General features: G+C 41.7%; 1 protein-coding gene across 1 annotated transcript; it reads right to left on the bottom strand.

Moving 5' to 3' along the window:
- Window positions 1-2,643: 2,643 nt before the first annotated feature.
- On the bottom strand, window positions 2,644-42,447 carry LOC104083836 (protein crumbs homolog 2-like). Its single transcript, XM_009587476.1, has 13 exons — window positions 42,260-42,447; window positions 29,855-30,556; window positions 27,301-27,496; window positions 26,616-26,755; window positions 25,964-26,146; window positions 24,908-25,021; window positions 12,930-13,874; window positions 11,531-12,087; window positions 10,569-10,734; window positions 8,855-9,722; window positions 7,694-7,810; window positions 7,093-7,219; window positions 2,644-2,862 (listed from the first exon to the last, which is right to left on the bottom strand). Exons 1-13 carry the CDS (start codon window positions 42,330-42,332, stop codon window positions 2,644-2,646), a joined length of 4,407 nt encoding a protein of 1,468 aa, XP_009585771.1. The 5' UTR covers window positions 42,333-42,447.
- Between the last annotated feature and the right edge of the window lie 20,862 nt (window positions 42,448-63,309).

The following is a 63,309-nucleotide window of genomic DNA, read 5'->3' as shown; positions in this document are numbered from 1 at the left end:
CTGCTGACTACCCAGGAACAGCAGGGGATGCAGACAGACTCACTGCTTGCAATTTGCTGGGTTTTAGAGGTCTTTACTGTTGTGGGGTTTGTAGCTTCTTGTTGCCTTTCAGGATATTTCAGTAGCTTAGTAATAGTCAGTTCTTGTAACACAATTCCGGTTTTCTTCTCAAAGTAATACAGGCTGGAATAATATTGGTTCATTTAGATCCTGTTGCTGCCTTCATTCTTCTACAATTTAAACACAAAAAATGGAGTGGAACTGAAAAGTAATGACCTGGAGGTTAATCAGGTCTGAGTTTTCAGAAACCCAAAGCATATCCTAAGCTTGCTGTAGGTTTATTACAAGTCATGATGGGCTGAAGAAAAACACACCTACCTTTGCATTGAAGTAAAGGCTACACATCAGGGTTCTGACAGGACGCAGGGTGCTCTGGACCAGCCCACGGATGCCTCCCTGGGGTCTGTGAGTCCATCCTCACCAGGAGATAACCCCGCCCTTAAGACAGGGACAGACTCAGACCAAGGGTGAATTTTTGTTTTTCCAGAGACACAGCAGCCAGCTCAGCTTGTGGGGCCTGCCCCTTCAGACCTGCTCTCCCAGAAGAGCACTGCCTGCTTCGTTTGTTTATTCTCCTGTTGCACAAATGCTGCTGGGCAAAACTACACTCACCTTTTTCCTGAGGTGTGCAGTTTAACTAGTTCCACTGCAGCAAGATGACTGGGCAGTGTAACTGTCCCTATTCTGAAAGTGTATTAGACCTTCCTAATAGCATCTGGAAAATACACAGAGCAAATCATTCATATTAGAAGTAACAGCAGTGTTACTACTAATAAAAAAATAAAAGCGCTAGCAAGCTCACCAAACTGAAGTTAGGTCATTTCTTTCTTTATCCAACTCCTCTCCAAACCACAGCCAGGGTGGGATCACCACTGCTCTTTCAACTTTTCCTCAGCATTAGAGGGAAAGTGATCTTACACACAAAATATTAACTGTCTTGTCTCCCAATGGTTTGGTTTTTTCTATTTTCCAAAATTTTCATTCTTCATCTTATATCAGCAGTTGCATGCGTGCAGAAGACCTGTTCTTAAGTGGACAGACCTGATCAGTAGTTTTGTACTCTTCCCTTTGCTTAGAATTACAGAAAAATTTACAGCTACAGTAAAAAAAAAAAAAAATCAAAGAGCAAAACAGAATAGTGTTTTCTTCTGGTGGCAATTAGCTATGGTGGGCAGATTCACACCCTGCTTATTAATAGTATTTTGGAGATCAAAAAGCAGATACTCTTTTCTAAAATATTTCTCATTGATAGTTGTAGTAATTATCCTGAAATGTTAATGATTTTAGACCTTATTTGGCCTGCTTTGCTGCATTTCTTTCCACAGGCTTTGCCACGTTATGCTAAAGAAGAAATAGCACGCTCAACAGCTAAAGCAGTAACAAAGGAGAAGTAAAGCCACAAAAATAAATATCCTTTTTAGGGCAATGTGGAAAATGAATGCTGTGTCTTACTACAACACAAGCTCTGGTTTCGTGTTAAAGGTCACTATATTAGTTAACTAAATTCCACTCTTCTGTACTGACAAGCCCAAATCTATCTGTCCCAAGAGGTGCGGGTCTTGAAATACCTCCTCCTCCCCTCCTCACACAAGCAAGTATCACTTGATGCTCAAAGATTAAATCTCTTACCAAGGTCCGTTCTGTGGTCACGCTGCTCTGTGCAGATGGCAGACACCACGGCTACGAACAGATGGAAAAAACATCCAGCCTGCTAACATCAACCTTGTTCCAAAGTCCGATCAAAGTGATCAGTTTTTCTACATGTAAACATCCTTCTTTCAAGAAAGTTAATACTGTAACTGGCAACTCAGTCTCAGGAAGGCACTTAAAATAGTCCTATGGTTTAGTCTAGTCTCAGGAAAAGATTTAGAAGTGTCTAATATAGCAGAGTGGTACTTATTTTCTGGTAATGTAATGCTAACCCTGGCCTAGTTATGGAAGGACAGCAGCAGCTCTAGGAAATATCTCCCATCAGTCAATCACCATCTTAGCTCTGCAGAGGAGGTACAGGCACATGTTTTTTTGAAACAACCACATTATTCACATTATTTCTTAATACAGGGGTTTAATTCCCATTAATTAGATCTGTCTCACTTATTTGCGTGGTGCCGTTTATGTTGACTGCATGGCAGTGACAGTTACTAGGGCTGCGCGCCCTTGCGTGACTGAGGGAGAGGCAGAAGCGGTAAGGCTGTGCAGTGCACAGGTGGCCCGGCCATCTCTCTTGCTGGTGACACAGGGTATTGCATTCTGCTAGTGGTTCTGTGTACCACAGCCCCTGCTTGCTTCCTCTCCTCCGCTGGCCCCTCCAGAATTTTTTTTTTTCTCCCAGACTTCACTGCTCTTGCTGGCAGACCAATTTTATACAAACCTGTTATGGGATGAGCTGCAATAACCAAGCTTGTTCAAGCAGTTGAATCTTACTGCTAAGTAACAGCAGGCAGTTGCCTGTAGCCTATGAAGTAGCTTAAAGCAGTACAGACCTCTCCTATAAAAACACATCTCAAGGCCTAAGACAGAGACGCTGCAGCAGTTCCATGATTGTTAAAGGATGACATGGCACCTGTTGTGTGACCCCAGTTCTTATATCAGCCTCTCGGTCGGTGGCATCTTGATTACGTTCCACATTTCCACTCGAGCCCCATCTTTTTCCTGACGGCTTGGGCTGTATGTTCCCTGAGTTGCTCTCCTCCTCTTCATGACAATCGCCGTGGCTGCAACAACTGCAAGGAGAAGGGCAGCCCCTGCAGCCCCGACTGCTCCCACAACGGAGGAGTTGCTAAGATGCGCCCACACTGGCTGCTGTGGTAGAACAGGGTGTTACTCAGAGCTTCCACGTGGACAGTGCTGCATTTCACACCCATCATCCCAGTCCCCAGCACCTCTCTCTAAGCTGCACTGTGCTGACAGCAGTGCTGGACAGGAGCCCCCCTCCCCCCTTTCACTGTCCCCTCCATGTCACACAAGGGGCCAGGGAATACAGAAGCAGGCTGGTGACCCTTCTGCTCACCTCTTCCCCTCCCATGCAAGCCCTAAGTTCAGCATCTGGCAACAGGTACTGCCGATAGCTCCAGTGCTGGCCCACAAACCCACAACATTCTGACTGCACCTTTCCTGTGCGGTACCCATGGGAATGTCTAACAGAGATCACTTCATACAACATTGATTTGTACAATGATTTCAGTAATTCCTGACAAGTCCCTGTAACACTGTGGCTGTCACAGGGCAGGAGTTCACAGCTGCTGTTGCTGTTGAAGACTGACGGCTTGTGAAAACCTCATACACCTGGAGTGAAAAAGCTCTGCTTTTCACAGTTGCTGACAAAAACAGAACAGTATATACAAACCAATCATAAATACCCTCTATACAATGCTCCTTAAAAGTATACCTTAATCTGTAAATTAGTGCCTAATTTAACCCTGCCTTTTAAAGCAGATTTAACTATGCCATTGCTGCCTGAAAGGTAGAATGGAGCCAGAGCAACTTCAAAGCAGGTGCACCTCAACAGCTCCTGCCGAGGTGAAGGTACGGGGCAGTCCATGGGGCAGGAAAGAAGGGAGTAAAGCGGCTCACTTTGAGCCAGTGGTGTGCAATTGACTCAATTAGCTGAAACCAGCTGGAACAGCTATTGCATATACAGTCTGCCTTGTGCTTCTACATCCATGTCTTCATTACCATGCCTTAAGGAAACTGAGATAGGGTGGATCTGCTGCTGCAAGTGCTGGAAAGAGATCAAGGTCAAAGCAGACCTTGTGGGTGCATCTCCTTGTCATGGTAGTGCTCTCTTCAGGTGGCACTTTTAGGACACTGTCCATCTCCAACCGAGCTCCTGCCACTTCTTGCTGACTCGGGCTGTAGGTTCCCTCTGATTGGCGCCTCTTCCTTGCAGTGAGAATCATGAATATGAGACCAATACTGAGTAGCAGTAAAGAGCCACAGGCTACAGGGACAGCTACTTCAATTAGTGGGGAGGGGAAGAGAGCACCTGGAGTCCCTTTCTGTAAAAGAAATTAATGGAGAAACAATGAAACTCCAGTGGTTACAATAACTTAAGTTGAAGAATCCAAAACGGTCAGATTAGAAGGGAATTTTTTTTTTAAAAAGCAAAAAAAAAAAAGCAGAAGATCTATACCTGAATGGAAAAGGACAAGCAAGGAACAAGTACAGGGCTTGAGGGCACCTGCACAGAGAATGCTCATATTCATTCTTTAATCTCTCAGCACAACCTGTTCAAACTTACTTTTTAAAATGGACTATTTTTAATACAACACAATAACACGTTCTGAATTTTTCTTTCCAATTCAAAACTAGTGACACCCAACAATGACACTCTTTAACTGGCAGCTGTGGCAAAGCTGATCTCAACAGGGCAGAGTTATAAACAGAGATTTACCGGTGGAACAGTTAATACCATTATAATAATTCATGCAGAGCACATGGACAGAATTACCACAAGGAAGAAAAGAGAAGATTTACTGAGCTGGGCAGCTAGCTGGCATGGAGACAGCAAAACTAAATGCAGACAATTTATGGGACCAATCCTGGAGCTATAAAATGGCTACAAAGCAAGCTGTCCCTTGCACACCCCTTGCTAATGAAGATAATGCACAGCTGTTTGTTACAGTTAGAACAGCCGTAGTGAAGAGTCTGAGCAACACTTCAGACATTGTTAGATGACGTGAAACTGTCCAAATAATATCACACACTCCATATTCTCCTCTTCGCTTATGGTTTTTCACAGCAGGACAGCCCCTTAAGATTTAAATGCCAGTATATTTAGCATCCACGGTGGGAATCTTTTAAGGGGCCTCCTTACCAATATCAGACTAAAATACATAGGTGTCACTAGGAAAAATCTAACCAATGTTGCAAAAAAAAAAAAAAAATTATAACGTTAATGAAGAGTCATGTGAATTTTCAGTAACTCCAGAAAATTTCCCCAAGCAGGGAAATGATACTAAAAAAAAGTTCAATGATGCCTCTGATGGCAAGGTAAAGAATTTATTTAGCTATTAAACTATCCATCACAACAAGATTATATGCAGACTTGTGAGTCAGCACTTCCTTGAAGATCTTGGGACAGGGAGGTTCAGTAAGTTTCAGACTTAACAGTTAACAAATCTCAAAGCCAGAGGAAAGACTAGGATACAAACCAAGAACTGACATACCTTGCAGGAACTTTATGAAATCCTAGGGCAAAAGATTTTAAATAATTTAAATAGTGAATGGCAAGTACTAGATCCATTGAATAACTCAGAACTTTTAGATTACAAAGGCATATACTTTAATGTCCACACTGTATAAAAATGCTATGGAACAGACTCGAAGACAACTTGCAGTAGGAGGGGGAGGATGTTAAAAAGGTTGGCACATGGATCGGAGATGGAGACAATAAAAGGCCCAAGTACTGAGGAGAGAAATGTAGCCGAATGAGTATTCTTCAGATTCTGGTGGAATTAAGGATGGTATGGAACACAACAACAAAGAATTTTAAAAATTGTAGAATTTTTGTGATTAAAGAAAGCTTTAAAATTACAATAAGCCTAAAAATAAGAAATATTTCTTACTGCTAAAAATAGTATCTGCCACCTTACAGATAAAAACAAAAGAATTCAAGCTTGATTATTTACAGCTTTTGGATGCCATACAGTCTATGCCACTGTCACAAAGCAATACAGCACAGAAGGAATATTCCCAGAGTACCTGGAAGTCCTTCTGCCATTTTAAAATGACTGAAGTTCAAGTTGATTCTCTGAGCCTGCCAAAACTCAAGCGATGTGCTAGCGGTTAGCTCTAGTTTTGCACAGCACACAGATTAGTCACACAGTACCAACACTACAGGAGTTTTTAGCAGTCCACCCTACTGCCTCTTGCACGCTCTTTAGTTGCTACTGTTGGCGGGAGGGAGAAGGAGCCAAAGGTCGCAGCTAACGGCCCTTCGCTTCTACAAGTCATTGCTAGCAAACAGCCAACAGTCCTCCTCCCTGCCCCCCACCACAGGCACCGGCCTTTTAAGAGGGAAAAGACAGACGGTTCTGCAAAAAGTAATGGGGATGATGAAAATGAATACAAGGAATCTACAAGAAGTGTCCTGGGACAGAGGAGACAGAGACTCCTGAAGGAGTCTATGCATGCAAACTGGAAATGTCAGGAGCGACCTTGCGGCACATGCATTACAGAACCCTTAGTAACAGCAACAGCAGCAAACCCCACCTCGGCGCACAGCCTTTTCCATGCAGTATGGGTTAGTACATTCCCAGGTTACCAGACAAGCTACCTGTCCATGCAATAGCTTTACAGAGAAAAAGCAAGTGTACGATTTAACAACTTCCACACAGGAAGGATTTCAGCCTCAAACAGCGATGCTTTTCTTACGCAGAAAAGGAAAAGCATCACTGAGACTGCCCATCCACCAGGCCCATCGGGTCAGAAGCAGACTCAGCAGATAAAGGATGCTACTTTTTTACTTGTACTTGAATCACTTTTAGCTTGACTTCATCTGACTTCCCTTCTCCAAACACATCCATTTCTACCCAGATGATCTTTGGAGAGGGAAGGTGCTTTGTAACTATCTCATCCAAGGTAAAATGCCAGCTGAAATTCCATTCTCCAGGAAACTGGATATAAGTAATATCTCCTTTCTACAGGTCCAACTGCAGTAGTTTGATTACTGTCCAAGGAGTTGTAAAATCTAAAGAAAGTTGCAGAGGCAGCCCTGAAAACCATATGGCAGCCCATGCAGATACTGAAAAGTATTTGCTGCAGTTGCTTATATCCTGGAGACTAACATGCAACAGCACTGCAAAGAAAAAATAATTTCCCGCTTCAGGTTTCTTTGGTACCAGCTGATTTCCTAACCGTGCTTACCAGTGTGCTTTAGCCAAGATGCATGCAGGGGACTGTGCAACACGCAGGCAGTCTCACTAATACCCCGGTACCCAAGGACTCTGCTAAGCCTACTTCTGCTGCTCCTCACAACACAGAGGTTGGAAGAATAGACAGGAGCTTCCATGAGCGAAGGGAAGTGCTTACATTAATGTCACAGCGCTCTCCCGTGTAGCTGGCACTGCACAAACACTCGTATTTGTTCTCAGAGTCTTGACACGTACCTCCGTTCTGGCAAGGGTTTGGATCACACTCGTTTATATTAATTTGACAACTGGAAAGGAAAAGTGTATTAGAATTAAATGAAATTTCTCACATATGTTCTTGTGCCATAGAACACAAGATCATACAGTCTACAAAAGCCTCATTTATTTGAAAAGTTCCTGTTGCATCTTTTTCAGGTGCTTTCTCCAGGGTCCAACAACATGAAAGTTTTACCCATTCATACCAATACTCCTTTTGTCACTTCTGTATGATTGAAGCCAGTATGGGTCTCTAGCACAGTTAATGAATTCTCATGAGGCACAAGAACTACTTGGAAGCAGTTCACGCTGCAAAAATTGGTATTGTCAGCAGGATCATATCAAGCCTGTCTCTTCTAAAAATAACAGCTAGTTTACAGTTTTGGAGCAGTTGTTTGAATGGCAAAAGGATATATAAGAGGATGATTTGAACCTGCTCAGCTATCCCACTGACGTAAGAATCGGAGCACTAGCTTCTTTGCAGGCATCTGAAAAACAGCACTTACTTCCTTCCAGTGAAACCTGGCTTGCATGTGCAGTTGGCTCCCCAGCTCTCACTGATGCACTTGCCACCATTCAGACAGGTGAAGTTCTTACCACATTGCTCAGGTGGGAACGGCCATCTGGGAAGAGCAAGAGACAGCCTTTAAAGCAATCAGTTTTTGGGGAAGGTGAAAGTGTACTCGGGCTCAGTGGAGACTGGGCTGGCGAGGGTCACAAGCACAGTCCTGGTATTTCTAGGAAGGAGTTTGGCACAAGTGGAGAAGGAAAGAGAAGGGAATAATCTCAGAAATCATCCATAATATCAGAGTATTACTTTGAGCAGGCCCAGAGAATATGCAGGAACTGTATCAGTACTAGGATTTTTCTCACATAGTTGCCTATTCTTGCTGGTGAAAATATAAACAGTTTACACCAGAATGAAGCAAGAACAACAGGAAATTCAACCTGGGTAGATTAGATAACTGAAGCTCAGCCTGCTGAGTGTCGCTTGAAAGTTGGCATTGTACCACTAGTAGCAAAAATAACCGCAGTTAGGAACTCCTGCTACAGGTAATCTCTATAAACCCAGCGTCAAAGGTTTATCAAAAACAGCATTCAGAGATTAGATTGTCCCTCTTCTGCACTCTGCCCAGCAACCCATCTGCACAGGGACCATTTCTATCACTCCAGGACACTTGGTGCACCTGAAACTTTATAATATGGCCTGCTCCATCCTCCGGGCGCTGGGAGGCTCCTTTCATTTCATAAGCAGGCCAGCAGAGTTTTTTTTGTTTGTTCTGGTTTTTTTTGAATCAATATAGGAATATGCCAGAGGGGAGTCAAATCTTGAAGATGGATTTCTTAGGGAATGCAAGAGGGAAGTGACAACAGGCTACAGTACTTGCACTTTAAACAGCTCTGAAATATAGCATGGGGATAACCCACATAAAAAGGAAGGATCCTTATCCTGTATGAGGCTGAGCACCTTTCAGTGAGGATTTGGACCTGGACAACACCTTCCAATTTACAGCAGAATTTAGGTGCTTTACCTATCTTATTTAGGTACCTTTACCTACCTTTACAGATACTTGCAATGAAAAATTTTACCAAAGTGTCTCAAAGTAAAAGTCCAATTTGTCTAGGGGCTCCTCTGACCCCTGCGTCAAACCAACCAAGGCACTTACTCGCAGCGAGGTCCCGAATACTGAGGAGGGCACTTGCAGGAGTAGCCATAAACCCCATCAATGCAGGTAGCTCCATGTAGGCACTGGTGCCGCACACAGTCATCGACGTTGATGTCACACTTCTTCCCAATGTACCCTCGGAAGCATTCACACTGAAAATCCGCTACTGCATCGACACAGTTCCCATGAACACACGGGCTTGACTGGCAGTCATCAATGTTAGACTCGCACAGCAGCCCCCCCCAGCCAGCCCTGCAGGCACAGCTGAAGGAATTGAACAAGTCCTCACAGATGCCGGCATTGAGGCAAGGGCTAGAAGCGCAAACATCAGCCCCAGTGCAGCCCAGCTGGATGGTCCTTCTGCTGGACTGCTGGAACTGTTCTGGCTGGGGGTACGAGAGAGGGGCAGCGAACGGCAGGTAGATCCCCCCGATCTTCACCTGTCCTAGGCAGCCAGTGAAATTTTCAGCTAGAACAATCAGTGCATTGTTCTTCAGGAAGTCCAAGTTCCCAGCATTTCCCTGCAGAGTCATATTAACAGATCCATCCAAACGAACCAGCCATCTGGAAGAAAGCGCAGATGGCTCTTCCATAGACACAGAGATGGTGTGCCAGGCACCGTCTGTGACAGACTTCTGACTCAGGAAGCTGACACCTTCGATGCTATTCCCACTCCTGATGTCAACAAGCAGGGAGGAGTTCTTAATGGCTATCTGCAGGGAATCCACTTCTTCCACAGCCCGAAGCAAAACAGCATCTTCATCCCTGGTTCTGAAATCCACGTGGAGGCTGCTCAGAGTTCTAGTCACTGATGTATTGGTGGTAAATTCAATGGCAGCATAACTATTAAATGTTGCATTAGCCAGACCTATAAATAAAGGGGTAGAGCATGGGGGATTTGAAAGACAGTTGGCGTCATGCTTGAGACAGACCAATGGCAAACTCCTGGCAGGTTCTCTCCCTTAAGAATCATATAAGCTTAGTGTGAGTAGGATTACAGGCCTAGCTGCCAGCATCCTTAAAGCTCTTCCTGTTTACAGTTTTACCCCTAATAATAATATCCAGCTCTTGTGTAGCAATTTTTACTTATCAGCCTCACAGCACTGCACAAAAATACAACTATTCCCCTTTTACTGCTAGAAAAGCTAGAACGTAAGTCAGCAAAGTGATACATCCAAAGCTGCTGAGGCGGCCAGTGGCAGAGCTGGGAACACCCCAACATCCTGAGTTCCAGGACACTTTCTAGCCACTAAACAACACTCCCTCCACATCAGGGCATCATTAGCTAACTAGTTTCTTCATTTTCCATGGTTCTGTCTTAGGAGAAAACTGAAATATGTTTGCAATACTTAATTGGGTCCTACTTGATGAAATAAACTGAGACTCTAGAAATGGCTAAACATTACAGAGAGCAGGATGGTCCTCGCACTGCAATGATAGTAAGGTAGGCAATCACTCCACAAAAGTGGACAGGTTCCTCCCTGATCAAGTCGAAGTAACAGAATAAAACACCTTTGAGTACCGTGTTTGCTCTATCAGAACCTGGTGGTAAATCGATAAAGTGCATGCTGCCTGCAAGAGTGTGTACCTGGGCATCATTCTCAGCTTCCTTTTTGCAGCATGTGTTTATATTTATTGCAACAGTACAAACTAGGAATGCTGCTTGTAGACAGTGAACATTAAGGATTTTACCAACACGGGGAACAGTACTTACACACGTATCCTGCTAGAACATCTATACAGGTGGTAGCTTCAGGACATGGGTCACTTTCACACCAGACTCTCTCTTCACAAAATTTCCCAGTGAAATTTGCTGGACAGCTGCAACGGAAATCATTCCAAGTGACAATGCATCTGCCACCATTCTGACATGGTTCAGACTGAAAAATAAAATAGCAGAATTTAGGAGCAGCATAATTCATCTTTGGATCTAAGAGAATTTGGTAGAAGGAAATGTGACAACAAAGATTAGTACGAGAAGTGCTTGAATCAGGAAAGAAGGGTAATTAAAACAGTGACTCAACAGCAGTGAAGGAAGCACAAGGGTGCCTCTCCCTGATCAACTGCTGATCAACAGAAATTCCCTAGGCAGAGCTCCAGCAATTTGGAAAAGAACAAAGCGCAAAAGATTTTTTCAGGACACACCTAATACCAGAGGCGTGACTACTTTATAGCACCATGAGCAAGAAGGGCAAAATTAGGAAGTACGGCCTCCCCATCTTCATGTGTGGCATAAAGGAGAGACAGCTTCTGATCTAAGGGTACCATGGAGACAGGTCCTTGAACTGTTGTTGCTGAAGTGACAAATTCCTGGGGGAAGAGGCTGCTGTGCAACTGAAACAGGATGAAGGGAGGAGCTGGAAAGGTTACTGGTTAGAAGGTGGAGTCTGGAACGTGTGTGTGGGCTCAGCAAAATGGAGGTGGGCAGCACAAGAGCCGGACTGCCCAAGTTCTACAAAGTACAAAAACTACAGGGTAGCTAGAGAAAACTTGGTGCTTAAATTGTATGTAGTATATTGAGTGATGTAGGAGCATATGGGACCACGTCTCCTTCGATACTTAAAAAAAAACCTTCTCATCTTTCTGATATCAGCAACAGTCAAACTTTTCTGTAATCACTGTAATAACTATAATAAACAACTGCACACATGTAGAGACAAACAAGAGACATCATACCTTGCAAGTGTTATCAGAGATGCAACCATTCACAAGATTACCATTTTGAGTCCTATTGAGTTCCTGTGGCAGACTGTAGTTCTCAACCTGAAAGAACTGTATTTGGTGGCTGTTCAGTTGGATGTCTTGCAAACAGCCTTTAAAATAGCCGCCCCACATATCAGCGCTGTCTGGGTTAGGATGTCCACCAATATACACTTCATAACCAGCTAAAAGTGGTCTTGCTACGAGCTGTCCTAGCTCCAGATGTGTGTCTGATTGGTGAGCACCAACAATTCCTTCTTGGAAAGACAGAGCTACCAAATGTCTTTTCCCATCAACTAAGTTTTCTGGAAACGTCACAGTATCTGTAGATAACATCTCTATCTTCAGCTTGCCATTCTTCAAGTATATGGTGAGGCAGGGGTCAGTTTCATTGCTGATTTGCAATAGCAAACCATTAGGTTTCCGACTACGAATGAAAAAGGAGATGTTGAAGTTTGCACCGAGGCTATCAGAAAGGGTGAAAGAGGCAAAGCTGGTGGAATTCTCTAGGCCAAATGTTGCTGCTGGGCGCTCTGGAAGAGAAAAGAAACGCACATCAGCTCAATGACAAGGGGAATGCAGCTGGCACGGGGATATTCTAAGCTGCAACTCCTTAGGAATGGGGCAAGACCTTTATTCCCTACATTTTCAACATGCATCAAGGTAATTATGCCCTCTCCCCACACAGGTCTGTGAAATTAAGAAGTAGGTGAATGTGTCCCTCCTTTCTCTGGAGGGCATGAATTCAAGCACCCAAGTAGCAGAGGAGGGAAAAACAGGCCTAGCAGAGTCCTTGCCACCTAGCAGATTTACTCAAGGACTTTTAAGCTACAAAGTTGCTTTTAAAATTTGTAAATTTGGTGGTAACAGCAGAACAACTTTGTGCTTCCCATGTTTAGGGCTCAGGAGTGAAACAAAAAACTGGAAAAATATTAATATAAGCCTTGCAGGAACAAAAAAATGCAAATAGATATGATTCTAACTCAAAATTCTCAAAGAGCTTCCTTTAACACTTTGTTTTATCTATAAAGCAATACATTCCTATTATCCTTAACTCAGAAGCTCAAGATCAACCTTTCACAGTAAAACAACTTCCCTGCCCTACTGCAATCACATAGATCTGATACAAAGATGAAGTCAGAGCCTCGGGCTCAACAAGGAATAATATCTGCACCACAAAACTGACAATCATTCCTGCAGGAGCAAGTGACAGAAAAGGGATCAATGAGAATTTTATTTACAGAGGGGTTTGCTTTAGTTTTCTCACTGGTCAAGTAGAAAATACTGATTCCAGAGCTAGCATCAATGCTTATCTAGTATCTTTGAAGCACCGACTGACAGAGGAGCTGGCAGATGTAAATCACGTGGCACTTACCGTATGAGCAAGCTGGGCCTCCATAAGGCCTAGAACAGTCGCACCTGAAGGTTGCCCAAAGGTCCACACACAGCCCGCCATGAAAGCAGGGCTGGGAGAGGCACCACTCTGTCCGGTCACAGCCCCGCTTCACTGGGGAGGACTCACCCACAGGCAGATCCACCGGGAGCACCGCTTCAGCATCTACCTGAAAGTCTTCCAGGCAGCCGACAAAGCCTTGCTGGCTCTGTGTGTTGTTGGCCATTGGATCCTCAGCACCTCCAATATACAAGTTCAGGAAGGCATGTGGGATCAAAGCAGTGCCATGTGGGACAGGAGAGCTCTGCAGGCAGACACCTGCATCACAAGAGTCATGCCAGAGCTTTAGCTGCACAGTGCTGTGCAGAACAACTTCAACTTTATGCCACTGGCCATCATCAACTCTCAGCCCCTCCAGGAGCAGCAGGTACCCAACATCCTCCCTCTTCAGTCCTGCATGCAGAATGCCGTCAAAGAGCTCCAGGAACAAGTATTCAGCTTCATGGCCTCGGTAAAAAAGGATAGCGCTGGGCAAGGTGGTTCGGAACCGGAGGGACACGCTCGCAAGCTGATCTGCTACATCCCTCCTGCTCTGATTGTTCTCGGGCAGCTCAATGAGGAGATACCCTCTGGAAGCAAAGGAAAACGTTGTTGGTGTTGAGCATGTGGCATCATAGAAACCAGGCTGGCACTGGCACAGGTGGCCGTGGCTCTCAGCTTGGTAGGTTGGGATGCACAAGGCCTCATTTTGGCAGTCGTGCGTCTGGCACCCAGTGAGCTTGACAGAGCAGTTCTTCCCTCCCCATATAATGCCATCCTGGCTAGGGGCACAGTGGCAGGTATAGTCAGCAATGCCATCCTCACAGACAGCTCCATTCTTGCAGGGACCCTCCTCACACTCATTGATGTTAACAGCACATTCCACACCTGCGAAAGAGATTTAGAAACGGGATCTCACTGCAGGGGATTGTGACTCCCTTCCCCAGAGCAAGCCTGCTAGGCACAGACCGCCCTCCCCAGCACTGCCGCTCTCTAAGCCATTCTCTTAAGGAAACCACCAAAAGACAAGAGTTGCCAGCAAAAAGCCCTGCGCTCACTACGGAGTGGCCTACCACTAATATAAGAGCAAGAAACACATATTTTTGTGCTGTCCTCCCAGATGTTGCAAAGAAGGTGCTATTTATAGAGCTTCAGCCAGTCAGGTACATCATCCAACAGACTCTACTGTCCTCTCCTAGACAATCTCAAACACCACAGGTAATCAACATGCAGAGGATATTAAAGGGACAAAACAGCACAGACAAGGATTTTATGCTTCTTTCATGCACAGATTTGGTACGTTGAAACTCAAATTAAGTCTACAGATCTGACTGGAGCATGTTCCAGGCACTGTTGTTGCAGACAGCATCACAGTGGATCACTAGCCAGGGAAGTTATTGGAAAGCCTCGGTTAAGAAAATTCAAATCCCCAGACAACCCTCCAGTTGTAAAACACTCACAAAACTCAATTCATTACCAAACAACAAACAAAACATGCTCCACAGGCACTTGCTGTACTTGCACTAAGCTGATTTCAGTTCTGTCCAGTCCTGCAGAAGTGAGCTGGGTAAAAAGTACTGCATTGCAGTTCGTCTGTCTCCTCGAGGCACATGTATCCCAACAGAGCTCAAGTAAATTACAAGACATTACGCTCAAATCTGGTTAATGAAAATCTGCTGTCATTTTCCTGAGCATCTCCAGACTGACAGAAGAGCCCTTCTGAACCAGTTCACTTTATCGAGCCCATAACATTGGTTTTCACTAATCTTCAGAGACAGTCACACAGATAAACCAAGCATGGATTATCCCAATCTAATAGCATTACACACGGAATCTAGCTAGCAAGCACAACACGGACAGCAGAAAGAAAAAGAAGGAATTCACACACAAAGGAGGGGAAGCAAAACACAAAAGACATTTGTAAAGTAAAGCTACTAGACAGAATGTGCATGTCAAAGAGATTAGAGAGTTGCCTGAGGGAAGGAGATGAGGGGAGATGGGGCATTAGGGGCACTGGAGCTAGACTTGATGTGCGATTAAAAAAACTTAGCAAAGATACAGGCTTCTTGAATATATGCATTGATGGTTTGTCCCCCCTCATGCCCTAGCAATGCCTCACAGGCAGTCTTGCACAAATATTAGTACCCTGCTGTCTAACCAAGTTGCTTTGCTCTTTTCAGACCCAGTGTTTAGTTGCTGTTACCAGTGCTATCTCTGCAGACAGGAGAAGACTCAACACCAGCTTCCAGCTCCAAAATGTCAGTTTGTGTCAGTGTAGGGACACGTATGGAGCTCTGAGAAGCACTGAAAGAGAAATGGAAGGCTCTGGTAATTCTGCACTTCCCAGCTACGCTAGAGCTGTTCTATAGGCAACATTACCTCGGATTCCTCTAGGACATAGCTCTCTACTGACATAAACTGGGAAAACTGCTCTGTGTAGTGCCTGTGGAAAAGCACTGAATTTGGCCAATAATATCTGCCTTGAAGAAGAGCTCAGCTGATGGACAGATTCAGAGTTGCTAATACTACCTCAGCACAGCCTTTCTTCTCCAGCTACTTATGCCGAGCTTGCTCAGCACACAGAACCTGGGGTGTGATCTTACCTGTAAAGGAACCAGCAAGGATAGAATTAAGATTTCAGCACAAAGCTATGGCCACACTTGAAGGAAATGTGTTGGAATAAATAGAGTATAATGGACATCTCTGGGCCTGGAGAATCCCAGTCTGGGAGAAGACGGGAAGACTTCAACTGGAATGAAGAAAAATCAGTAGAGCAGTAGAACTATGTGGAGTGGGTTTTCTAAGTTATCAGTGGATTGGAGGGCTCTCAAAACTGTAAGAGGCAAGTTTGCAGTCAGATTTAAGGAGAGAGGCTGTTGAATGGCGTCAGAAAGATAGGTTTGGTATAGTCCCAAATCCTTGAGATGCTGCTCATTTCAGGTCAGAGCTGTTGACATTTACCAGGGCAATGAGGAGAAGATAGCATTGCTTTGGATAACAAAAGGAGAGATGCCATGAATTTTTGCATTTCCGAGAAGGCTGGGAGGCAGGGTCGAGAGCCCCGTTTTCCCATATCACATTCCTAGCCTGCCCGCGTCTCCTCCGGCCAGTGTGCTCTCCCCATCGAGCAGCAGCAGGAACACCTGCCTAGGCTGTTTCCCAGCCTCCCAGCTGACACCTGTGGGGTGAGCGCTTCACACCAGGTGGCAAATTAGTCCCTACGGTGAGTGCACAACCCCAGGCTGGTGGCTAATTAAACACCAAGCTTTCCCATGGGACGCAGCTGGTTTGATTTCTCAGATTATTTGTTTGAAATGGGTGAAAAGAATAAGCTGACACTTCAGGTCTTTACACACTGTCTAACCTCACAGCTTACAAACAGGCAAAGGAAATGTTCAGCAGCAGAATGAGAGGAGGGCAACTCTTTCTAGAGGAACCAAAACCACAAGCATCAACTTTGCCACTGTCATTGTTTCTGCCAGCAAACAGCCAGCCTTCACAGGACTAAAGCAGGAGAAGGAAAGGGCCTCTAAAGCAACACCTAAGGTAATCTTGCCCTCCTAGAAGCCAGTGCAGTGCCAGATTTGAATTTGGAGCAGTTTTTAAAACAAACTAATAACAGAGGAGACTATGCAAGAGTTCTAAAAATCTGGCTAACAACGATGTTCTCCTGGAAGCCAATGTCACCCCTTGCTGCACAGCTACCCAGTGCTACATCACTAACTCCTTACATGCCTTACGGTGACCATACCCTTCATCAGCCAGCTGTCTTGCCCTCTCTCCTCCTCCATTATCACCAATGATTTTTGTCAACTGTGTTTGAACATCTCCAGTTTGTCAAATTCTTCAGTTACACCAAAACAAGGCAGAAGAAGGAGATTTCTGTTGCATATTGCTTCCTACGTGCTAGTTGCAGTGCAGCAGAGGGGTTTGTAATTTTGGGTTTTGGCTGCAAATAACAGAGTGTAAATGAAGAAAGGGATGCCAGCAAAATAAAGGAACTTTTCCCCACTTCAGAAAAAATAAGATTTTTGCCATAGGCCATTACAGTATCCAGAAGTACAGATCATTTCCTGGATATCCATTATTCCAATCTTCTCCAAAACACGGATAGTTGTGTCTTTGCAAACCCACTGGAAAGTGGATATTAAGAAGAAGTTTGAAACTAATTTGTTTCTCTAAGAGAAGCTTAGGCATCCCTTTTCAGGTATATTTAAAAAAAATAAAAAGGGGAGAGACGACAAGCAAATTACTCTTACATAGTCTTCTCTGTTCCCTCTAAATTTCTTAGCTCAAATGTTTACTATTATTTGAACTATCAATAGTAAAAGCAATGTTGCCAATCTGATTCATTACATCATTAGGAGACTTTAAAATGTTTAATGAGTTTCTTATGTAGTTAAAGACTAACAAATGCAAATCAGTGGAACTTGTTATCTGAAAATCAGACAAGTGTTATTTAAAAAGCTGCTATCTGGAGACAAGTATTTTCAAACATTCCAGTTAATTTAGCAGTGTTTAAGCTAACAGTCCCAAGCTAACAACCCACAGGGACTGGGTCAGAAACAGACACTCGGAAGTTGATGAGCTTTAACAGCCTGCGGTATTTTCAAATACAAATCTATTCACTACATTCTAAAGTGTTACCGATGTGGTGAGAACAGTCTTGTTTCATAGATGCAAGTGATATTAAAATCCACATAGCTCGCCATTCCCTGAATGAAGGTAATGATTTACTGACTGCTATTAATAAGCAAAGATTCATTGTATACAGTGTAAGAATCATATACTTCAAGAGATACATAATATGTTAAAAGAATAAGCACACATAAAGGGAGATACTCTAATTTAGCTGTCATATAAAAAAAAAACTTGAAGGATGAGATCTATTCATGGACCCAATCTTGAAACATGCGAGTTCAGTGGGGCTTCCCGGCCAGCACCAGCTTGCCCTCTCCTGTAAGACAGCTGAATTCCTAGCAACCTTTCCCTGGTGCATCCTAATTAGGGTTTGTATTATTAGTATCAAAAGAAAAAAAGGAGGGGAGGGAGAGAGGGGGGAGAGAATTAGCCACAACAAACGGACCCCGACACAATTATATTTGCACAATTACTGCCATTTCCATGGCAACACACTGCTTTGACCTCTCTCCCACCGTGCACTACTACTCAAGGAGACAGTGGGGGAGGAGATGGAGAAGTGCAGAGCCCAGCAAAGGGTTTGTCCTCTGAGTTAAAACAAAAACTACTTCCCAATAAAGGAGTTTTAAATCATTAAAGGAAAAAGGAAAACTGCAAAAACATCTGTAAAAAGCAAAACTAACGTTCACAGAACTAACAGGGAGACATCTGTGTGTTTACACAGTACACCTGAGTACAAAACAAGGACCCATGCCTTGGAACGCCCCGGATTTGATTACTGCACAGAGCAAGGCAGAATTGTAGCAAAGATGCACACGGAGCATGCTGACAGCTCTGCACTCATCTTGCAGCAACAAGGAAATTCCTTGCCCTAAAGTTTCCAAAACAAAACTTTAGGTCTCTTCAAAACAAAAACATTCTTCCTTTCCAGTCAATTCTTGTTCATTCTCATGCCTCCAGCTACCACTAATCACACAACCAGCTCCCTGCCCTGGGCAGGCACGCAAACATTCAGGACACATTGCAATTACTGTATAGATCTCATTACCTGCTAGCAGAAAAATTCCCTTCAGGATCACGCCAGTCAGCACAGATTTCATGGCCGACTCCTTGTGGACATTTGTGACAATAAAGGGAAAAAAAAATGGGGGTGAATTGGGGGGAGGGGGAGGAATGACAAAAAAGGCTGGACTGAAACAGCAGAATGTGTGTAAGCGCTCCCTGATGCCAGTCAGACAAACAGGGATTGGAGATGAAACTAGCCAATATAGAAGAGACCTGCGCTGTAGTGAAGATCTAATCCAGCCCTGCTCTAAACCTCCCCAGCTGGCCTCTGTCAGTGCTGACATGAAGAATGCGTACTCACAGTGTATTCTCTCTCAGTGCATTACAGTAATACCCTGCAGTATCCACAGCATTAGCTCCCACAGTAAAAAGTCAAGAGACAATCTCTTGCCCTTGCCGTCTCCCAGGTGAATCTGCCAAATTCCATGAATAAGGTCAAAAAATTGATTTTTCTTTTTATAGACTAAGACAAAACGCTGCATTTCCACCGTTGGGTAATATCCAAACCATACAAATATGGAGAGTTCCAAACGCAGAGTGCGACCTGGGCCCTGCTGTACATTCAATACTGACTCCATCAGAGACCAGCACTTCATGTAGTTTCCTTCCCCCATGTGACCTAGACGGTGCATTTGTGAGCACAAGCATTTCCACTCTGCAATATTCATGAAGAAAAGTCTCAAGTTTTAACTACCATGATGCGTTTCTCTGAATGGAAGGAAATTCCCTGCATTATGCTGACTGTACTAGTTCAAACATGGGACTGCAGAATCAAAACTCTCTCTTTCCTCATTAGCAACCTTATAAAATTAGCTGTTGCAATCTCGTTTTTTTCTCTATGGTTCTGGTTTTTTTGTTTGTTTTTGTTTAACTGTTTGGGGGTTTTGTTTTATTTGTTTATTTGTTTTTAAAATGTGGTTACTTTCATATTGAAAAGTTCCTGGAGGCAGAATTGTACTTTCATGTTGTAAGGAACCCAGAGAAGGTTCTTATTTCTGCGAAGAAATGTTATCTGGGAGCTTTTCCCCAAACTTATGAGTCTCTGTTAGTATAAATGTCAGGTCCAAGCAAACAAAAACTCCCACATGTCAGAGTCTGGAATGTGCATTAGCAGTATCACTTTAAGATATTAAAAGAAAGCATTCCAACAACTCTTGTAGCTATTTTACTTTCTTCATTTCACTCAATCCAAACACGCCAGTCAATTTTACAGATATTTTAAGTGAGAAGGATATGGTGAGTGTTTGTTTGGAGTCAAAACTTCTCAGATAGTCACATCTGGGTCCTATGCATGCATAGACCTATCCTAGCACAGATTTTAAATACTGCCTATATTAGCTAGTATGACCCTTCTGTTATTGTTCAAGAGAAAACAAATGGGTAGCTTGTGCCCATTCAACCGCCTACTGCAACAATAAAGTATAACAACTGTGAAGACTGGAGAACATTAAATCCCTTTAAAAAGATCCATATTTTGATTTATACACACGCACATATATATTTACATACATACACACACACACAGAGTCTATCTGTATCCTGCTGATTGGAAATACATTGTACCCAAATCCATGTAGCATAAGTCAGCGCAGACTCTGATCCCCTACTAGTCACTACATCTTTTCAAATTCATTAAATGAAATATGGCTAATTAGAAACTGTGATTGCTGCTTTTCCCAGGATCAGCTCAAGAATATATACAGACCAGGGTTCTCTTAGAGAGACAGAATGAGGATGGAGAAATACACAGTCATGACAATTCTAAACAGTACATATATATGCAAGATAAAATAGTTAAATAAGACCTCTTACAAGCCAAAATGGTGGATCACTGAACATCTGTTCCAAACTACGCACAACTGAGGAGTAACTGCTTAGGTTCTTTGAAACTGGAGGATTCTAAGGAAATTAAAAGGATCAGATGATTCATTTTCTAGAGGTTTTAATTCCCCTTTCTTACACACTGGCAATCATGCAAGTTACAAGATTCAGTCATGGGGATTAAATTCAGAGAATTATTTTGTTCCTAATCATTTGTAAAACTTTTTGGAGGAGCTCAAGATAAAGAACACTAAATATGTCAGAGGGTTCTTAGCAGAAAAATGTCACAAAATGGACAGTGAACTTTGGATAGAAATTTCCAAATTTCACACATGTTCTTTAGATTGAGATTAGCAACTTCCTCACTGTGTTGGATAAATGAATCCCAGAAATTCAGGAATTTCTTTCCAGGCTTCAGAGACACCCATCCTAGTCTCAAGAGCTAGCCTTCCCTTAAGGAAAGGAAAGGAAAGGTCTGCTTGAAGTGTACATGGCAGTTCACATACTGCAAGCGGTGGCCTCCTGGCAAGCAAATCCATTATTACCGAAAATAATAACCATTGCTGATAAGCATTTTATGTGAAAATCAACACACTGAATCTAGTCTAATATCTGACATCTTGAAGTCATCTCTCCCGGTAGACACCATTAGAAGACAGCCATCTCACCATACCTACAGACAGGAGAATTCTTCTGTCTCTCTGGAACACTGCTCTGCCCAAGTACTTGCCTGGCCTGATTCTAAAGATGACATTAAGCTGGGCTTCACCCATTTTGGTTAGTAAGGAAGTCAAATTTAACGCATCAGAGTTGCTCCACCACTAATAATCTTCTCAAAAGTCTTTAACCATGGTGAGCTGGCATATCTCAGGCTGTCCATGGTCAGAAAATCTATGCAAAGGGCTAGTTCAAAACAGATTGTGCAGTCACAAGCATCAGAATCTCAGAGGACGCTTTTGATCAAAAAACTCACCTGACACCTAGACACAAGCAGGATCTAGACTGAAGCATACGCTCTTAAAGCATTTCTGATCAGATGACAGGAAAGTCAAAAGGTCTGATTAACCATGGAGCTATGATCCAGAAGGGAGATGCAATGTGGAACAGAAGGGAAGCAGGGGGGGTGACTCAGGAAGTGTTCCCTAGCTCCCTTCAGCTATATTTACCAAAAGGGATTCTGTTGAAGGGGCAACAGTCCTCTAATCTCTTTACTATCTTAACCTTTTAGCTGCCCTTTCTGTAGAGGCTACATCTCTAAAACAAATCCGACATCAAGAAATGCCTGCACAAAAAAATTAAATCTATCCAAAGGTGGTTAGAAGGAAGAAGCATCTCCTATTTATTTCATGACCCATGACCCAGGAATTCAAGCCTATTTGATGTGGGCTAGCACTCTTACAGAGTAACCATTTATAGCTAGCTACACAGAAGGTATCCTACTTCTTTAAGGACAATTGACAAAGACATTATGGCTGAGCAAAGTAAAATGGTCAATAAGAACTCCAATTATATTGAGACACATTCACAATCACAATCTTTCCCAGATTTACCATCACATCACCTTCTGATTTCTCATGAAAGTAGAAGCATTCCTCAGCCATGTGCAAAAAAGCTCAGAATTTTACCATGATCACAAGGTGCCACTGCCAAGGGATGTCTGCAATTGAAATGATGGTGCTCTTCCCCTCTCATTCAGGCTGACCAATGCCACAGCACTGTGTTTTAGGATATTGCCTTTCTAAAGACAACTTTAGCAGGAGTGGAAATAGGAGTGGGAGCACTCAGGCCATTTAAAAGTTTTTAAAGAATGAATGAGACAAATTCCACTTAAGTGATTACATTCTTGCAGGTTAAAAATCGGTTCCCATTCCAAATGGAGGTAACTGTCTTTTTCATGTCCTGGCCTAAACTATTGCCTAGTACATACATGATGGACTGAAACCATTCCTATGAATAAAGAATTCATTTTGGTTTTGTTTTTTTTCCTAAAAGACAGACTTCTCCTAATACACTTTTTCTCTTGACCACAGTTGTCATCATTTCCAAGACCATGCAAGATTCATTCTCCTTCTCACTTCATTTAGTACCCAAGCAATCTTTTGATTCATACTTCGTACATCCTCTCAGGGTACATCCTCTACTGAAGCATAAACTGACACACTGAACAGACTCTTCAGGACCTATTATGTTAGTTCTCTCAGGAATGAGGCACCGCTTTTGCGACAACTACATTTCAGAGAGAGCTGGCTCATCTCTCTGCACTGCTGTAGCCTGAGACAGCACTGAGGCAGTTAATTTGCGAAGAAAGAATTTCTCCTGACTCACATTGTTATCCCAACACTCCCCAAATTCCTCAGACCAAAGAAAAAAAATACAGAAAGAACCCCCTGCTGCCCCGAGAAAGCATTCTTCATCAGAGTAGCAAGTTCACTTTAATCAACGGAGGCAGCTTAAACCCAAGTTCATGGCAGATCTAAGCTGCCACAGAAATGTGTTTTGAACAGAAACATTATGGGAAGCTTCACAAAGTTGTTCTGTGATCCTAATATGAAGTAATAAGCTGTTTACCCAGCATGACTGTACTGGGATTAATTGACAAAGGAGGGGAGATTAATTGCTATTATTTCCCTGTCAGCTTCACTCCTCCACACGCACTCACTGATCTCACGGACTGCTCCCAGCCTTTCACTGTGTTTATGTGTCAGAACTACCACAGCTGAGTCAAAGTCCTTTACCAAAAGCAGTATCCAGAAGAGCAACCTGCTTCTAATCCCCTTCAAGTACTAATGAACCCAAATTTGATGCAACAGAATGAACTCTAGCACTCCTTTGCTCATCATCCTGTGTTTCTGTGTTTCAGCTTTTCTGCCCATGAGCACGCTAAGAATTGGAAAGGATTAAACAGATCTGCAGTTTGGCAAAGCACAATGAAATTCTGAACTCTGTGAGGGTGCTGGGGCACTGAAGGAGGAAAAGGGAACAGGGCACATATGTGAGTGGGAATTCTGACAAGTAGGATAAACTTTAAACCATCTCTTTGGACAAGTTCTCAGTTGATGAGTACAGCATTGTAACTACCCAAGAAAGTAGCAATAAAGAGCTTAGATAAAAGCCTATTTTCAAAGACCTCAGCTACAAAAGCAGATTTTTCTTGCCCTAGCCTAAATTAGGAATCCAAAGCAAACGAGATAGGCCAGTAAACCCCACAAAGAATTCGGACCAGTTACAGAAGGTGTTAACTAGGAGTTGATTTGAGATTCTGGGAGTGAAAGTACCTGTGTAATGGGTCTTCCCAGGAAAGAGCTGGACAGAGTTACACCAACATAGCTCAACCACTATGACCACAGAAGGAAAACAGAAAACTCTCCCATGCAATAAAGACCTAAGACAGTATCTGGAATGCTGCTACCTGCTGTTGCAAGAAGTTAAAGGGACAAGGTTTTCTTCTGGCTTCAAGTTTTTCTTTTTCCCACGAGATGGCAGCCTAGTAACACTGCAGAAAGGTTACATCCACCTCAAAAATACATATATACACAAGATTGTGCTGGGGACCACCTTTCTTATAAATTACTTTCTGGTGTTAAATTGCTCAAAACAGAGAGTACACATGGAACTTAAAGATGCAGAAGACTGAGAACGAATATTCTAAACTAAGATGAGGTTTAGTATCACTTAGCAGAGTCACTCCCAACAGAGTTGATGTGCAATATTCACTATCCCCTAGTTTCTCAGCTAGAAAACCGAGACCCATTAGGGTCAGGCAGGGCATTTGTGTAAGAATCCAGACTCCCCATTCCCTTGTAAACAGAGAAGGCTTCATTTGCTTACATCACAAAGACCTTTTGACCTCCTAACATAGCAGATTACTGCCTTCAGTTAAAAATCGCTGGTTCTTATCATCCAGGGGTGTTAGGGGATGGAGATGTTTTACAGATGTTTTATGTGCTGGTGATCCAATCTGCTACACTCAGTAGCTTGTGACAACTAGAAAGTTAAGCACCCCTTTTTTTATTTGAAGGCTGGTTTTGGTCACCTTCATAGTATGTGTATAAAAAAACCCCCACAGTTCTCCCAGTGAACTTTCACTCCAGGATACAGATCCCCTAGATATTCTGATCTTAGACTCTTCTACATAGTTGACCTTATGTCTCAAAATCTAGAGCCTATCAACTTACTTGACCAAAATCACATAGCTTTCCCATGGCATTTGAGCCCTGAACTGCAGACATCCCGCTGCACCACTACCGCACTCCCCACAGTTCATCTCACTCCTGCTCAGCAGCCTGGGCTACCCAGCGCTGGAATCCAGTCCTGCAGCCAGGCAGAAATGCAGCAGCTCAGCATTAGTTAACCAGAAGGACCAGATTCCAGCCACCCCCCTTCACCAACATTACCTGAATAACCTGGTAGGCAATGACAAAGGAAGCCATTAATAAGGTCCACGCAGAGCCCTCCATTCTGACACGGCTGGGACTCGCACTCATCAATGTTAGTAAGGCAGGTCTCCCCTTAAAAGTGAAAACACAAATAGGCATCTTAAGTGTACAAGTGCATCAACGAAGGAAAGAATCTGCATGACAACTGCATTCACAATTTTTTGCACTTCTTTTCTGTCATCTAAAAATGCAAAAGAATTTCTTGAACTATAGCATCTCTCTCCAGACACTCTGGCAAATAGATACTGTCACCGAAACAATTAGGAAAAATGAAGTACGGAAAGGTCAAATGATTTTCCAGTGTCATGAAAGGGAGCAGTGGCAGGATCAAAACTTCTGAACCATTCCCATCTGTGCAATAGTGGGCCAAACTCTCATTTTTTCTCTCAAAAAAAAGAGTAAAGTATTATTGTTTAGCCCCTCCTACCAGGGAATTTCCCCAGCTGTTAAATCCAGCCTTTTATACATATCTATAAACCAGGGAAAGGTTGAACATCCATAGAGCTTCTAGCTCCAAGAGCAAGATATCAAGAATCCCCTCTTCTCCTACCCACTCTGTTATACAGTTGCTGTCGTGAGAGTAGTCTCATCAGGGAAACACCTAGAATAGTTATCTGGGCTTTCAGGGAATTAGTTTCCTCTGATGAGGAGTTTCACAGATATCCTGTAGGGATGAATTCTAGCATATGCATGAAAGACTGACTAAGAGAAACCACCTTGGCATCTGCATAGCCAGAGGGCATTCATCAAAGCACTTGGAAAGTGCATAGGCTGTTGCCTCAGCCTTGAGACAGGCTTGCTGCACAGAGAATGACATTCAGACAGCTGTCTGCAATATATTTATACAGTATGTAAACAGAAGCATGTTCCTGATGCATCAGGCTGCCGCCCCCTCTGAAGTACCAGTCGTTAAGTGATTTTTGTTGCACAGGTAACATTGCTCCATTCCTATCTACTCAAAAGATGCAGCATCTATCAGGTGCAGACAGGATGAACATTTACTGCATAGCTCACCTGCAAAGCCTGGCTGGCACCAACAGAGGAAACCAGCTGCTTGGCTATAGCTGAAGTTACTGGGGAAGTCAGATCGTGTTCCATAATAGGCTTGGTTGGATCGCTCAAAGCATACACCTCCGTTGTGACAGGGATCTGTCGCACACTCATCCACATCCTCCTCACAGTGCTGCCCTGTGTAACCTGCCAGGAGACATCACTGTCATCATCACACACAACTTCACTGGAACTAGCCTTCCAAATATTGTGGCTGCCTTGAAGGTGAGAATAAGACCCAGAAGGCACTGCAGCTCATCTAGCAGGGAGTCCCAAGACCCTCCACTTTCTCCACTATGTCAAATGCAGGAGCCAAATAATCAATTTGCAGGAAAGCATTATCTCATGAAAGAAAAACACATGATGGAAAATGGCAGAAAAGAGAAAGAAAATTTTATGGTTGAGAACCAGGGTGCATTTCTCAGCAATGAGGTCAATTGGATTTTGGCCTGTAAAGGGCAGCAGTGGCAACGTCACTGGTTCAGACAATGAAAAATCACACTGGACCATGCCGTATGATCATTAATTCTTTACTTCTTCAACACGGCAATTTAGCATGTGCTCTCCGTTGCAATGTGCCTACATGCCAGCATAGCAAAATAGATTTCTAACCTACCTGGCCAGCAGGCACAGCTATAGTTTTTGATTCCCTCCATGCACGTGGCACTGTTCAGACAGGGTTCAGAGGCACACTCCAAGATATCCAACTCACAGTGGTTCCCCTCGAAGCCTGTGTCACTGCAGTCACAACGGTAGCTGTGGGGCAGCAAAACAGAACAATGCCTAAGCTCTTAATTTGACTGCAAAGCCCAGTATGCGGAAAGAGCAAACGGAGCTAAGCTGTCGGTCCTCACACCCACTTGCGGGGCAGTGGAATAAGACAGTTCCATCTGCACAAACAGGCCACACTAATGACAGAGCAGACAACCCTTGGCAGCCTCTGAGTTCACACCTTACCTATGAAAAGGTAAATTCAGACACACAGGTATGTTCTCAGCAGTTGCCTTTGCTGTTTATGCTCTGCAAATCACTTCCCTTTTATATCTGATAGATAGAAGCAATAGCAGGAATCTTTTCCTACCTTCCTTTTAAGCATCCTAGGAGTTCTGCTGCTGGGAGGGGCCTTCTCGCTTATTGCCATAAATCACTCTGTTACTGCCACCGGGACCACTGGGATGTACAAAACACTAAATCCAATTCCCCCCCCTGCAAGATTTCTACTCTAATTTTCACAGGTTACACAAAGTAGACCTTTAGATCAGTCCTGGTATCTAATTGCCCCAAAAACACTGATTTCTCACCTGTTAATGAGGTCATGACATGTCCCATTGTGCTGGCATGGCTGGCTCACACATTCATTGATGTCCACCTCACACTGGATTCCTTGGTAACCTGGTGCACAGGTGCAGGTGTAGAACCCAACATGATCATTGCACAGGGCCCCATTCTGGCAAGGATCTGAATCACATTCATCTATTTCAGCATCACAGTTCATACCTTTGTTACAAAACAGAGAAATATCTGTGTTACAAGTCCAGAAAAGTATATCTGTGCTAACTGGACTTCTGAGCTGGAATCACAAAAGCCATGTTATCAACCCAAGCTGGCTAGCATAGTGATCTGTTCTAACTTTGCCATAAGAATATTGGGAGCTCATGAACAGCATGTGATTCTTACAAATTAAGGACCTTTAATTTTTATTTGTAAACAAAATTATTTTGTCTAGACTTTTGGATTTTAGTCTTCTATCAAAAGTAAAAATAGTTTCCAGTATTTGCAAAGCTTAAGTCTCTTTCATTCAGGTTTGTTGAAGTAGCCAATCAGTCAGCACTTCACAAATAACATCCATTTTCTGAGTAAGCCGTAAAATCTTGATCTTACATAGAGCTCGTAAAAATCTTGATCTTAGATACAGCTCGTAAAAATCTAATGATAGCTGTTTTGGTTTGGGATCCTTTGAGGGCAGGGAGGACAGGGATGGGAAGAGAAGAATCACACTGCTAGTCAGCGTAGTTTAAACTTTTATATACGATATGGCTCTTACAGTTTTAGTTAGACATGGGACTCTTCATTTGTGTTGCGTTGCTATTAATCAGATCCAGTGTTCTACATCAGAGGCAGTTGCATTTTGGGCATGAGAAAAGTGATCTCTACCTGCTTCTCCAAAACATTGTTCCATTTGTTTAAATAATATTTGTAACTTGCTTTGAGATACCTAGGAAAAAAGCATTAAAGCAGTGCAAAATGCTAATTACAGTGATACTAGGTATTAGTAAGTAATTTTATTATTAAATACTATTAAAAATTAGGTGTTAGCTCCAATACTACTAATCAAGAATAACAGCAAGTCGTGCATTTTTGGTCCAAAGTCTCAACTTTCCCTGACAGAATAAGACCTCCTGCGCAACTTCTATGCAACTATCTTACCATACTATATTCCACCTCTTTGAGTTGTCCGTGGCCTGGCATCACCTCCAAACCTTAGTCATTACAGTGGCACCTGCCAATCCATCTAATCTCCCCTTCTTGGCAAAGGCTCACCACATAGTGGACATGGCCATCCTAATCCTGACGGAATGTGGGCCTCCTAATCTGCTGATTCAAACCCGTCAACACCCACGCAAAACTTCCTTCACCCAAATTCCAGCTGCCAGAACCAGGAAACAACCTGGCCTTGCTAGCCAACGGTCCTAGAACCTCTGGATGAAGCACTAGATCATAAGGCAAAGCCTCATATTTGACATCAGGATAATTTGGAGCACAACAAGCTTCTCCAGCTGCCTGAGACATTTTATCACTTTTTTGGCAGGGGAATCCCACAATCCTGAATTGAGAATTCAGCATAAAGATAAAAAAGAAACTGATTTGCAAAGACAGAATTATGCTTGATACTCAAAATCAGTAGTAATCTTACAGCCTACACAGAAATTCTGCTTTTTTATTCCTTCATCTCTGTTCATTTTTATCACAGAGTGAGTCAGCATCAGGGACTGCATTCCTGATGTTGTAACTTCTCCTCATTCCACTGGTAATCAGCAGCATTCTTTCACAGCAACCTAACTCTTTAAACACTTCAGTCTGTGACATCGGGGAAGGCTGAGAAAGTTCATGTGCTAGGTGGTACCAGGCAGACGTGGGCGCAGTACAATTGCATTCCACTCTGATAAGCATGGCTGGAGAAAGGAGAACCCCCTACTGCCTCCCTCACAGATAACTCACAGGTGTAGATTACTCTCTGAGTCACCATTAGCACAGATGCACAAAAGAGAGATACTTATGTCACGTGCCAAAAAACATTTGCCGGGCGTGAAAGAATTGGAAAAGAAATCTCCAACTAAAAGCCACTTTATTCCAAAAAGACTACTTCCCTCAGAGAAATCCTGCAGCACAGGACAAAGAACTACAGGCCAGATAGGCAGAGATAAGTTATACCTGGAAACATACAATACGTATACATTTCCTGATAATAATTCTTTTTTCTTGTATATCCCACTTAATTTCATACTGAGAGCTAATCACATCTACTTTGTATCTAGTACTCAAGTCTCAGACAGTCCACCCACTTCCACTCTTAGATCCACGTCTCTCAACATCCACACCATCCATGGAAATCAAAGCCTCAACTATTGCCCAGAAACCACAACAACAAGCCCTACACCATTATTCACACACAGTACCAAACACTCCAGAAATATGAGTTGTGCAACAAAGAATTAGTCTCACAGCTGTAAAACAAGAGCTTCTCAGGACAGCTACTACACTACAAGACACATCAGCAGCAGGCAAATTGTGGAACTACATGAACAGTGAGATGTAAACCCAACCACCCGGCTAGTACATGAGCATGAAAGGTACCTGTGTAGCCGGGGACGCACTTGCATAAATAGTGATCCATCTCATTCAGGCAGGTGCCATTGTTTTTACAGGGCCGGGACGCACACTCGTTGATGTCTATTTCACAGTTGTATCCTTGGAACCCAGGCACACAGAAACAGCTATACTCATTCACCCTGTCTCGGCAGATGGCTCCGTTCTGGCAGGGCTTGGAGGCGCACTCATCAATGTTGTCTCTGCAGTTGGCCCCGGTGAAGCCAGGCTGGCAGATGCAGGTATAGTCCCCAGGACCCTCGACACATGTCCCGTTATTTAGGCAGGGGTGGCTAGAGCACACAGAGCTTTCTGTTTGGCAGCCTTCTCCATTCAGTCCTGTTTGGCATTTACAGGTGTATCCATTTACACTATCTACACATTCAAAATGAGGATCTTTACAAGGGTTGCTCTCACACTCATTAATATTAATGTTACAATCAATACCTGTGAAGCCAGGCATACAGATGCATTCATATTCCAGGAGTCCTGGAGTCCCGTTGCAAATCCTATGGGCAGGACACTCATGTTTAACGCATGCGTCATAGAGGAGCTCACAGTTTATGCCCATGTAGGCTACAGGCTCCACGGGGCAGGTGCACTGGTAACCCACTTCCAAATCCTTACAGCTCCCACCATTTTCACATGGGGATGAGGAACAGCTGCTATCATTTTCAGAGTATGAAGTTCCTGTTGAGAAAAGAGACTTTTTGTTAGTCAGCATTCATAGCCCTAAAGAAGAAAGTTCTTCTGCCAATCACCACATACAACTCAGAGATTGCCCACCTAACTTCCACACTGCTAGGGCTGTCTAGCCATTAGCTGAGAAGGATACTGGAGAATCATACATTTACTAAAATAAGACAACACAACATGCCTTCATATGATGGCAACCAGGAATTTCTCTCCAAGTCAGGTGACTAGACGCCTGTTTTTTAGGAGGCACTCACAAACCAATCATTTTACTTGTGCTTATTCATCCCTGAATTCATCACTTTGAGAGCAGTGAAATGTATCACCTTAAATCCATTTACAAGATGAACTTGGTGTAAAATCTAATGACTCCTTTCACCAGTAGGGCACAAGACTTGTGCTTTGAAATCCAGAGAGGCAGACAGTATATTTTAAGATACTGGCTGTGGCTCTTAACATCCCAGCTGGTCCTTCTGGGGATACGATTTTTTCTCAGCCAACCCACTAGTGATCTGAAGATGCTGCCATAAACAGTCCAACCCAAACTCCAAACTGGCACACTTCAAACAGTCTCTGATTACATCGAGCATCTCTAAGTTTGATAATAGCTGGCCAGGCACTCTCTCCCCATAGGTTAGACATGTAAATTTACACAGAAGGAAATTCTTAGGTGTTATAAGAACAGCAAAGAAGAGCAGAGACCAGTGAGATTCACTGTACAGATGGCATTTTAGATCCAAACTCTTAGTATCTGCAGAGCCAAAACACCAGTCTAATATCCAGATACCAGCAACTAATGTTGAGACCAGATTCCCCTAAATTTGGAAGCATTTGGATGTGATCAATTTATTCACACCTAGCCACAATGCCTTGTTGTCCCCAAAATGGCAGTGTTTAAAAAGCTCTTGCCCCATTAAGCAATTCCACCATCCAGAAATGTGATGGGACGTGCCCATGGGACTGCAAGTTTAATTCATATAAATGAGATTATACAGGATACATGATATAAAAAACAAAAAAGTGTTCAATTTAGATATTTGTCAACGGAGCAGAATGGAAGAATAGGAGGAATCCTCATTTCTTTTCCAAAAGAAATTTCAAATGCACTTTGTGAAACAACCTGGTCAAAGGGCAGAACAGCCCAGGGGCTAGGAGATAGTTGCCTTGATATTAGAATTAGGATATATGCCCTGGACTCAATGACACAATGACACACTTTCTGAAGAAAAAAACCCCAAAAATAGTATAAAGGGATAAAGGCAATGCAAACGGAGAACTTCTCTCTTCACAAAAGCAGCTGTCATTAGCCCCTCATCCCACTGAGGCTTTCTGGTATCAGAGGTTTTTGTTCTGCTCCATTCCAGGATACATAGGACAGAAGCTGTGGGGTAGAGATACCCCAGACTGATTCCTGCATAAGTGTTATGAAACATCCAAACTTGGAAGTAACTCTGCAAACAACTATATAGCAGATGTTTTGAAAATGCCTATGAAAAACGGCCACAAAGTAGAAGTAAATCTCATGAAATAGCAAATGGTATCTGAGAAACAGCTACTGCTTCTGGTGAGCCAATCCTGACTTTGCCTAGCATTGGAAGTCAAGCAATCGCTAGCATTTAGCCTTGGGTTTAGATGCCATTGTGTCAGCAGCTCTCTGCCCTTTTTGCTGCCTTCTGTATGTAACTCTAGTTACTAGCGACAGGAATCCGTCTCTAGGAAACTCCACAAAACTGCAGGTGGGAGAGTGGGCAGTTACTCTGACACTACCCACTTGGCCCTCACTGTATTACTGCTAGTTGAGAAATGTTGTTTTAACGTGCCATGCTCCATGCTAAGGATTTGCCAGGATCACACACCACTGCATCACTTCTCAGCTGACTTTACACATTCTCTCATTCATGCCATCATTATCCCAGCCCATTTTTGGTCATGTTTGCCTTGCTCTGGTGCACCTTCTACACACCCAGTAGTTAATCTGTGTCAGTGGTTTTCTATCAACTCACTGCCCCATCAGCTCCTCAGTCTCTTTGTACCTGAAGGTGGAGGCATCTGACTTCAGAGCCTGAAAGGGATTTATAGGAGACTTTGGTTTACAAAAGCCTGCCCCTGCCCTGACCTCCCCCAAATTCCTCCCACCGAAAGACTGTAGTGTTTCTAAGTCTTCTTTTAAGAGGCAGTGTTGATGGGGGGTGGGGGTGGGTGGTGGTACTCAGGGATTCAGACAGCCCTTTCTCTTCCCAGCATCATCCCTACGGCCCACCCCTCCCTTCCTCTCTCATGTGATGCTGGGGAGAGTTGCTGAGCATTGCACTGTCCAGCAATCTCATTATTCTGCCATCAACCCTTTTATTCTCAGATTCCCAGTCAGGCAGAAAACAAGGATGACGGAATCTGCCTGGAATCTCTGTAGCAATTAGAGTGGGAGCCCAGGAAACTATTCGCAAAAGAGCTTTACTAGGCAGGAGATATGAGCCTTTGTACGCTTAATGAGTAACCAGTCCCAGCCTGCACTTTCCACAGGCCAGGAGCAGAGTCTGTGATTAAAAAAAAGAGACCAAGTCCACTGCATGTTCAGAACGACTTCTCCGATTTGCAGCAGACTGCATCTGCAAAGAAATTCACATTTCAACAGAATCACCAAGCACTGCTAGTGTAGACAGGCTGAAGTAATTTCAAAGGCTACATGCATAGTTTTCTGTTTCCATTATAAGCAGACAGTCTAAATGCTTCTTGCAAATAAAGATAAACATCAAATCCCTTTGCTATTTCCTGTCTTCTCCAAAGTTCTTTCACAATGGACATACCTTTTTGTACCTTCTCTATTTTGGTTCATCATATGTCTGCAATGCTCAATAATCTGTGTTAGTCATTAATGCCTGTCCATTACAAAAAGACTAGGTGACAAGTATATGGCCCCGTAGTCACACACAAACTTGTAGACACAACAGGGTTGAACTACAGAGAGATACCAAGTCAAGCAAACACAAAGCTTCACTAAAAAGTCAAAAGGCCCTCTCGGTTTCCCAAAAAGAACAGCAGCAAAGTAATAGGGAGAATTCCAACCTCCTCTAAGCTCACTATGATCATGAACAATAGCAGTGGTTAACTTGTTACGTGTACTCATAATCTGTGGTGAATAACTAGTTATATACGGGGCTGCATAGAGAAGAGTTGAATTCCTGCATCATTACTGTACTAGTTTTAGCTACTTTCTGTGACCAAATGTTACTTTAGTTATGTCTGTTTTTTGCAGGACCTAATTTTGGAGGAAAATGTTCCTTTTTTGGAACAAATATCCTAAAGTAACACAGCATTGCTTGGAAGGCATGCATGCAGCAGGCTGAGAAGACTGCAATTTATGACACAAGAAATGAAACAATATCTAAATAACTTCAAATTATTCTGTGAACTGCAGATTGCAGAAAATTACCCATGTGTTTGCCCTATTCAGTGGAGGTTACAGGCATATTAACAGCACTAACTCCAAGATTATATCATATACTCCCCTGTATATAGCATGCCTATACTAATACTGGAATATTTCCCAAGGACAAAACATGCCTCTGTGTAAATAAAGTATAACCCTAATATTCATTCAGTGGCAGTGCTAAACTTCTGGCTCAATAATTCGTTGCTGATAAGACACTAATTCAAAACAGAATTTGTTACAGAGTGACGTCAGAAAGGGGGATTTCAGCAGTGAGAAGCGAGTACAACACTTGTGACGTTGCCAGGAAGTTAAACGCAGAGTCTGCAAGAATTCAGTGTACTGAATGAGTATCAAAGACTTAGACTACCACCTAGCTTGACAAAGAACACGTATGACGTTTTTAGCTTTGGTTTTGTTATTTTCATCCATCAGTCCTAGGGCATACAATAATTCCTCTCAATTTTGGAATAGATTATTATATGAATGTGAATAGCATATGAATATGCACCAAATGCTAATAAGCATAATGAATAAATTAGCTTTTCCTGCTGCACAATATACCAACCATGCAAACATGTAATTCAGACTATGCTGTTTCATGAAAATGGTGAAAATCAGATCAAAGAACTCGTTGAATGACAAGAGTTTATAGTTTTCCACAAAAATAGTTGTTGCTGGATTAGCAATGACATTCAGGATTTTTCCTTTACATTTCTCAAGAAGAATATGAATCAGTGATGTTTGTAAGTGAAAAAAACATTAAAAAAAAATTACAGTCATACCATCCTGTAACCCTACTCTGAAATGAAACTGGAGAAGACTACAGTTTCTTTGAAGAATACGTTCCAGGCATTTAGGGGTGGATTAGAAGGAACTTCAAAGGCTTACAAAGTTGCATAAAAAGCATTCATTGAGCTCTGTCAGGACAGGTCTGGTTTTACACTTTAAAGGTAGCTGACAAAGGTTTTCCCTAAAAGATGAGGTTTGTGACCTTTTGTATCACTTTAAGGCAAACAAGCTGCATTATCAAGCTTTGTTTTAATAATTGGCTTTAATAATTTTATACCTTTGCTAAATTATCTTGTCAAAGGGCAGTTGCAACAGTGTGTTTTCTAGCCATAAAAAGAGAAATCAGAAATTAATGAGATGGCAATCCAAGATCCCCCTGGTAGTAGTTCACTGTCTCTCTCCCAGAGAGTCCCAAGGAATCTCTTACTTCAGTAAACCGGGCCAAGATGCTGTTGCACTGCACTGGCAAAGAGAGTTGTGGGAACTGATAAAGACAGTGCAGGAGGAGGAGGTTCTCAAAGAGCTGTAGCAAGGTTTCTGTCGTCTTCTTTAAAAAACAAACAAAACCGCTCAACTTTGTCTGTTCTCCATTATCTCACACATGTTGTGAAATCTCAGTGGTAATTTCCCCCACAACATGAGTTGCATTGAAGTAACTTTTTTCACAGCCTCCCCTCTCCATCCTGGCATTATGTTAGCACTGCTGGCAGAAGGTTTTATTAGAGACCAATTATGACTTGCTAAGACAATACACACAACAAGGAGCTTCAGTCATTTTATTACTTCACTGCTTGTGAGATGCTGTTTTAGCATTGCTCACTGGCTTCTATTTGTTGTTTTTGCTTTTCACAAGTTTGTTTTTTCAAAGTCTTGGGAAACTATGATAGAGGATGGATGCCCTCAAGCTGGGGATACACCTGACCTCATGGAAGATGCTCAGTGCCACATCTTCATGAACCTCCCTCCCACTTGAATTTTAGCAGCTTAAGTTGTTGATTCCCAAGGTCCCCTTAATTGTCACCCTATCCATGCACATGGGATCTGAAGTTTCTATATTCTCACACTGCTTCATTGATAACTACCTTAAAGGTGCTCTTAACGGTCACTTAAAATTCCAACAAGGAAGTGGCAGGCATTGGGGTTATCAGCTCCAAGATTACCTTGTTTCTTTCACACTGAAGACAATTCTGACAAGTGATTAATGTGGGTTTTTTTAAAATTATACTTAATGTGTTATTCAAATGGAACAATATAATCTCCACAAGCACAAAAAACCTCTAAGCAGAGACCATGGTACTTACTGTAAAATACCCATCTTTGAATACCTGTTCACGCATGTGCACTGCACTCAGAGTACATTTTCATCTTTTCACTATCTCCTATGTACAATCTCTCAGCAAAATGCTCATAATCACAGACACAAAGGCCAGAAGAGTCAAGATGCTATAATATTATTTCCTGGCCTGGCAAAAACTTAATGTGAGCTTAGGCGAGTCAGTTCCACTTTGTGTATCAGTCTGCCCAACTTAAAAAATAGTTACAAGTATATATATTCACAAGTGTCCTGTAAGATGAAATTATTCGAAACCTTTAGTCCTTTACATTAGAGGTATTACAGAATTAGAAAGTTAGATTTTTCCGGTTTCTATAACATGGAGGTGTTTTATTTCACCACATAATATAAATATTAAACTGTCTAGCAAAAGGAAAGACAATCAAAGAAAAGGGTATATTTTATTTCTGGATTCACACCAGCAATATGAAATATATTTCCACAAGTTCCAGGCTCTGAAAACTTGCCCAATTTTACACATTGCAGCTGTGGCTTTGATCATTCTTAGATGCCTGAATCATGTCAGGAAGCAGAAAATACCTAGCAGGAGAAGGTAGGCTCTAAAGTCATATAGGATGTCAGATGGGGCACTTTACCCAGACTAATTATGGGAACATTAATGATAAAAGGAACTGTGCCTTTTCTATCTTTGGGTCACTCAGAAGTGGGGCTTTCTGAGACAAAAAGATGACAAAAGGATGAGAGTCAAGTCTGCATAGGTCCAACTTTTCTCATCCCTTCAGCTTCTCTCTCCCAGAAAGTCAGCACAATTCACATTACCCACAGTCCAGATTAAAAAAAAAAAAAAAAAAAAGACAGAAAAACAGAGGATTTAAAATACCAGATCAAAGCTGCAACGCTTTTAAGAGGTAACCAGGCTACACATATGCCCAACAGTGTTTCCCCATGACATAAAATGAGCAGAGTAAGGGAATGGGCACTCTTCTCCTCAAAGACCTGTTACTGTGAAGCATTCCCAATCGGAGGAGAAAAGAGTTTACATACTGCATCTCCTCATGTAGCACTTTTGTTTTCTGTTAAATAAGTTGCAACAGACAGGACTCAGGCATATTCTCCTCTTGTTTTAGTGATACACTTTTGGAAGAGACTGCTTCATGCTTACAAGTATTTATTTACGTTTCCAAAACTATGACCCATTCATGATGTATTAAGTACCTTTTGTGCATGGATTTGTTGTTGAGTTCCTTGACTTCCATGATATTTTAAATCTTGCTCCCTCTGACTATCATCTTTTATAAAAAGGCACTGCAGGCTTGTGGAGAAAGAGGCTTCCTTCAGGTGTATTTCACCTGCCCTACTCACTACAACAACTGGAAAAAAGACAATTTACAACCAAGAGGTGAGAACAGCAGGCTTCCTAGCAGCAGCCCCCAACTGCACTGCAATAATAGAGTTAGAGGAACCTTCAAGTGCCTAAACCGTGAATGCTCAAAACCCCAGCCTGATGCAATTCTTACCAGTCAGGCTGCGCTCCAGTCAGGCTGATCACCCCAGCACATTTCCCACTAGAGAAAGATACCGAGGCCAAGGGGAGAAAGGGGACCGCTCCACCTCAAGTATCGGAGTAATACAACTACTAAATAAACTCTGAATAAAGGCATGGAAAGAGTTATGTCTCCATGACAACAGGAAGACATGTGCTTATATTAGTAAATCCCTGTTTTCCCTATCCTGGTCAGTGTAAAGGATTAGTGAAAGGGTATACACTATGGCCTGTTCCCAGGATCCACACACCAGGAAGGAAGACTGGGCAGGCCTGAAAAGGGGCTTTCATGCTATTCACCAACTCTCTCCCCCACCCTTGCTAACTTTGGAAGGATAGCATATCTGCTATGGAAGGTAATGGCAGAATAAAATCAAATCCTTCTTTAGGAAGTACCTTCAGTGTACTTGTCCAGGGAATGTACAAGGCCTTGTTAGGTGGCTTTACGCATCCTAGGGCTTTACAAGCCCCATTTCCTTCTTGACACAGAGAGATTAAACCCTTTCTTCCCAGACCTAAGCAAAGCACCTGCTCCTAGTAATAATAGCCATCAGAAAACAAGACCCTGAAATTCTCTGAGACTACTGACAAGCTCATGAAATGCTAATAATTAGCACTGATTTTTCACCTAGCCTAAAATATTCCATAACCTGTATTCCTTGTCTTGTTTAACATGGTAATAGGCATCTTTTGACAGCTGCTTTAACAGCGGGCTTTTCTATTCAACATGAGAAAATCGGATGTGGGAATGGGAAACTTTCCAAAATACCAATGTTTGATCACAACTACTAAGCCCCCGAGCTGCAGCAGCTCACCATCTCTCCCAGCCACCAGGAGAAGCTCTGTCGAAGCAGCTTGCTCCCACCTACCAGCTGCTCCCTCACCCCCAACCACTTCCCATCAGCTTTTTTTTTAATTTCCTGGTCTCATGCTCAAGTGGTGTCACCATTAGGATCAGGTATATTCCACTCCCCTCAAGATCCTGGTGCCCAGAGTCAAGTTCTTCCCCTCCATTTTTCCATAGCAACTATTTAATTTTTTTTTTATTGTTGCACAATAGTACAGAAGGAAGAAATGATACTTCAGTGAAAACGCAGGCTGAGATACTCTCTGTTGGCTGCATCTAAACATCACCATTATTATCTCAGGTTAACAGCTTATCAGATCTGACAATCTCTGTGAAGCAAGACATGACACTATGACAAAAAAAACCCCTCAAAATAAAGATTAGATAACCAAAAGGCAATGTTGGCAATCAGCAGGTAGTACCTCTAAGACAATACTGACTAAATGGCCCAGCAAGATGCTAGGGATCCTAGCAATGCCTATAGCATCTTTTAGAACAGTCATTTTAAAAAGAGCCTTACTATTCATGCCTTTGATATATCTTGTAGAGTTTTGGTAGATTAAGCACACAAGCCCAGTATCTTAGCCAACTACCAGTTTGGATACTAATTTAAAAACCTCTAGTCAAGTCCCTGCACACAGTTCAAATTGCAGTTTTTCCTACCCAACGTTTTAGATGGATATTGTGCGTTCATCACTTCCCAGCCTACTTCTTAGGTTGTTTGTCTTTGTTACTGGAGACCAAGTTCCAGACCATAATATCTTGATGTGACAGAGCTTTTTCATGCCAGACATATGTATACAGTTTACTAGTGTAAAATATTTATAAAGAATTTATAAAGACCTAGACCACTAGACTTTCACTAAGACAGGCATAAGAAGATGTGGCTCAGTTTCCCCTTGTGAAATATGCAGAGTATTTACCCCCTCAAAGAAGCAGAATGCTGATTCCTGGCTCTCTCCCACCCAGCTTGCCCAGTGAATTGCTGAATGGTGCCAAATGGTGGGCAGCAATTCATAGGGCTGAGCAGTGCCAATATTATGGTCAGAGGCATTAACAGCATTAATCAGAAATACCACTTCAGGGAATTAAACTTACTCTTAACACAGAAAAAGTAGCCAGCTAGCTTGTTTTCATTATCTGTTCACTGTTTTAATGCAGATTTGAAGATGTAACTCCTATTATCATGCTTCTATAACTTGGAGAAAGACAGGAGCTATAAATCCATGTTTTATGATTGCATATATTGCCACGGTAACTCTTTGATCTTCTGTGCTTATGACACCCCAGTATTTTCCCTTAATAAACACTCCTCCAAGCTGACCTTCATGGTTTACACATTCTCTGATCTCTCAGCCATTTCCACAGATCAAACACTGAGACAGGGGGTTTCCTGTGTATTCAGTTAATCAGATTGAGTCACAAGCTTTAATTTCCAATTCTTATTTAAATATACTGACAATCAACAAAACAGCTGAAAAGATTGTGTTTCTTTGTTTCCATGTTCTGAAGTGAGTAAGATTTAAACTGTTCTATGTCTGAGCTAATCTCAAGAGCTTGCATTAGAGCAGATAGCAAACTGCCAGAAAAAAGGTTTGTCTGCACATGTTCTCTCTCAATAGGCGTCCAAAGCATTTTCCAGGCCAAAGGTATGTGAACTGCTGTGCTCATTGCTGGCTAGAGTTGTGGGAACAGAAATGAGTAGACACTCAGTTCTGCCCTCCAGAACTTCCTTTAGAACACAACAAATTAAGGTGAGAGCTATTCTGCCCATTACACAGACAGCAGCAGTAAAACTGGAGTCACATGCAGAGTCTGTACCACTGTCCCTCTGGAGTTTATTTTAAACAATTGGAGATAGTGTGGATCTGGCTGCAGGATGGTGTTATGGTTACAGCTTGCAACAGGCCATCTGGATAACCAGAATTTTCTCAAAAATTTTGAACAAGTAACTTAGCCACTCTGTGCTTCAATGACATTTAGATTCAGTCAATTAGAAATAAAATAAAAGTAGTCATATGCCTCACAAGGGCAAGAAAAGGCATTTCCTTATGGCCTTAAAATTCTACAAGTGCTACATAAACACCACCATTCACTACAGTTAAAATGTGGCAGAATTCCCCTTGCAAAATAGAAGCAGGTGGAAAGACGATGGAAATTACCACTTCCCTTGAGCTTTGCTGGCTATATCAAGATGCATCATCCACCTGCACTCCAAAAGAAAACAACATTCTCAGTAAATCACTGTTCCAGAAAAGAGCTTTACCCAAGAGTGGAAAGCTATCAATGCGATGGTCAAACAGCACAAATCCCCAGAAACATGCCAGCTCTCTGGCAGCCACATACTGAGCAATACCGTATATGCAATAGGCCTTCCTTCTGCACAATACAAAGCCACCATAATTGCTTCACACTCCAACCAGTAGCTATGGTTACTAGATACAAAAGACAGTCCTGCTGCTTCCCTGTGGCCAGAGGAATTCCAGGCACTTGGAGCGAATGTACCAGACAAAGAAGCTGGTACAAGAAAGAGAAAAAAAAAAAAATCGGACAAAAATCAAAACATATTTTGACTTTCATATTCATAGTCTGAGGTGATCAGAGCAAAAGAAATTTAGGGAGGGTTCAGAGAGGGGAAAAAAAAAAAAAAAAGACTGTTGGGGAATCAAAGGCAAAGCTGAAAACTTTTTCCAACTCTCAAAAGGTACATAAACATCACCCACTAATGTGAGAAAATGCCAAATGCAGTGTTCAGCAGATACTAGCAGAGAAAAGGTATTTTGTATTTTCTGCATGTTCTGCATATTTTACCTCCACTTCTTCATGTCATTGGTCATTCCTGTCCTAGCTCGGTGGAAACCAAACAGAACTTTTATATACAGATACTGGCCTGGCAGTGTCAAGGAGAGGATAAGGAGGCTGGTTCAATCCCAATCATACTTTCCAGTAAAACGTTGGACATGTTCCTGACATGACCTTATAATCCCTAGATGACTAAAACAGATGTCTAGGCCCAGCAGATCTCCAGGCACCCATTCCAGAAGAAACAGAGAAATCTATTTTTCAGGGACCATAAGAAACTGTATACAAGGGTGACTTTTGGAGCCCAAAGATATGTTCATGTGAACTTGAAGAATCCCAGTATACTCAAGTATATTCTTTGGCTATAAAATAAGTTTTCAATGTGGAAAAAACAAAACAAAACAAAAACATCTATCAGTGTGATAGACTCTTTTGTTACCTCATCACTTCTTGCACTTTCAGGATGGATATGCTTTCTTCAAAATTTCTAAGTGAGAATACTCATGTACTGTCTTTCTTCCTCCACATTTTGTACCAGAGGTACCCGGCACTTCAACGTATTAGTATGCGCCCGTAGGTACACTCCTCTTTTGCCTAAATGTATTTCTAAAGCGTATAGAATGGAAATAAAGCTCGGCGTTTTTTCTGTATGGGCACAATTGTAAAATTCAGAACTTTTCAATGGAGAAAATGATTACTATAACAGCTGAATACTTAATTACATGAAAGTGCACACACTTTTAGCTCTTGTGAATAAATGCATACACACATGTGCACAGGGAGAAAGACGAAAGGAGACAAGAAATAAATAGAAGGAAAAACATATCTAGAATGAGATGCCTGTTTATCTTCCAGACAAGAAGTTTTCAGACTTCAGATCTAACTGTGAGAGTGACATTTTGTTCAGTTACCTTTGCAATACAAGGGCAGATAACAGATTTGATCCAAAGTTACTGTAGCTGGGTAAGAATCAGGCACAGAAGACAAAAACTTACCCCAAAATAAGAGGAAAAGTGGCAGCAGGAGAGCAGCATTGTACGCCCTGGATGTGGTTTTCTTTAATTCCATGACAAGTCTAAGAGTGACTGTTCTAAAAACCTCAGGGGAGAAACAGTTGGAAGCTAGCAAATACGAGCTCTCTCCACATCACAGACTTTGGCGAATTTTCTCTACTACAGGCACTCGCTCCATGCTCTGCCGAATTGGGGACTAGCACTAACACAGTGGACAGAGTCCCTGTCCACTCTCAAATGCTTCACGCATGTTCCTGGAACAAAGAGAAAACGCTGCCTGGATCGCACGGATTGAACTGCCCAGGGCAAAGCAAGTTGGATTTACAGGCAAAGCATCTGAAAAAAGCCTAGGCTGTCAAAGGTAATGAGAAATTGAAAAACTGTGAGATTCACAGTACAAGGCAAAAAGGAAAAAGGACTCTGTGTGGTTTTTTGCTTTCTGGTTTTTGAACTCCCCTTACATGATGAAGAAAACAAACCTGGTGTCTCCTCCATAGCTGTGACACGAGCTCAGAACTGGCTTCAGGACTGAGGTGGCCAGGGGTCATTTTTAGGATGCAGGCTGCTGTATCAGTTTGTGTTTACAAACAAATTCCAGATGAGGATCAATCACAATTTTCTGATAGAGGCTGCTTTGTTCAAAGAGAAAATAAGACAAAAGACACAAAAAGCACACTGTTAATCCCAAAGAGCAGAGTTAGTCCACATTAGTCTTTACTGCTCTCTCATACATCACGAGATCTGTGAACCTACAAGACACATGAACCCACAAAATGTACATGAACCCTCTTTTCCCAATTATGGAACAGTTATAGGATCATCAGGAAAAGTATCGGCATAACACAAGCACCAAATCACTAAACACATCACATGCGTTTAGTTTTAGAAGTGGAAAAAATTATCAGTGTCCATTGTTTTATGAGAGTAACTGGAAAAAGACAGAGCCCACACTCAGTTGTGACCTACTAAGTACCTCTAAATCCACATCACAATTGGATTAAATTAACTGTAATGAGAATTACGCACATTGCCTCACCCTTCCACAACTAAAAATAGAAGCCAGGTAAGATGCCATACAAATTCCTAGTTTAAACAAAAAATACGCAGGATAGCAAGGAATTGGTGCAGATAGACCCAGGCTGCACATGATGAAAACAACATAATCCTACAATGAGTAATTTATATTATCTCAGCATCCTTGCAGAGTGGACAGAGGCTGATGGGCCATGTGCAGGGAAATGGGGTATTTACTGCGTTGTTTTTACCTTCAGCGCAGAAAGCAAACAGTCACAGCAAGAGTGTTTTCACCACCAAAACACTGCAATCCAGGAACAAATGGTTCATCTCACTATCCTGCCTTGGAATGCTCCAAAGATGATATATCATGTGTTATCAACCTTATCTGGACCACCCTGCCCCCATTTTCATCTCTGGTGTCTTCAGTCTGTTTTCTCAAGATCAGCCTCAGTATTAGTTTCTTGCCAGTTACCACAACCATCTGGAACTCATTTCTCTCTCCTTAGACTCTCATTTTGCTGTCAGGGGACTTAACCAAGCGCTGACATGTGCAGAATCTTTCTGCTCAGAAATTTTTTGCCTCACCTGCGTGAATTACCCTTCTAACAACTCACCTTTTCCAAATCAAAGCAAATACCTATGAATCCATTGCACAATTATCACTGCAAGAAACCACCATTCTTCCTTGACTGCATACAGCCACTTCTGTAAGTCGACTAGTGCAATACTTCACAACACTTGGGAAATAAAACTATCCATAGTAATTTATGGCTTGTATGTCCACCTGAAGGACATGCTCAGCTTTCATAAAACAGAATTAGTGTAACAAATCCCCACACATAAGAAAGTGGAGGTCCTCCCACAGAGGCTTAGGTCTCGTGCAGCTCTGCTGCTACTGCTGTGCTGTGTGGCCTGTGGCACCTGATACCCCTGACAGAGCCATTAGCTACAAAAGACTTGTTACACGCTAGCTAGACTCAGAAAAGAGCAAAACAGTTTAGCAGAGGCTGAACAATTAAAAAGCTCCAGAGAGGAACATTCTTGGTGTCCCTCAGTACATTTGAGACAATGTCTCAAGCAGTAGCTTCTTGTGCTAGTGATTGAGTTTTACTCTTGAGTCTTCATTTGGTCTTTCTGTCAAGTTAATGTTGATGGGTTCAAACTGAACTGCTAACATGACCAATATGTCAAGTAGGAATGCTATGAATGGTACCTTTTTGAATGTTGTGACATGCATTTGTCACAACAGGGTTTGGACTTGAGCAGCCTGGGAAATGGCAGCAGTATATGGTTCTCAGCCAAAATCTCCCACAGAGGTGAGACTCTCATGCCTGTACTGCTGCCAGGACACACACACTGTGAGTTCTGGGGTTGGAGCAGGGGAGGAGGGATGATCCTCTTGAAAAAAGTGTTCATTTGTTCTCTATGACCACTGCTAACTGCTAGCATATCCCAGTGGTCTGCCGGGACTTAAGGCTCATTTAGTGTTGCTCAAAACTCAAGCTAACAAAGCCCGGATAGGTCAAGACGTCCGACTTCCTTATAATAATCAAAATACCTTAATCCAGTGTCTACCTGTGAGGATATTAGAATTTAATTTTTTCAACATTCATGGTTGCAATTTTATGAGATTTTGCCAGCATAAATGGCAGACCATTTCTGTGCTGGACCCTTGGGCATACAAAAGCCAATGTGGGTATTAACCAGCTTAGTCCAATTAAAGGACCCTAATGCAACTCTTTTAAGGCCCTGATTTGTTAGGCTTGACTACATTTCCAAAGAAGGAGCACAACTGGGTGGATTTGTTATCTAAAGCATAAGCTCCAAGTCCTTAGTCATCCTTGCTAAAGCCTTCCCCAAACTGGCCATGGTTTCCGCTACCTCCGCATCACTGCAGTCCAACATCAGTATAATCTGCTCTTTAACATAGTATTAAAACTAGAGCCAAAGGACACAGCTGCTTTTGCCTGTGTAACACTCATTACAAGAGACTTAAGGACAGCATAACAGCAAGGCTTCTATTCTCAGCCAGCAGGCAGGAAACTTCGCAAGCCGGAAATGCATGCCATGAAAATGGGGCAGCAGTAGGCAAGCTGGATTAAGAGAAAAGGGAGAGAGTAGGTCTGGGGTACCCAGCAGAGCCTTTCCGTCCTCTTATTCTATACTTTTTGTACACTTTTCACAAAACAATCCTATACACCTTTCTACAAACAGTTCAGAACAAACTGCACAGCAAAGTACCTAAGCAAAACAGTCTGCGCTTTCCATTCAAAGAACAATGTATGCTTGCATGAGTTTCACAATCTTTCCTCACACAGGGCTTAAAATAATCCTAATATTACAGACCGGATACTGGAGCTTAGACATGTGATATGACGGCCAATATCACAGACAGAAGCTGTTTAAGAATAAAGGCATTCCTATCTCCTGTCATATGCACATATTGTACCTGCCTCAGAGGAGAGAGCCTCACCTTCCCTCCTTACAGTTCTGGAACCTCACCACTGAATACAAAACTACTTTTCTGAATTGAACAATGCAAGCTAACAGCATAAAAATCTTCTGATTTTTTCCCCAGCTTCATCTTCTGAGGGTTATTAGGCACAACCCCAAAGGAGCCCATACTAACAGTGGCTACAGACTTAGAACTTGGGAAGTTGAGCTAGTTAAGAAACAAACTTCCAGTTCCGCTCAAAAACAGCGTGCAAAAATGACTGCTTCAGTACGCTTTTCTGCTCGCAATCACTGCTGAAAAGTGCCAGGTATATTTTTTAAAACTTCAGGTTTTGGAATTTCAAGCCTACAGACTCACAGACCAAAAACTGAAAAGTTCAAATACAGTTTGGTGATGTAATGCTTGAGGGTTCTCCAGGGTCCAACCTCTAATTCGAAATTTGCTCTTTCCTGTAATAACCAAAGTTACTGCCCTTAACACGCATTGTCACCACTTTTCCATCTGGCCACTAGATGTCCCTTCTGCACTGCACAAATTCAAGCAAAGGCCATTGTGTGAAAACAGGCGTTAAGAAGAAATTCATGTACCACCAGTGCTGCCAAACGAATGCGACTAGACACGCTGTAGGACTGTGCCAAGCAGCACACTGAACACTGTAAGACCTACTGCAACATCCACACATGAGAAGAGCCAAGGAAGAGTTTTGTTTGTGAGTCAAAACTTCAAAGTTGCCATTAAAACTTGGCAAAATCACACAAAATTTCCAGCCTCAAGACCTCCTTTTGCACTTTTTAGACACAATAAATTTAGTTTCCTACCATTGCTACTCAGAACTGCTGGCAAGTAAATCATGCTACCTGATAAGAGTATTGAGCATATGACATTGGTCAGTCCTAGGTAATGGCAATGAAACGATCGTCATGTCAAGAAATAGCAGAAAGGTTGCTATTTCTTGCTGTGCAGTAACTTGCTAGAGTAATGTAATGGATGGTCAGAGTTCTGACCCAGTCTCACTTTCCTAGAGCACAATAATAAATTTCAGTTAAAATTGTAATGTTGAGGAAGAAGAGGGTTGGCAGTCCAGTAGGACAAAAGCAGAATGAACATTTATTTATGAGAATTTCATAAGAACTACCTGTGTGGATTAAGACTGAATATAGCATACGTATCCCATACGCATAGGTTTGGGGTCTAACTCTTCCCATACACGCAGCCCTGAAAGCCTGGCCATCAGGCGCCATCCTGTGGCAATGGACTCTCACTCTTGTGATGCACCAGCGACTGGGCTCAAATGATTTATGTCAGTCATACAGCAACAAAGAGCCAACAAAATGTCAGTGAAATCCTGCCTTAACTGAGAAACTGGGACAACATCAGGTCCTCTTAAAAGAATATCCACTTCTACAGAGAAATGACATCTTAAGCAGAACTTTTTCTAATCAGTATCATAAGCAATTTCTCGCAAGAATCCTGTGTTTGTCTGCAGACTACGGGAGGTCTAGGGTTAGGATTTGAGGGGACAAAATTGAAGCAGACTTGCCTGAAGTCTGAAATCACCTACTCTGCCTTGCAATATTGGCTGCTTGTGCAGAGATCTTCACTACATGCCTCATTCCAAAAAAAGAACAAATTGTAAGAACCGTAACAAGGATATCCAATACACGCATAGCACCTATAGCTTCCTCTCCAACGTGTAAGCCCATTCACTACATATGCAGACTAGGCCATAGTAAAGATAGGGCCATACTTCTGCCAAGGTATCTCTAAAGGAAGTTACAGAAGTCAGGCTCTAACCCTGTATGTACCCTTTGATCTATGTGAGACCCTGCTGGAGTGCTGCAGGTCAACTTTAAGCCCCTTTGATCCTCTTCCACTGCTTACAGCTGCCTCGGTGGAGGTGAATCCCTTCCAAGGGGCCTCTCTTGGCAGATGGGAAGATGAGAATGTTGATCAGCTAACAGGAAGCAGCTAATAGTGTAAAAAAGGTCTCAGGCAAGATTTTCTGCAGTAAAATGTTATAGCAGGAAGAAGGACGTGTCCAATACGTTGCCCGGATCTAAGAGTGTTTTGAAGTTGTGTTGACTATTGAGAGGCCTTTTTGCTGCTGTTTTTGTCAAAATGATCCAACATGCCTGTAAATATCCCTTTTCACTACGACTATCACTGCCTAGAGAGAGCTTCTCACCCACTGGAGGGCAGCGCTGGGCAGTTTTCTGATCTACCAGCCTAAAAACAGCTTTGACAGGCAACCTTCTGAATTAGCATATGTTTGTTGCACATGTCTGCATTGCTGGCAACCCTGGAGTCATGATGGTGCCCAGCGCGCTTAGCAGGCTTCAGGGGAAAAGCTAAATGCTCAGCCAGAACCAAAGGAACCTACAATCAGAGCCAAAGTAAGGGAGCTATGCCCTGCAGCAGAGCCTGGGTTAAAGGAATCTTGTAATGCAAAACTTTGCACTCTGTGAAAGCCAAACACAAGGGTGGGGAAAAGGGAATTTTGGAAAAGCCCCCAACTGGACCTGAAAAACAAACACATCTAGCTGCACCATGTGAGCTGTGTGTTCTGAAGCAGAGTCTAGCCTCAAAGTCCTGTATATGACGTCTATCTCTGCCATGGAAATGACACCTTTGAATACTGCATAAATCGGCAAGCTCTGCCTCATTTTGCTTCCAGATGTAATATCTGTAGTCTCTCACAGTCTTCATGCACACAGTCTGCTCTGTAATAAGGCCTCTGGGAAAAACTGGACATTCTTACCACAGTAGGTGGCAGGAAGTAAACTGGATGCAGACCACGGATGTGCCAAATGTTGAGGAATGAGTAATTTTCTCCAAGAAGCCAAAGATGTGGGGCTCGCTTTTGTGCATTTGGACCTTAATGATAACTCCATTCAAGAAATACTCTTATTACCTTCAAATTTGATCCAGGTAACTAAACAGACACATTTGTCAATATGAAGGCAAGGGACAACCGTACAGAAACAGCCTTATGTTCAATTTCCTGACTCACAGCTGGGCTTTGTCCAGCTATTTTCAGCATCTTGGGCTCACAGACACTCATGACTTTCTAGGCCATGTTTCACACCAATATTAGCATAACCACTGACTGTGCCACAGTGACACAGAATAGCAAACATCATCTAAGTTAATTTCTGTTCTAAGAATATTTCAGACTGAAGCTCCCACGTGAGTCAATTGCTGCTTCTTCACAGAATAATGGCCTTACCTGAACTGTGTGTGCAGAAGTTGCTGGATCTGCTATCACTTGGATAAGAGGGTCTGGCAGCTTTGCAAGGATTACTGCAGCACGCACTGGCATGTGGGCAGACATTTCATTTTGCTGAGATGCTAAATCCTGGTGTTTCCATCGCCATCCATTTGTCAGATTGCTTAACAAACCTTTAAGAACGACAAATACAGATCTTTACATAACTGTTAACAGCATTCAAGCTTGTTCTCATGGTATTCAAATGGTGCTTCATCTCAATGTCAGTAACACTGAATTTGTTTCATAATTAGGACTTGTCACCACATTGGCAACAATTTTTCCAAACCTGCTCTGCATGTTTAGACATCTCTTTAAGAAAAGAAAACATGTAAGTCAGCAAATTTAACTTAATAAGCGTATATACTTTACTCCTGACTGTTTCCTTCTGGCATAGAGAGATTTTGATGATGACCAACTACATTACTACTACTTTGGCAACACTAATGTCAGATCAGAACAATCTGAGCTGAGAGACAATCCCACATTTAGTTAACGCTCTCATTCTCTTTTAGTACTGCTGCATTACTGCAAACTAAAATCAAGGACGAGGGACCTATACAATTAGATGTTATGGAAATATACATTCCCTGCCGAAGACAGCTCAACATCAGTTATGATAAATACAACAGGTGAATAGTACCAATATACAAAGCATTTTCCCAACTTCAGAATAGTGAAGGTTTATGAGTGATCAGTTACAGGTCTTAAGATATCAGTAATCTCAAATCAAACATTATTTCAAAGACATGGTAAAAAATAAACTCAAAAGATATGTCCACCTTAATTCTATGATCCTTGCAGACTTAAATCAGGTCTAATCCCTCACGTCCGCTTCTGAAAAATATCCTCATTTGCTTCTAACTGCATAATTGGACCAGAGACAAGGGTAGGTGGAGGTTTTTAGGGCTTCAGCACTTCTCTCTGCCCTGAGGGAAGCTCTAGTTTGTTCCACTTCTCTTAGGGAGCATGGTTTATGCGCATTTTGTACTTCATGTCTTGCAACAGCAGGCAAACCAAGCTCCTGCTGAGCTTCTGCGAAAGGTGATACTGATCTGCAACACAAGTGTTTGAATCTTTAGCTCTGCTAACTGATGTGCTGAACATGCACACATCATCAATATGTCTGAAACAAAATCTGCTTGATGGCCTCTGAAAAAAAGAAAAATGAAGCTTTTATAGCATGCTGAATTAAAACACAATCTATAATCTTGATTTATAATCAAGAAGCCCAACTACGATATAATCAACTTTCATATACAACATACATCGCATTGCACAAGGTCAATATGGCTCTCTTGCTACAACGGGCAAAAGGAGATGTGATACCCAAGTCTGGCTGCGCATTACATGAACTGTGATGATTTTTTTTGCGCAGTTCTAGGCGTTGCTATATGGAGCATTCTTAAGCTGAGGGCCTCTGTTGCTCATGCTGGAATTAAGAGCAATCAGTCCTGTGACTGCACTGCCAAAGGCCTCAGGTGTGGGAAGGGGAAGCAACAGCAGCAAAGTCTGAAGCAGAAGAGTCCATATTCACACGAGCACTCAAAAACTTACAGTAGAAAGTAACCTCAGCAGATTGAAGCGAACACATGGGGAACTGTTTTAAATTTTTCCAGCCTACTTCTGGACACAACCATAGGAATAGAGCACTGGTAAGTCCTGGTAAAAGAACAAAGGTAGCTTCATCAGGATTATGATTGTTTCAGTAAAAGTAAGAATAAGCACCAAAACATCTCTCTCTGATGAGAGACATAAAAGGCTTCTTATGAGGTTTTATACAAAATGTTCAAGTGCATAGCTCTAGAAACTTCCCAAGAACTATGGGAAGAAACATGGAAAGAATTCTAATACTTTAAATCAGATGTCTAATGCCAATCTAGCTTTGCCATTCACCAATTATAAGTACCATTTCTGGAAAGAAACATGATAATTCACAGCTTGTTGGAACACTATCCATTTTATCCCTGAGAAACTCCATTGCAACTAAGTCAACCCTATATATACCCCGGTAAGAAGCAGCATCTTGTATCTTTAAAGAAGTTTTCCATGCCAAGGCCAGTTTGTCAGCATCATTTATTATTCTTGAATGCTATATGAGACAGAAGTCACAAACCTGATAATTTAATTCTCATTTGCTTTGGGAGTGACCGCATATGCCAGCGTAGCTATACTATCTGGGCAAATGATGAATCTTTCTGCTTCCAACTCAGCTTTAGGTCCTCCTCTTTCTATTACAGGTCATGACTTCAGAAAAATTTCCTTTCCTGTATCTGTGACCAGAAGGCAAGCCAAAGTATAGATGGCTGAGCTTCCTGTAATAGTAGAACAGTTGCAAAAATTTAATTTCACTCCATGGTGTATGAATTGATCTCTGGATCTTCAGCTTTGCTAACCTGTACGTTCAGAGAGTCACAGATGTTTCATGAGGGCCTATCAGTGCTTTTCAAAAAAAGTCTTTGGCTGAAGATTTAAACTCCATTTGATCCTAAAGCCTTTTTAATCATGACTCTGAACCAAGGGACTTTGCATATTTCTGCTAGTCTCACTTCCCAGAAGGTCAGTAGGGCAACCACTCTGGAGAAAACGGAATCCAAGAAGCAAGGAGAAAATCTCTTTAGATGTGTGTGTTCTGAGAAAATGACAAACCACTGTCACTTGTACTATATGAGACTAAATTAAAATTTCTTCAATTCCATTTCTACCTCTCTGCAAAGCTTTTTAAAACATAGGTTCCCTTTGCTTCTGCATTTCCTTTGACTCAGACCAGACAATGTAACATGGAGATTAATCACTACACAGCATCCAGTATTTCTGAGATTTCACAGCTTCATTTCACTTAGAAAGGCAAAAAGTCAACCTGCAATACTGTCAACTGTATGGGCTGTTACAACATTTCCTTTTATAACTTGGGGAATCATACAGCCATTTCCCTGAAATCTCGAGTGAGCTAACGATTACTTTGAAGTTTTCTTTGTTAGTCAGAGTTAACCCTAAGTAGCCTTCAAGAGTGCAGACTACATGTGAATGATCCAGCACCTCTTATTAGAGCAACCAACTTTCAGGAGTACATGAATGAGAAAACAAAAGCAACCAAAATGCATGGGAGAAAGCCAAGAATGTCAACACATTGTATTTCTACCTTGAAACAGTTTCTTCCCCTTCCGTAAGAGGTTATGTCCTTCGGACATGATTTTAAAAGAGTGAATCCACTCCTGGCTATTAACTTCAACACTGATACATACTCAACTCCAATTTCCTTGTTTATTTCCCCTCAGTAACTTAACCCTATTGGCAATTTCTGTTAAAATCATAAAGCTGTCACTTTGTATTCCCATCACCAAATATCCACTGGAGTTAACACTGAAGTCAAAGCCACAGTTCATCCTCTTTCCATGACTTTAAAGCTGATAATCCTCCATTAAATTAGCCAGTAAGGACAGTGATTTGCTGATTCTGCCCAGCAGAGGACTTGATCTCTTGTCTTTTTCTATTGCTTTACAGAAATGGTACTTCAATTACAAGCACATCTTTGTGGGCTGATAGAATCTCACTGTTAGGTCAGAACAGGTTCCTACAATTTAGGAACCAAATAACTTACTTGGGCAGTAACACACAGGAATTGCCACGGCAGCAATGGACACAACGCTTCCCAATTCATTCATCCATCTGCAGCTGAAACTGAGCTTCCGGGGGTAAAATAAGGTCAAAACAAAGTAAAGAGCGAAATGGAATCTGTCTGACAATAAGCCAGGTGTCAGGCTCCCGATCCGCAGAGCCTGACCAAGGACAAAACGGTCATTCTCTGTTAGCTGTGGTGGGATGTTGGGAATTTTGAGCAGATGTTAATAGGATGAATACATACTAGTCGTACAGCCTCAGAATGATAATGGCTCTAAATACCAAAAGCATATTGATCTCCTGAAGTGCATAGTTAGAACATCTAATGGCTCTAGAGAGAGCAGGGAAACACACAAAAGGGTAAAAAAAAAAAAAGAAAAAGAAAAAGAGAAGATGCTTTAGATTGGAGAGTTTTGTCAGTTAAAAAAGCCTTGGGGCACACAGGGAATGTTAAAATGCTGCTGCACATACAGACACACACCGAGGGATGCCAAGAATGCACACTTTCTGCACAGGAATGGAAGAATAAATTTACAGAACTTGTATGATTATAACAGGTCTAAACCACTTCTAGGTAGAATATTAGAACCAGGAAGAACCTAAAGAGGAAAACAAATCCTTACTGCACTGTCCTGATGAATCAAAACTGTGGGAAAAGAAAAGCTAACACTGGTGACGCAGAGAATGCAGACACTGTTCAAAAGAAATTCAAAGGGAAATTCTTTCTATTTTAATGACTTCAGCTGTTATTAGTAATGCAGATCAGGGCTTTGTTCTAAAAGGAAATCTCATTTCTAACCTGCAGTGTCTTTTTCAAGTGTGAGACATTTAAAAGCTCCTTTTTAAACAAGGGCTGTGTAACTGGGAAATTCAATTAATTCTCTTTGCTTTGATATCTATTTAGTTCAGCACTATACACACCGTCAAAAGCAAAATATTATCCTCCACTCTGCACTAGAGGGCCAAGCAGTCCGATGGCATATGCTCTCTGCTCCATGGTACTGATCCAGTGTTTTCACCCTCTCACAAAAGCACTTAGCTCTTTGAAGGAGGATGAGACTCCAGGGCAACAGGACTGCAAATTATCAGCTTGTTCAGAGGTGTTTTTCTTTTTTATGAGGTACAAATCAGACTAAGCTACACTAACAGAAAGATCATTGTAAAGTTCACTCTCAGCAGTGCCACCATAGGAGCATATCAAAATTCTATGAACTCTGGTCAATAGTATTATATATCCACTGAACCACTAAGGACATTAAGCAAACACATCGAAGAGATGAGAAAAGATTCCAGTTGTCCTGAGCTTCCCACTCTCTGACCGCAAAACCGCACTCTCACATCAAATGGGGAATGAAACTCAAGGGACATTTTAATCCTACACCCCTGCTCTAATTAATAATCCTACTTTATCAATATTTGATGATGCTGTTATTGTGTCTCCTCTGACCATTACACTTTTCGTATAATGCTCTGAATTATGCTGCTGTATAGCAATGTAATAGCAATGTACTCCTTTCAAGATAATACAGATAGATAGAAAACATGGCACCCTGCTTCAGGACTAGCCTATGAGATCAACAGGTATAGCATATGTAACGGCAACAATTTATGCAAAAAGACATACTGACTCAGCCCTAAATGACCCCTCCCCTTTGTGGCTCACTATACCACCATCATATGGAAAAGAAAATATATTCATATCTTGAAAACCAAACCAAAACATAGATAATGTTGAGCAAAACAGAGAACAGTCACTGTGTATACTAGCATAGTCAACCACAGTTAACAAGGCACAAAAGCAATTATGACACGAAAAACTTAAAATTTTTTGCAAACTAAACTGTTGAAGAGGAGGATATAGACTACCCTGTGCTAAACGTAACAGAAATGTCTGTCCCTCACCACAAAACCTTCATTCATGTCACACAAACTCACTTAGATGAGTACATGATTAGGTATGCTGTTGTGGTTGCATTTCCACAGGGTCAAGAGGTTACTGCTGCTACCCAATTACTCATCAGTACAGTTCCACAAGAGAGTACTCCCCCTCTGCTTTGCATGCGTAACTGCAAATGCAACAACTCCCAAAACAGATGTTGTTAACATGATCAAGAATATTAACTCAGCAATTGCAAGTGCTTAAACTAATGTGAATTGCTTAGGTAAAAGGCAGCTCAAGAACAATTACATACAGCTACATGAAAAGTAAAACATTCCACAATCCACATCACACTCTTTAAGGATCCTCTTCGGAAAACAGAATACATACTCAAAATTCTCCATCAGTGCAGAATCATTAAGATTAGTCCCTGCTGCTGAAGAATTGAGACACAGGGAAAGGCAGTACAAATTCATGGATATAGAAAGGGCTTTTTCTATACATTCTTTAGTCTCTCCATTTCTGAATACTGTACTTTTCATCTGCAAGGGATCTTACTTAAAACAAACATGAAAAGTAAAAGTAAAAGTAAAACAACCATTTAAGAGAAAAATAACCTGCTGACAGAAGAGAAGCACTCAGCCTGTGCATTTTCTCAGTGCTACCCAGCTTGTTTTTCTACAGGACAACTGTTTCCAAAGCAGAGATAGGGGCTGAAGTATGGCAACATATTGGGAGGCTTACACTTTCTTGTCAGATCACACATTTTCCCAATTCCAGGCTTTTACTGCATTGTACAATGTTGGGTATCATAACATGCAAATATCAATTCATGGAGAAATACAATGAGGGAGCAGAGAAGCAGATGAATTCATCCCAGGTCAAAGGCTAGGCAATAGAGGCTTCCCTGCCTGAAAAGCAGTACCACAGCAGTTACTGTTTACAAGGTAAAAAAAAAAATTAAAAAAAAAAGAGGAAAGAAGTACTTAGAGTCATCCCCAACCTTCAGTCACTAAAGATTAATCATGGAATTGTGGCATTCTTCTTCCCTAGGTCCCTAATGCAGTATCAGGATAAAGACTACGATTTGGTCTCCCGGTAGTGAGAGGGAAAAGGAAAGAAAAAACTAGGAATGAAGGAAGAAGAAACCAGTCAAAAGCAGGTTTGGGACTCCATATAGTTAGATATGTTACTTATTTGTGTGTGAAGAGGCCAAGCCAGTTCTTCTGTTCAGAGTGTACAAACCCATAATTTCAGCACCTAGAAGTGAGCCCGCAAAGTTCCAAGCCCAGCCACGATTTCCTGTGCTTACATTCTGCATGGAGGCCAATGGAGACAGAATCTCTGTGGAGAGCAAGGGAAAGGGTTGGGGCGCACAGAAATCACATCAGAGAGGTTTTTGCAGCTTTAGCTTGTCGAACATAAAGCAGAGATATTAAAATGGGAAGTTTAAAAGAAAAGTAACAAAGAAATTTTGAGATATTCATGGGACAACAGGTAGAAGTCAAAGTGCCAGAAGAAGCCAGAGAGATTGCTAGTTTCTATGTGTCTCCTACACTTACCATCTGACTCAAAGCCCAGTGAAGTAATTAAAGATAGCTAGCAATTACAGTAGGCTTTGGTTCAGGCCCACAGAGAGCATGTTGCTAGGAAGCTCAGTCCTTCCACATTTCAGCAGATTGTGACGACCGTGAGATTGCCAAAGGTCAGAAAAACTATGGAGAGAGGGAGTAAGTCCTGAATAACATCTGTCCAATGAGTTAAAAACACTAGATGATGCAAGCTTTGAGGGAACTTTTATGTCACCTGTTCTGTCTTTAGAGAGAAGAAAAGATGTGGTTGCATTTTATTTTTTCACAGCAACGATACAAGCACAGAACAGCGAACAGATGGAAGTGTCATAAGCAAAGTGTGAAAAAGAAAAAAAAAATACAAAGTGAGAGTCCCTCTGCTGGAGATTATCGTGCTGTGAAATCCTGTTTGTAATGACCTGTCAGAAAAATGCTTCAATTACTACAGGTTGGGATAAGCAGTAGCATAAGCACAGGTACTTAACCTCAGAGACAGAAGGTCCCCAAGGATGGGCTGGTTATCCACACCATAAAGCAAGGCAGGTCATAGAACTGGGCAGGCCAACAACTGCATGCAGTACAACCGCAGCCTGTATACCAGACCAGGGGGAAAGTACAGAAGAAAAAACGTCCTGTAAGTGGAAGGAACTATATGTTATCAACATATAATGGAAAAGGCTTAATGTGGACTATCAAAGACTATGTAACCCCATCACAAAACATGCTAGAAAGGTTTAACTGAGCAGTATGGATTTTGAGAGACACACTCTTTTATCTATAAAAAGAAGGTTTGAAGATGTTACATTTTAGTCTTTTTGCCAGGAGGCCCTTTATTAAAATTCCTGTAAATGGTAACTTGTTTAACTAAAGAAGAGACTCTTTCTGCCATGAGCTGTAAAAGGACGTTAGTTTTCAATTCTGTTTTTGAAGGATGTTTTAGACATTGATTTCTACCTCATGCTCAACATTAAGTTACGTTTTCTTCACAGTTCTGGTGCTCAAAGCAGAGAGAAGTAACATTTTCCTGAATACTTTCCTGAATCTCTAAACAGATCTTTTTTAACACAATGTTCTCTGAACAGATCTTCCCAATACTTCTCCATCCCATAACCCAGCAGCCATAACAAACCAAAGTATTTGGCAATACTGAATTGCTCAAGAAATCTGAGACTTCTTTCTGTTCATAGGTCTCCCTCAGGGCCCTGAGTGGGTTGCAATAGCAGAGACAGTGGCTCTGAATAGCTTGTATCCAAACATTCTGCTTGATGGTGATTAAATATATAAAATGTTACACGTCCAATGTCTGAAACAAAAAGGCCCAGGGCACCTAAGAAATGCTTTCCACATAGAGCTCATTATAGCACTAGAAGTGCTGGGAATCCAGTCACAAATTATTGCTTTAAAGAAAAGATATCCAGAACAGAATGGAACAGTGAGAAAGTTCAAGATGTAAGACTAATGTTTTTAACTTTCTATTCCGTGTATAAGCTAGTCTTTGTTGTAGACCTGTATGAGAAAACAGATGTTATACATACTCATTTGCCACACAGATACTATACCTAGGAAGTGTGCTAGTCTAGGCAATTCAATGCAGAGTTTTTTTATTGTTATGTGAAAATCTGTACGCTTCAAGAGGAAAACAAGTTAGGGTTTTTTCCTTTGAAAAGGCTATATTTTACAAAAATGTTGCTAACCAGAGGACGTGAATGTCTGCAGAACACGCTGGTATTTTCTAGTATCAACTGCAAATTAATTAGACTTTGTTATATAGTTATACTTTTTTCTAACATAATACTAATCCTGACAATCAGGATTTTGATAGTGGTTCTCAATAGCTTCTGACTGATCATGCTGTGGTCTCCACTGTTTCAACAAACTGTAGAAAAAACAAAACAAAAGCACAGACAAGGCAAACATCATCTCTGGCTCACCAAGTAATTTAAATATATGAAAGTAAGTGTGGCTTTATAGTCCTTTAATTATGTATTGCATCTGAATTATGTATGGAACAGAGGGCATACAGGAATTCTGGTGGAAAGTAGCAGCACTGTGCAATAGTATTTCCTCACCCAGGATAAGACATGAATGTGCCCTACAACAGGTTCGCTCCAGTTCAATGGTATCCTGTAATTCCCAGAGAATCTGCACACCCATTCTCACTGCAAGAAGCTGTCCTCTGTGCCTAAGAAAGTCCCTGTAGCCCCCTCAGAAGAATACATTTACATTGCTGGTGAGCAAAAACTTTCTCCTATATCTGCTTTACTCTTATATAGCCCAAATACTGTTCAAGAATAACATAATACATAGGTACTTTACACCCATAAGCCTGTAAGACTTAACTGATTTAATGTGAAGTGTTTAAATACAGAATATACATCATGCCTTTCATATTAGTCAGTGGTTTTGTAATGTATGGCAAGAATTGCTCAGATTATTCTGGGACTTTACCTAATCAGCAATTTTACTGTTCTGTTGAAAAGTATGACTGTTTTTGCTACTCTATTTCAATATTTACACCTCCACCATTTTTGTGAGGGACACAAATGAATCAACTCTTATAATGTCATCTAATCTAGCTGTAATGTCACTTGGAAACAAAAGTCAACTTTTTTTTTTTTGGTGTTGTCATGCTATGACTACACACGTAGTGGTGACAAAACCTATGTTAACCATTATATTGAGTTCTGCCACTGCTACCTATAGTGGATCTGTAATAAATGTCTATATATACAAATGATCCATTAGTATAACGACTCCTGTGTTACTCTCTTCTTTCCATTTGCTTTTGTTTTCTATTTTATGTTCTTCATTTTAAACACATAGTTGTGTATTATACATAAATAAAGACAGACTTTTTAGAGAAGTGGTAGTAGATAAATGATTAATCCCCTGAGACAGTTTTACAGGTTGGTCTGTCCTTATCCATTTCCATAATCAGACATCAACAAGAAACATTCTTCCACCTCCAGCCCACCACCTCTTTAGATTGGGTTCTATACCTTGCACTGGGCAAAATACTAAACACTGCTCCCCAAAGCTAAGTTTCAAGCAGAAAACAGTAGCTGTCAACTTCAGATACAGTCACACATGTGGGCTGATGTTTGTTTTGTGCTGGGAAAACTTCTGAAACTCCAGGTCTAATTTTGCATAAAGAATATTTGTGCTTTTGTCTTTCCCTTAGGACAATGGCCTTCCCTGGAAACAGGGACAATGTTGGCCTGCTGATTAGCAGTGCAGCTTTGCAGCCCGACCTCCTCCGGATGGGGCCAATGATAGGCAGTGAAATCTAACTACCACTTGGTGGCAGAGGTTAGATACCATATTTACACTTCTGGTTCCCAAGAATGCATCATGCATGCTTATTCTCTGCCCAAGGTGACTCTCAAGATTATTTCTTGCCTCCTCATTAATTACTATACATATTTATAGACAAATTAAAGATTCAAACGTAAACATTTATTCAATTAATCACTTCGAGTTCTAGTAGAATAAACAGTATCAAATCAATTAATTAGCTCGGGGGTTCGTGACAATTTTAACACATTCATCTTCTGTTTCTCCTCTGTGGTATCATGTCTCACACAAGAGTTAAAACATCAAACACCACCAGCTATCTTTGTAACAGAAAGAACATAAGAAGTTCTAAACCATCAAACTACTTGTGCTTCAACTCACAATGAACAGAAAACGAATTTGCTGCAATAATCAAATTAGGCTTGCTTCTACATCCCTCTTCCAAAGACATTGTGTCTAATCTTTAAGTCTTTAGCTGATAATTCAATTACTAGCTTATTGAAAGCAACTACAAACACAGTATATGTTAGTTACTTATTGTGATTTGGTTCACAACATGAATAAACAATATTCTACAAACAGATGCTTCTGAATGTCTACTTCGTGAGAACTTGCTTATCATTCCACTTCTGAGAAAGCTGCATATTTTATTCCTTAAAGATGCTGCAACAGCTCTGATTCTATGGCCACAACCTTCCAACCCATGAGAGGGACAGCCCCATGACTTCAGCAGCTTTGCCCAACACAGGAGCAAGCTGCAAGGTCTAGCCACAAGAAAAAGCTTTTAAGTCAAGCCAAGGGGACCTACGCAAATTGCATCTATGCTCTCCACTTTTTGTTTCACAGTCTTTTTAAAACCTTCATGACATTGTGAACCTCATAAATACATACAGCAATAACTATTCATTTGATCTATAAATAAATTAACGGCAACTGACAATTTCACATTTACAGGACTTTTACAGAAGGATTGAGCTGAACACTGTGAGCTAAGTTAACGCCTAACCTTGGGCATACGGACTCTTTCTGCTCCCTACGAATTTGGTCCCCCGCCCTTACTCCTCTCTACCCAAGTCTCCAACTCCATAATGCCATTCAGAGTAAGTTACACACAGAGTTGCACAACATCACTGCTGACACGCTCCAAGCCAGAATGCTTCCAATTATACAATAGTTAGTAAAGAGGGATTAGGAAAAGGGCTCTTTAAGGCCAAGTAACTTTTATCAACTGTTTTTTCCGACAGGAAACTTTGGACAGACTGTACAAGTTGAAGTTCAGGACAGAGTTTATAAACCACAGGCATTTAACCTCAGAAATAAAGATCATAAACCCTCCAAATAATGATAATTTCACCTAGTAATAACTGGTTTTTTTGTCCACACAAGAAAACTCTAATCTAGAAACACTGACATAATTAAAGATCATCTTAGTATATTTCATAAAACTTCAATTAACTGAAATTCATCTCACCAATTTATCAGGTTAGCCAAGCTGGCTCTATGTACACCAGCTGCACTTCATCAAATAGGAGTGCTCTACTTACAAAGTATGCATTTATCCAAATATTGTGGACCTCTTCTGACACTCTAAATGAAGACAGAGAGTAAGCATAAATACACCAAGATGTTTCAGTAGTGGTAACTTTCAGGACCTAGAATAATTATTACTGCTACTGAAGATTTGTTTACTTTCCATGAAGAAACAAATATGGGTTAAATCAGAGCAGGCAGTAACTGTATATGTGTAAGAGAGAAACCAGCTATTTAACATAATTTACAAATTCTCAACAGAAGTAGTTACTGCAGAGACCGAACATACTATCTACCAAACTTCCATTAATTCAGAAATATGTCACTTAGAATATTATTTTTTCATCCACTACATGAGTATTTTCCAAATCCAAGTCACAGCTGTTAGAGTTGCAAAATCTCCATTTGCCTCTTATTTCAGCATAGGAGGGTAGTTACCATAATTGGTATCCCTTTATTATACCTAGACCTATTTATATTTGAGTTTCCCACTCCATATGTGTACTCCTCTATTTCCTGAAACATGTCTAGTTAGAATTGTATATTGCATATTTGGTGCCTCAAGTGCTGCATGAGTTAGTTGGAAAGTGCACCTTTCTCTTTTCCTTCATTATTGGGCACAAGGCCTGGAAAAATACGAACGTACAAATTTAATACGATAAACCTTGGATTTGCCAAATTTTTGTAAATCCTTCTTTTGGAAAAGTTCAGGTAAGAACAAAAATTTGCATGCATGATTTCACAAGAAGCAAATGTTTAAAATGTTTATTAACTGTTTTTATGGCTTTTAGCATCAGGGTATCCAGGCTCTTAAGGAATGATGACAACAGCATTGACCTCTGCATCTATCCAAAGATCCACAAAAACTGGCCACCTGTCAACCTTCCTTTACCAGTTGCTCCAGCTTCTTCCTACAAGAGATCTGTATCTTCACAAAATTCTGGGAAGATCCCTGTATTTCTAGATCATGCAAGTCTCACCAGGTCAACCAAACCCCTTTTCCAGTCTCTGCCACACCATTCATGAAACCCCTTATAACACAGTACAGCTTAATTCTGCCTTCAGTATTCCAGTCTTGCATTCATGCAGTTGGGACCATTTCCTTTATTCAAACCCTGTAGTCTCTTCTGCTTTTCAAGTACTTAAGCACCTAAGCTTTGCTAATGCATCTTTTTACTTGCAGTTCTCACATGTTTTTGCTAGACTAAACACATGCAGCATGCTACACAGCTTTAAAAAAAAGCATGTAAATATCCTTAGAATGGCTCAACTAGAAGAGCGTAACAGACAGCATGTGGCCCTGGAACATAGGCCATGCTCATTGTAATGCTACCTGCTGAGCACAGCCGCCAGCATTCAGAGCATTATAAAAAGGGCATTACTGTAACAATGACAAAGACAGTGAGCGCTACTTGCATAGTGTTTAATGAGTAACACAGACCATGGCATTTGGAGACTGACAGTTTAGGTTTGTTTGTTGTTGGGTTTTTTAAAAGCCAAATTTCCATCACCTTTCAAATAATAAAGTGCCTGAATTAATCAGAGAGTCAGTTCTGAGAAAGCAGCATATATGATTTCAAGCCTTTTTGCAAAAAACACACATGGATGCCTTCCAAGGCCAGCATGACAAGTCTTCTGCAAAGAAAGAAATTTGAGAAGATTACCCTATACTTGCTTAGAAATCATTTTGCCTTTACAGGATCTGAACTATAATTAGAATGCTGATGCCCCATTGTAATAGAGACAGAAGTAGAATAACAGAGAGAGAACAGAACAATTTTCAGGATAGGGCATTACTCACAAATTGAAGGAACAGGTCATGATGGACAAACTTCTGGTATCTTTCCAAGTCTCAGACTTCTGCAGAAGCAAAATAGAAGAGCCGACAAATAAAAATATTTATGAATTTAAAAAAAATAAAACATCCCATGCTAGGTACTTCTACTCTTCCCCTTTAAATGTTCCACAGAACACTTTTTTTGTAGCTGCCAATTCTGTGACCTTGCTGGAAGTCAGCAAGCCAGAGATCAATCAGTGAGTACAGAATAGAGAAGCAGCGTTGACTGCATTCTGCCTGTCCCTTGGGAAGAGCAGCTGTGCTTCAGGGTACAAGCAGCATAAGCCTGGAAGATTGTTATCCAGTGGGAGTGCTGATACGCAGGTTGGTTATTAACTGCAAGATGCACAATGCAGCAGAACTGAAAGGAAACAGGAAAACCTCCTTTTTCCTTTGACTTCCACATTTAAAATTTTCCAATAATTTAAAAACACTTTAATTTTGCACACTATGAAACCTTTTTACACTAAATGATATCTACAGCAAACACACCATGCTGGCTTCAGACATATAAATTATGAACTTTCGTTAGCACTCTTCCTACTGAAGTGCCCCATAGGAAA

This window comes from Fulmarus glacialis, unplaced genomic scaffold (assembly GCF_000690835.1).
Source record: "Fulmarus glacialis isolate BGI_N327 unplaced genomic scaffold, ASM69083v1 scaffold12811, whole genome shotgun sequence".
NCBI classification, from domain to species: Eukaryota; Metazoa; Chordata; class Aves; order Procellariiformes; family Procellariidae; genus Fulmarus; species Fulmarus glacialis.
Note: the sequence above shows the minus strand (reverse complement) of the source record. Positions and strands in the feature narration are given on the sequence as shown.

Excerpts from the sequence above, each read along its gene's own strand:
- LOC104083836 (XM_009587476.1), bottom strand. The coding sequence starts at position 42,332 with ATGGAATTAAAGAAAACCACATCCAGGGCGTACAATGCTGCTCTCCTG. Across the intron at positions 26,756-27,300 it reads TGTCATGACCTCATTAACAG|CTACCGTTGTGACTGCAGTG; the intron begins GTGAGAAATCAG and ends GCTGCCCCACAG. Across the intron at positions 26,147-26,615 it reads TAGCTGTGCCTGCTGGCCAG|GTTACACAGGGCAGCACTGT; the intron begins GTAGGTTAGAAA and ends GTCTCCTGGCAG.